Here is a 72,089-nt window from a genome sequence, read left to right as displayed (position 1 = left end):
CATGGAATTCGAAGCAGGCGTCTCCATGTCCACATTTCAAAGGCGTCTATACGTCGTCTATCTGATTCTTTGACTGTCCATGTCTCGCATGCATAGTAAAATATGGAAAAGACCAGAGTGAAACGAGTCTCTTTTTGTTTGTCATAGTAATGTGACGATCACGCCAGACCCCGTTTAGTTCACTCATTGCTGCTCTTGCTAGTTGAATGCGTCTTCTAATTTCGATTTCACAACTGCCTGTGTTGTTAACTAGAGCTCCAAGATATATCATAGATGAGACTACCTCGCATCCCGCAATAGTTTGGGTTTCAGGAAACTGTTGTTGGCGATCAATAACCATGATTTTGGTTTTGTTGTAGTTAACCATGAGTCCAAATTTAGCACTTTCTACCTCGAGTTTTTTTAATAATTCAGTAATTTCTTCTGGAGTAGAGGCTAGAAGTGTAGTGTCGTCTGCGAAACGCAAGTTAGATATCTTAACACCACCTAGGTTTACTCCTCCCTCCCAACCATCCAAGACTCTGCGCATTATGAACTCCGAATATATGTTAAATAATAAGGGAGATAAAACGCATCCTTGGCGTACTCCCTTCTCCAAAGTGCATTTGTCAGACAGGTATCCGTCCATTCGAATATATGCAGCTCTGTTCTGGGCAGCAGCAATCCAGTTTGTCGCTATTCTCTTAATATCGTCGGTCCATCTGGTAGGTGGTCTTCCACGACTTCGTTTGTCCGCCCTTGGCCGCCACTCTAAGATCTTCCTTGTCAATTTGTTGCCTCTCTGTCTTGCGACGTGTCCTCACCATTTCCACTTCAACTTCGTAATGCATCAATAATAATAAAGCTTCCTGGTTAATAAAGGTCTACGTCAGGGGTGTTGTGTATCACCGACCTTATTTAAAATATATGTTGCAAAAGCATTGAAAGAGTGGAAACGAAAATGCAGAGGCATGGGCGTAGACCTTGGAGAGATTTGCTTATATACATTGCAGTTTGCTGATGACCAGGTTGTTATAGCAAACGATAAAGATGATTTAGAGTACATGGCAAGGAAATTACAAGAAGAATATAGAAAGGGGGACTAGAAATTAATACAGAAAAAACAAAATACCTGCCAATAGGTACCGAACTATCGAACATCACATTAGAAAATAATGAAATCATCATGCCCTGCGACCATTACACATATCTAGGAATCGTTTTTGACACAACGGGGAAAGATGATGAAGAAATAAAGAGAAGAATAACACAATCCAGAAAAACAATAGGATGTCTAAACAGCGTACTGTGGAATCATGAAATAGGAAAAAGAAGAAAACACAATATCTACGAATCTATTATTAAAAGCAGTCTACTGTACGGAGAAGAAACTTGGCGGATAACCGAAAACAACAGAAGAAAACTGGAGGCAGTAGAAATGGACGCTTTTAGAAGATCAGTAGGAGTGTCACGCAGAGAGAGAATACGTAATGATGAGATAAGACAGCGAATGGGGGTTGACGGCTCTCTAACAAGACATAGAAAGAAAACAGCTGATATGGTACGGACACGTCCAGAGGATGGATAACTCAAGACTCCCTAAAATAATTATGCAATGGGTACCACCAAACCGCAGAAAGAGAGGAAGACCCAAGAAATCTTGGAGAGAGGGAGTAACAAAGGCGATGAGCGCAAGAGATCTTAGAGAGGGCCAATGGGATGATAGAGTGTCATGGAAATTAGGCATCGGACAACGTCGCAAGACGTTTTAAAACCGATTGATATATACTTCGTAATGCGCTTTATGATGTCTTCCACTCCAGTTCTTCGCCGTACTGTACTTCGTTACTGTACTAATATCCGTCGACTAGTTCTCAATGATTAATGGGTTGTTAAAACATTTTATCTGTAGCGGCTTCTGGAATGTCTTAAAAATATCGAATTTCATTGATAAAATGCGCATATCCAACCGATCTTCGCTTCGACCATACTAACCACCATCAAATCTTGAAAGTTGAAATACTTTGGACACATTATGCAAAATGAATCCAGATATGCCCTCCTACAAGCCATCTTACAAGGAAAAATATTTGGAAAGCGAGGTCCAGGAAGAAGAACATCCTGGTTAAAGATTCTCAGAACCTGGTTCAACACAACATCTGTGCAGCTTTTCCGCGTTGCTGCAGATACAGTGAAGGTTGCCGTGATGATCGCCAACGTTCGTCACGGATAGGCATATCAAGAAGAAGATTACAATTAATGTAAAATATATTTTACGTCTAATTCTAAAGAAAAATTCTACTAACCTGTTAAAACAAAGCCAGTGTCCATAAGTAAACATAAAACATTATTTGACCGGTGAAATCTTCGTGCTGTTGCAATAAGTTCATGTGTATAAAACATACGCCAGAATCAGATGTAAGGTATTCGTATTTGTTATTAGACGTGAACTATTGTTATTTAGATCATGTTATATAGGCATGTCAAACTATTGTTATATAGATCAGTACTGTTATTTATAGTTGTGGTTCGTCAACATTTTATATTATAAATACAATGTTGTTAAACTGAAGACGTTACCTAATAATTTATTTAACTAAATTCAAAAAGGCAGTTTAAAAACTACTCTTTGGCTTTCTTTACCACAGCCTCATTAAATACTATTCCCGAATATATGTTAAACAAAGAAAAGGATAGGATAGGCTCGATTAGGTTCAATATGAGTGAGCACTTAACCACCCTTTCACTTGATCTAAGAGATCTATTGTGGCCCCAAACTAACTTGGAGTCATCAGCATTGATCTGCCATTATGAGATTCGTTTTACTGGATTCCTAATTGTCCGTTTCTGGAAACAGGACTGTCAACGGCGTTTTTAAGTTATGTTTTGGATGAATTGCATCTGGTACCATTTTTAATACTGAGTGATTTTTAATTATCACTCTAGATTTTATCCCGGTATTCTTTTGCCTTACTTTCCTCATTCATATATCTAATGGAGGGAGGTCAAGCATGACCTCCATGGAGGCGGCTGGGGTAGTCGATATCGCTCCTGTTATGATTAGGCATGCTTGTCGTTGAAGCTTATTTACCTTCTCTTTCGTTAAAGATTATTATCACGGTGAATGACAGCTCGTGAAAGCAATTAATACAGATAGCCTTGTCGAGTATTTCACCAATTTCTTCTGCTCAAGTTTTCCATCTAAAATAGCGCAGAAGATAAATAATTCGAATTTTAGTTCCTGTCTCATTTTGACTTACGATTCACAGATGGTGCTAGTTGCATCTTTTGTAATTATTTTAATAATCACACTGAGAAAGGATGGACATATCTGATTCCAGTTCAGTGCTTCTACACAGGTGCTCTGATGAGAATAAGTTGAATTCGAAATACGTATAAGCACATAGTAGACGCCCTATTCTGTACTCAAATATGAATCATCTTTACCTTTAGTTTTTATTTTTATTCACTTTTTTGAAAGAAAGGGAAAGGACAGATGTGGCTTGGGAACGGGGAATACTTCTTGATCTATAGTGGTGTACCAAACAATACGAGAGCCAAAGAAGGCGTGGCCTTGGTGATACACAAAAAATGGGCAGATAACATATATGAATGCCAATACATATCAGAAAGAATCGTAGTTACTAAGATTAAATAAGAGACACAAAAAATAAATATTATAGGAGTTTATAGCCCAGAAAACTGTAAACGTGAAGTCGAAAAACTCCACTTTTATAACGAGCTTCAACAAACAGTCGACGTAATACCAGTCAATGAGATTAATATACATTTTAGGAGACATGAACGTAATAGTCGGTAACATAATTATACCAGGAATAAAGCAACGATTCAATGAAGACAACAAAAATGAAAATGGAGAACTGCTTATTAACTTTTGCTCTCAGAACGAATTTCGAATAAACAATACGTTCTTCAGACACAAAGATCAACAAAAATATACATTTCAAAATACAAGAGGACACAGATCCGTTATTGATTATACTCGTATATTGACGATCAGAAACATCCACCACTCTCAAGTACTAGACATACGATGTTTAAGTGCAGTTAATATTGGAAGCGATCACAACCTAGTACTTGGAAAAATCAGAATAGAGCTACAAAGAAACGGGAAAGAAGACCCTGTTGAATGTGAGACAAGAATAAAGGTGGAACAGCTACGAGACTTGTCAACACGAGATCTATACCAGAGAAGCCTGCAAAAAGTACTGAATAAAAACTACATAACACCGGATGAAGACATAGCAGAAAGTTGGAGGAAGATCAGAGATAACATCAAAATGGCAGCAATGGAAGCACTTGGAGAACGTAAGATAAGTAAACATATACGAAAGAAAAGGAGAACACCATGGTTCTGTGAAGAAATAAAAATAAAATGCCAAGAAAAAAAGAAACTCTACCTAGAATACAAGTCGAAAAGAACGAGACAAACATATGAAGAATATAAAAGAGTACGAAATGAATTAAACTGAATAGTAAGAAGGAAGAAAACAGAACATTGGGAAGCATTTTCAAAAGAGATGGAGCACGACTTTTATGGGGTGCAAAAGGAAATTTGGAAATGATAAAAAGCCAAAGAGCAGAGATGAAGAAATTGATAGAAGTAAAACATATTGATACAAACACATGGACAACTTACCTAAAAAACCTCTATCAAACAGCTAATCATGAAGAACTGGAAACACAGGAATCCAATGAATTTTTTGCTTCCCTTTACTCAAATTACGCACGTCAAAGGATTGTGGTGGCCTCTGAAACAAACAAAATCTTAAGCTCTCTCTAATTATAAAAAAAATGTGTGTGTACTTTGTACGCACGTAAAAAGTTATACTTCTATTATATGATTTCAATGAAATAAATATACTTTAAACAGTTTATTTTTAATTTATTTTAATATTAAACCAATTTTAATGCTTACCACTTTCCAAAAATAAGAAAACAATAGGAATGGTCCGGATTTGAACCCCAGACCTCTCGATCTCTAGCCGAATGCTATATCAATAACGCTACGACGTCTCTGTTTACATAGTCTCGGACATAATGACAATTCACGGTAACAAACAGACGAAGTGAAGTATAATAAAAATATAAATGTTTTAATAATACTTATCTTACTCCCGAGGAAGACAAAACCAAAGATACAAAAATTATAATAAATATATTTACTAAAAACACTAATATATTCTTTTCATACCTTTTTTTTGCACTGATATATTTATACATGACTTGAAAGATTTAGCCATACTGCCAACTAACGCCATACTGTCTGTGTGCGCATGTGCGCAGAATAATAAAAATTCACTCCCAATCGCGCCTAAAGAAGTATAACTTATAAGTTTTTGTTAATTCCCTTTATAGTCCATTGAAATGTTACATTTAGTGTGCATTTCTTAGAGGAGTCAATTTTATTTTTTTAATGTGTAGGGGGGTTCAGTAGAAGCTTAAGTTCAAGTTTTTGGGGTTGAGGCCCATCTTGGAAAAAGGGGTGCAAAGGCTTTCGCGCTGTATCTCGTAAACTAGCTACCCTACAGAAAATTTAATTTCACATAAAATGAAGCAAATTAAATTTTCTACAATTTTATATCCATTACTTTTTATCGTAAAGTGACCAACAAAAAAGTTATAAACAAAAATAAGAGAAAATTTTCTAAGAAATTTTCTTTTGGAGGTTATAACTTTTTTTAAGTTCATTTCACAATAAAATAACATCATAGAGATTTTGTAGAGGATTTTTCAATAAACAATTTTCACTATAAACTTGTTTAATTTTATTTATTATCTAGGTTTTACAGCGCTAAAAACTTGACCAGATTCTCGAATTCTCTTAGAAAAATAATGCTTTTCTATCTATATATTAAGGTCCATGTCACCAGCCCCCCCTTTTTCAATTTGAGGGTCAAAAAAAAGCTCATTCGTTTGTATTGCGTTAGTACTGGATTGTATCACCCTTCATTCGTTTGTACTGCCCCCACCCTTTTAAATCTGCCTGGAGGGGCTGGTGACATGCCATCCCCCCCTTTTTCGATTTGAGGGTCAAAAAAAAGCTCATTCGTTTGTATTGCGTTAGTACTGGATTGTATCACCCTTCATTCGTTTGTACTGCCCCCACCCTTTTAAATCTGCCTGGAGGGGCTGGTGACATGCCATCCCCCCCTTTTTCGATCTGGGGGTGCGGGATGGGTATGTTCGTTTGTACTGCGTTAGTATCGGATTGTATCGCCCTTATTTTGTTTGTACTGCCCCCACCCGTCTAGATTGGCCTGGGGGGGCCAGTGACATGCTACCCTCTACTCTGCACTGTTTGCCTTCTGAATGTCGAAAATAGGCTATTTCGTTTGTACTGCGTTAGTACTGGATTGTATCACCCTTCATTCGTTTGTACTGCCTTCACCATTTTAAATCTGCCTGGAGGGGCTGGTGACATGCCATCCCCCCTTTTTCGATATGGGGGTCCGAAATGGGTATGTTCGTTTGTACTACGTTAGTATCGGATTGTATCGCCCTTATTTTGTTTGTACCGCCCCCACCCGTCTAGATTGGCCTGGGGGGCCAGTGACATGCTACCCCTCTACTATGCATTCTTTGCCATCTGAATGTCAAAAATAGGCTATTTCGTTTGTACTGCGGTAGTACTGGATTGTACCGCCCTTATTTTGTTTGTACTACCCCTACCGTTCTACATTTAAAACAGAGAAGGATTAGTGCTAGGAGTAAGGACACAAAATCAGCCAAACCTTGCGCATAGTAACACCGCGGGTGTAAAATTTGGTAAATTCGTCAAAAATGAAACGAATTAAATTTTGAAACTAAAAAACAGGCTTGCAAGCCACTCTCCACTCTCCATGGGGAATGGAAATTTACCCCCTCAGATGGATCTCGGAGTAGTAGCGATTTGAAAAATGGTACATGTATTTGTTGGAGATATTTTGAACACCATTTTCAATCAGAGATCAGAGCAGCGACCTTGCCTTTTCCTACTAGGAAGAAATTTATCCATCCCCTCAATAAATTTTACAGTTTTACACGCTATCGACATGAAAATCAAAGATCTCATGCGGCGCATTCCGAAATGCACTCTTCGATGTACAATTTCAACCTCTCTGGATAACTGATTAACTGAAACATACATACGGCAGAATTCATTGGAATCGAAAATTATTAAAAGTATTTGGAACATTAAATAAAAAATTCCCACAATCAATATCTTTCCTACCATCTAATGCGAGAGACCAGATAACAATAATTGCCGTTGTTATGTTATGATAATTTGTTTTCTAGAAAGGTTTGTATTGTTCATTTATGACTGCAATGAGATTCAGAATTTCCGTATTCCATTTGCAAAATAAATATAGTGTCAAAAACTTGCTTATACATTTGACGCACTGTCCGTCAACGTGTTAATTGACTCTACAGATTCAGTGCCAAAACGAGACATTTTTATAGAAAAATATTTGCAAATATATGAAATGCCAAACTGACCTATTAAAGAAACAATGACGGTGCAATTTTCGATTTTTTTACTATGGAATTATCGCTGTATAGACCAGGGCGGATCTGTTTTGAAGTGGATGTGAGAGGTGGCATTTTGATTTTTGCAGATAAAATTAGGTGACAACTTCAGTAATTATAATTGGCTTATGCTCCTTCTCAAATATGTCCGGAACATTAATAAAAACATTCAAATATTTAAAAATTTCGAAAAACATCGATTTTTTTTCAACTTTTCAATCGTTTTTAAAACGATTCATTTTGGAACAAAATCGTAGGGAAATAAAATAAAGATAATTGAATTTTTTATGATATAAGACTATAAAATACACTTAATAGATTTTGCACAGAAATTTTGCAATCTAAATTTTTTTAAAAAAGTTAAAATTTTTTATAAACTTTCTGAACAAAAAGTAGACCATTATTTAGAAGTTTGCTAATTTTTTTACATATAAAGACACGCCCTACCTATCTAATACAGTTTACAGAACTTAAGTTGGTTTATTTAATCGGCCTCAGCAATGTTTTAAAGTTATACACAATTTTTTGGCTTATAAACAAATACAATGAGGACGTTTGAGGTAATAAATACGAATAAATTCATTTTTCTGTTATTTATCAAATAAACATTTTTTTCTGTTTTAGGACAACAGTTAAATATATCTCGAATTAACTAAAGTAAATTCTTTCTTCTGTTTGTCTCAATTAATTAAAAAAAAATTTGGGCACCCTGTATAAATAATTATGTAATAAATAGAGAATTGAATAATCTTTCAAATAAGCTAGCACGCGACCCACATTTTCATTTAAAAAAATCATCGATTACGTCATCACACCCAGATGGATTACGTTAGTAGTATGATAGATATCCCAAAAATTATAATTTAAATATAAAAATCGACCTGTTTAGGAATTTATCTCCAGAGTTGCCCATTCTCGAGAAAATGAATTTATTCCAACTCAAATGTCCTGACTATATTTGTTTATAAGCAAAAAAATTGTTTATATCCTTAAAACAGTGCTGAAACCGCTTAAATAATCCGATTTTAATTTTGTAAAGTTTATGGGATTGGTAAAGTACCTCTTGATACGTAAAAAAAATTAGCAAACTTCTAACAGGTCTACTTTTTGTTCAGAAATTTTTAAAAAATTTGAACTTTTTCTAAAAAAATTTAGATTGCAAAATTATTATGAAAAATCTATTATGTCGATTTTACTGAAATTTGGTGGACGGATTGAGTATGTTGTAAAAATTTTCTAAGTAAAATACGAAGGTTCTAAGTGCAACCAAAGTGGTTGAAAAACATTGAATAAAAAGAGGCTTATTTTGCCCTCTTATTTTGTATTTATTGCTATTTGTCAGAAAGGATAATCATTTAAGATATTTTATACCAGTCGTGTCGTATATCATACAAAATTCAATTATCTTTATTTTATTTCCCTATGACTTTGTTCCAAAATGAATCGTTTTTAAGTTACAAGCAATGAAATTTGAAAAAAATCGATGTTTTTCGAAATTTTTAAAAACTTAAATTTTTTTAATAATGTTCCAAACATATTTGAGAAGGAGCATAAGTCCATTATAATTACTGAAGTTTTCACCTAATTTTATCTGCAAAAATCGGAATGCCACCTCTCACATCCACCTCAAAACAGATCCGCCCTGGTCTATACAGCGATAATTCCATAGTAGAAATCGAAAATTGCAATGTCATTGTTTATTTAATAGGTCAGTTTGGCATTTAATATACTTGCAAATATTTTTCTGTAAAAATGTCTCGTTTTGGCACTGAATCTGTAGAGTCAATTAACACGTTGACGGACAGTGCGTCAAAGGTATAAGCAGGTTTTTGACACTATATTTATTTTGCAAATGCGGAAATTCTGAATCTCATTGCAGTCATAAATGAACAATACAAACCTTTCTAGAAAACAAATTATCATAACATAGCAACGGCAATTATTGTTATCTGGTCTCTCGCATTAGATGGTAGGAAAGATATTGATTGTGGGAATTTTTCATTTAATGTTCCAAATACTTTTAATAATTTTCGATTCCAATGAATTCTGCCGTATGTATGTTTCAGTTAATCAGTTATCCAGAGAGGTTGAAATTGTACATCGAAGAGTGCATTTCGGAATGCGCCGCATGAGATCTTTGATTTTCATATCGACACCGTGTAAAACTGTAAAATTTATTGAGGGGATGGATAAATTTCTTCCTAGGTCGCTGCTCTGATTTCTGATTGAAAATGGTGTTCAAAATATCTCCAACAAATACATGTACCATTTTTCAAATCGCTACTACTCCGAGATTCATCTGAGGGGGTAAATTTCCATTCCCCATGGAGAGTGGAGAGTGGCTTGCAAGCCTGTTTTTTAGTTTCAAAATTTAATTCGTTTCATTTTTGATGAATTTACCAAATTTTACACCCGCGGTGTTACTATGCGCAAGGTTTGGCTGATTTTGTGTCCTTACTCCTAGCACTAATCCTTCTCTGTTTTAAATGTAGAACGGTAGGGGAAGTACAAACAAAATAAGGGCGGTACAATCCAGTACTAACGCAGTACAAACGAAATAGCCTATTTTTGACATTCAGATGGCAAAGAATGCATAGTAGAGGGGTAGCATGTCACTGGCCCCCCAGGCCAATCTAGACGGGTGGGGGCGGTACAAACAAAATAAGGGCGATACAATCCGATACTAACGTAGTACAAACGAACATACCCATTTCGGACCCCCATATCGAAAAAGGGGGGATGGCATGTCACCAGCCCCTCCAGGAAGATTTAAAAGGGTAGAGGCAGTACAAACGAATGAAGGGTGATACAATCCAGTACTAACGCAGTACAAACGAAATAGCCTATTCTCGACATTCAGAAGGCAAACAGTGCAGAGTAGAGGGTAGCATGTCACTGGCCCCCCCAGGCCAATCTAGACGGGTGGGGGCAGTACAAACAAAATAAGGGCAATACAATCCGATACTAACGCAGTACAAACGAACATACCCATCCCGCACCCCCAGATCGAAAAAGGGGGGGATGGCATGTCACCAGCCCCTCCAGGCAGATTTAAAAGGGTGGGGGCAGTACAAACGAATGAAGGGTGATACAATCCAGTACTAACGCAATACAAACGAATGAGCTTTTTTTTGACCCTCAAATCGAAAAAGGGGGGGATAGCATGTCACCAGCCCCTCCAGGCAGATTTAAAAGGGTGGGGGCAGTACAAACGAATGAAGGGTGATACAATCCAGTACTAACGCAATACAAACGAATGAGCTTTTTTTTTACCCTCAAATCGAAAAAGGGGGGGCTGGTGACATGGACCTTATATATTAGACGAGCGGTATTAACCGTTGTGCCAACCACGAAAATCAAATTTAAGGTGAATGATCAATTTTGGTCTATTTTTATGTTTTAGAGGTCGCTGAATCCGAATATGAAGTTAATTTTTATCTAGGGTTGGTGGAACATGTTAAAAAAATAAATTTTATACAAAAATGCCAAAAATAAATTTTGATGATTTTTCAAATTTACCTCGCTGTATCTTTGGTCGCTGTAAATATTTCCTTTTAAAAATTTTACTGTGTTATCTTTGAAGTACGTAGATAACAATGAAATTTGTCCAAAATGTTTAGACACATTAAAAAAGGAGTTGGTAATTTATTAACATTTTGTTATCATATTTCGTTAGTTTCATGTTTACTTAAAAAAGTTGAGTGACAAACTTTTTAGTTTATAATTTTAACCAACACAGCAATAAAATATAGTTCATAAATTTTTTGGAAAATTTTAAGTCAAAATATATAATAGGAAAAGTTATGTTACTTCATATACAAGCGGCACACCCCAAAAAACGCTTATATCTCGAGATCCTGACCACGGTGTGGTGAATGGCTAATTTTTATCATACTTTATGATTTTAATATCAAAAATCGTTTTTTTGCTCTGCTTAAGAATTTTGCATTTTGCGGTTGCGTCATTCTTCTTCTGAAGCGGCGAATTTGTCCTCAAACAATTCTTGGGCCTTTTCTATATATGCTTAGAGTTATAAGTTTTATAGTGGGAAGAAAGGTCAAAAACAGATTAATAGTAGCATAGGAATGTTAAAACCATAATAAATTGTATGAATAAAAAATATATATAGATAGAAAAGTAAGCCTAACTTTTGTTTTTATTGTATCCCTATGAGCATTCGAGAATCTGGTCAAGTTTGGAGCGCTGTAAAACCTATATAAATAAATAGAATTAAACAACTTTATAGTGGAAATTGTTCGCTGAAAAACCCTCTACAAAATTGCTATAATGTTATTTTATTTTAAAATGAACTGAAAAAAAGTTATTACATCCAAAAGAAACTTGTTAAAAAAATTTACATATTTTTGGTTATATCTTTTTTGTTGGTCACTTGACGATAAAAAGTAATAGAAATAAAATTGTGGATAATTTAATTTGCTACATTTTATGTTTAATTAGATTTTCCGTAGGGTTCCCCTTTGCACCCCATTTCCAAGATGGCAACCGGGGGACAAGGATGGCGACCCCAAAAACTTGAACTTAAGCTTCTACTGATCCTCCCTATACATTAAAGAAATAAAATTGACTCCTCTAAGAAATGCAAGGTACGGCCTAAAAAATGTAACATTTTAATGGACTATTAATAAAGGAAATTAATTGTTGAAAGTACGTACTTTAAAAGTATATTTAAAAAATGAATCAGACTATTTTGCAAGCACTGCAAATTTATTTTAAACCGGAATATTGTTCCGTGTAATGATATAGTTTATTTTGGTGCTAAATAACATTATTGCATACCAACACAATCGTTTGCTATTTAACTACGTGATTTATGGCTTTACAACGGCTGTGCTGAATTAATCTGTTTATAACAACAAACAATGCAAAGATAATCAAAAACGGTGTATAATAACGGGATAAATTCTAGATTTAACAGGCACCCTATCGTGCACATCATTTACATAATATGCATAATGAATTGTTGTATCTCTAATGTATGTTTACACAGAGAAAAACTTGTGCTAGCTTACACAAAACTTTGTAGTTGATGAAGTAATTAGTTATATTATACCATCGGTATATAATTCGCAAATATTTTACGGCTATCCCTACTTTTTCTGTCTTTACACGGAAAATTACGTGTACTAAAATTCACACTGGTATGGATATGTAAACATTAATATAATGTCATTCTACTTGACAATGCCATCATTAACTTTAAACTATGGCTTTTGAATATTCTGGGATAACTGTTAATTGTATAATTACAAATTATTAATTCAGTTAATAAATGTGATAATTTTTTCACTAACTATATATGTATTCAGTGATTGTAATAATTTATATGTACAACACAAACTAATACTCAATCGAGAAAAGAGGAAAAGTGTTAAAGTGATTTTTTAATAATATATTGTTACTATGGAACGCTTACAATTTTAAACATCTTTAACAAAAAAATACTTGGATCACAGAATATATCTTGATGTATTCTCTGCTTGGATCTCTCATAAATTTTTTTTTATTACTCCAATTTATTTAACAATCTGTTCCGTTAGGAACAATCAGTCAAAGTTATGACTTTCTTAGGCTATGACATGTAGGTAAGAATTCCAATGAAAACTTTCCTTTCTAAATTATCAACAAATGTATAGATAGTACTACTAGTAAAATAAAGTAAAACTTAAAATAGTTCTAATTTATCTAAAATCTATTTGGTAAGTCAGTTGGTTTATAACGCTTAAGTCTGCGAACTTCACCCTCCGTGTTTAATAATTTACTCGCGAAATCATTTGGATGCGCACTAAGTCTTTCTTCATACTTTTCACTGTATTTGCTGATTTCTTCTTTGATGCTGGGAACTTTCAGGTCTCTCTCTATTATTGCGTTGGGGACGTACCATGGAGCGTTTACTATGGTTCTTAATGCCTTATTTTGAAAACGTTGTATAATTTCCAAGTTAGAGTTGCTGGCTGAGCCACATAGCTGTATGCCATAGGTCCATATGGGTTTAAGTATGGCTTTGTATACCACTAATTTATTTTCAATTGACAGTCTTGAATGTCTACCCAGAATCCAGTACATTTGTTGAAGTTTGAGTCCAAGTTGCTTTCTTTTGGTGAATATGTGTTTTCTCCATGTTAGTCTTTTATCTAGATGTATGCCCAGGTATTTGGTTGTATCTACTTGTAATAATTGTTTGTTGTTTATGTATACTGGTGGACAGCTCTCTCTTCGCAAGGTAAATGTCATGTGGGTCGATTTTGTTTCATTAGCTCTTAGTTTCCATTTTTTTAACCATTTTTCTACTATAATCTCATAAATAATAAACAATAAATACCTTTTTATTAAGTTCACGTCTTAAATCAATTATTTATCAAATACACTATCAATATTATTTAATCAACAACTCAAAATATTCCCGATGCCATGTCAAATATTTAAAACTGCCACTGTCTTGTCATCATATTCTATTTGACTCAGATATGACAAAGATAGCGAATGTTCGATTTGGAAAATATCACCACGGACATGATGTCTATTTTTTTCGAATCCTGAAAAAACTAATAAATATTTTTAAAAAATTTAAACGCAGAATGAGAGACTAAATAATTATTGAGGGCCTAAAGTCCCTTAGAATAAATAAAAAGTTTCTTTTAATGAGATATTTGAAATTAAAAATCACAGTATATTTTCTCTTAGTTTTTCACCCCTGTAATTCATTAAAATAAACATTATAGAAGTTTTCAGGGACTTTCGGTCCTCGGTAAGAACGTAATATTTCATTCTGCGTTTAAATTTTTCAAAAATATTATTAGTTTTCTCAGGATTCGAAAAAAATGAATCCCCATTTGAATAACATAGCAGTCGAAAATACGTACCCATCCGCTTAATTTTTTACTACTTAGTACTGCGATATTAACTGTTAATATTGTTCACCTTTAATGCACACCACTTTATGTTTCCCATTACGCTCCATGAGACTATTCTATTTTTTGAAGTAATAGAAGTTTCATCAAATATAGGTAATCTCAAAGGATTCAAACATGCCTCTTTTTATTGTACATTTCATTTTATAAAACAGATAATAGGCTGTTCAATAAGTTCTGTGGTTTTGATTAAAAACACAATGGTATAGTTTCAGAAAGTAAAGAGTATTTCTTCAAAATAATTCCATTTTTTATTTCATATATCTTCTTCTTCTTAAAGTTCCATCTCGTTTCCTTTGTTGGCTGCTGCTCTGAACAGTTGTAATGCACTACAGTTAAATCATTCTCTAAGGTTCCTCAGCCAGGAGATGCGTCTTCTTTCTATGCTTCTTCTTCCTTGGATCCTTCCTTGCATAATAATTCTCAGCAACTCATATTTTTTTCTGGTAATGTGGACCAACTATTCCAGTTTTCTTGTTTTTATACTGTTTATAATTTCTAACTCCTTATTTAAACGTCGTAGCACTTGAACATTGGTATTCTTATATCTATTGACATTTTTTTAATAAATACCCTTAAAAGCAAGTAACATCGATTATCTTTATATCAACGTTCGTAAGTTGAATCAGTTAGAGCAATAACTTCAATTTCCTGAAGTCTCTCGATATTTAACTTTATGTTTGCGTGTCAGGCTTGATTGAAAATGTTTATTGAACATTCCAACTTTACGGTTTACGACCGAAGACGTAAATATGATAAATATTGTAGCGTTTCCGATCATAAGTTTCGAATTTTATTTGAAGAAATATTGAGTGAAGGGTATCTACCCATGAACATGATATGTAAATAGGTCAGGACTTATACACATACATACATGGAAACAAGAACTAGTCAAGGGGCAAACTAGAAAAGTGGCACTTTAACCCGTCTGAATAATAAGTTTTCTTGAGATCTGCAAAGTAGGCTTCCGTGGCGGTTATGACCTCCTCATTCGACTTAAATTTCTGCCCAAATGGTACCTTTTTCAAGTTTGGAAACAAAGAGAAGTCGCCCGGAGCCAAATCTGGAGAATACGGTGGACGGGGCAAGAGTTCGTGGCCCAATTTGAGAAATTTGGCCATGGCAACGACAGATGTGTGAGCCAGTGTGTTGTCATGATGGAAGAGCACTTTTTTATTCGCCAAATGCGGTTTTTTCTGCAATTCGGAGTAGAAACGTAGTAAAGCCCTATGACCATTTTGCCCTTCTCCAGGTAGTCTATGTAAATCACACCTTGTGAATCCCAGAAAATAATGACCATCATCACCTTTTTGGTAGATAGGACAATCTTTGTCCTATCTTTCGACTATTTCTTGATCTCTGGTATGTACCAGTGATTCGTTGTTTGGTCGAAGGATAAGAAACTACATAGGTATTCCTTCTGTTTACATCTAAATAGCCTCAAACGCACTGCTCTGAATTTGTCTAACGGTTGCGCTTGTTGTCCAGAGTGAGCAAACGCCGCACTCATCGCGCCGACAGCTTTTTCATGCCCAGAATTTCATGCAAAATATGACCAATCCAGTCTGTTGAGATGCCTACTGTCTTAACAATCTTGCGCACCTTCAGCTGGTGGTCTCCCAATACGAGATCGTGAACCGAAAACGTTTTGAAAATCTTGTAATCATTTTGGATATTTTCATGAATTTATTAATTTTATATGTTGCACCAATTGCGCTAAAAATTTTACACTTCAGAGAAAACAGAATGACACAAAAATTTAAAAGATCTTATTTTTCTTAGGTAACTGAAGTTAACTTTAGTCTCCATAAAATGTGATAAGGTTATTGGTTGCCCACAATTTGGATTTCGAAAAGGCCTGGGTACCAGGGAAGCACTAGTTGCAACCCAAGTGCTAGCTCAGAACTGCTACGATCAAAGGAAAGGTGTAATGATGTGCTTTATAGATTATGAAAAAGCCTTCGATCGAGTACAATATTATAAACTCGTACATATGCTAAAACAACTCGACATAGATCAAAAAGACATTTGCTGCATAGAAGCTCCTTACTGGAATCAAACAGCTGTCGTCAAGGTGGATAATGAAACAACGCAAGCTCAAAAAATTCTCAGAGGTGTAAGACAGGAATGCATTCTCTCTATACTACTGTTCAATCTATATTCAGAAAGTATCTTCCAGGAACCTCTTGAGAAAGGCGAAAGCGGCATCAAAATAAATGGTACCTGGGTCAATAATATACGATATGCGGATGACTTGGTCTTAATAGAAGACAATATCTCTTAATAGAAGACCTTCAAAACCTTCTTAATAAAATTGGAGAGCATAGCGAGAACATGGGACTTAGCATCAACATAAAAAAGACTAAGTTCCTTATAATCAGCTGTCAATTATGTCAACATCAAAATGCAAGACTAGTATATAACAACCAAGATGTAAAGCGCGTAAGAAAATTTAAGTATCTGGGAACCTGGCTATGTGAGGACTGGATGTCGGATATGGAAATTAAATGTCGGATAGAAAGGGTCAGAAGTGCATTCATGAAATTCAGAACTCTGACTTTGACCTGAACCCAAGACTAAGATTCACGAAATGCTATATATGGTCGGTACTCCTATATGGCATGGAAGGATGGACTTTAAAAATAAACACAATGAAAAAGCTAGAGACATTTGAGATGTGGATTTATCGACGAATCCTTAAAGTTCCCTGGACCGCACGAATAACAAATGAAGAAATCCTGAGATGAATTGGTAGGTACGAACGACAACTGCTATGCAAAATTAAAACGAGGAAAACGGCATACCTGGGGCACCTAATTGGAAACGAAATATACCAGTTTCTGCAAACGTTAATTGAAGGAAAGATCGAAGGAAGAAGGGGAGTGGGGAAGAAAAAAAGGTCAAGGCTCCGTAATGTCAAACAATGGACAGGACTAAGAAATATAAGAGACCTAATACATACTGCAAGGGATAGAGAAAAATGGTCAAACGTGATCGCGAACATCCATTAGTGGATTGCATAAGAAGAAGAAGAACTGTGGTTTCTGTATGTGTAAATTATTGCTCTTAAGTGGCTGAAATATTTATTAACCATTGTAAATGGGAAATAAGCCACAATTTAACTAAAAAAATTATTGTACTAACGTTTCGACGTCCAATTCGGATGTTGTTGTCAAAATACAACACTAATATTGTATTTTGAGTACTGTCTACGCAACATTTGGTCGATTACAAACAGTATTTAAATCAAACTTGCCAAACAATTTAAAGGCAAAAAGGTTCGATCAACACGTGTTGCCAGTTCTGACATACGGAACCGAAACTTGGGCTTTTAACAACAGCATAGTCCACAAACTTGAAGTGACTCAGAGAGCTATGGAACGGAGAATGCTCAACATTAAGCTCAGTGATAAGAAGGCGATCAAAAGTAACATCTGTGATCCAGAAGGTTGCCATGTTAAAATGGAACTGGGCAGGACACATAGTAAGAATGGAAGACAACCGCTGGACAAAGCGAATTCTCGACTGGCGACCAAGGGCAAGCAAAAGAAGTAAAGACAGACCTCAAACAAGATGGACTGATGACATCAAGCGAATGACTGGCCACGAATGGATGCAAAAAACAGCAAACAGATATGAATGGACACACCTAAGAGAGGCTTACATCCGACGATGGATGGAATAGCTAGGGGTCGACAAGACAAGAATTCTTGTCTTAGAAAAAATATAAGGGGTTTTTTGCGGCGTTCGTGATTGAGATAGTGCACCAAAATTTAGACCATGACATAACTAAGTAAAATCCCCAGAGCCGGAAACCAGAGTAGGGGACGAGGGTAGTTATAAGGGGTCAAAGTCGCGGTTTTTATTATTTTTTTTGTGACTCTCATGATCGAGATAGTGCACCAAAATTTGGGAATAAGTAGGTCATGACGTAACTAAGTGAAATCTCCAGGGGTGGAACGCTGCGTGGCCGACAAAGGGGTGGGACAGGAATGAATATAAAAAATGTAAGGGGTTTTTTGCGACGTTGAAACCGCGTTGACCCCTTATAACTACCCTCTTCCCTTACTCTGGTTTCCGGCTCTGGGGATTTTACTTAGTTATGTCATGGTCTCAATTTTGGTGCACTATCTCAATCACGAACGTCGCAAAAAACCCCTTATATTTTTTATATTCACCCCTACCCCCACCCCTTTGTTCCGCACTTTGTTGCACGCAGCGTTCCGACCGTGGAGATTTTACTTAGGTACGTCATGACCTACTTATTACCAAATTTTGGTGCACTATCTCGATCATGAACGTCACAAAAAAACTTATAAAAACCGCGAATTTGACCCCTTATAAATACCCTCGTCCCCCACTCTGGTTTCCGGTCGTTGGGGAAAGTCATGTACACAACTAATTCAACATATCCCCGTATGGTTTTTCCATATTACTTATCACGCACAAAATCCGCTTCTGTCTCTCCGACTATTAGTCTTAAAAAAGAAGATAAGGAATTTTATTTAGATATTACTTACCTACTTAAGAAAGCTTATTCGCGGTGTGCAAGTACTTGGAGAGAATACGAGAAACGATGGTGCGCGTATAGCGGAAAAATATTACAACTTTCTTAAATAATTCATATTGTCAATTGAAATTGTCAAATTGACATATATTTCATACCTGCTGTCATTGAAGAAGACAAATTATATATTGCTCCACAATATTGATATGATATGCAATTATTATATAAACGTAAATTTAATTAATTTTATTTTTCTTGCTGTACTGCATTTTAATAACTAATTTTATTTACTACATACAATTGTTTACGTATTAATAACATAACCTAAATCTTATTTTTTCTTATTATTTTTTTGGACTATGGCCTTGACAATTATCTAGCAACCACGACCACATGATGGGTCAATATAATTAAAAGTGCGAATAAAGTTGCAGAGCGTAGAAACCAGGTGTCGCTTTTCCGAAATTGCACGGTCCCAATAATGATTACTTACAATCTGGAAAGTATGAAATTGAAAAATACTTAAATGAGCCTAGGTTAGGCGATTTTGAGAATATACTTGATTAGTGGAGAATACACGAAAATATCCACCCGTCATTATCGAACAATTCTACCTAATATATTGGAAGAATTTGGCATACCATCAAAATTAATACGACTAGTGCAAATGACAATGACAGAAACAGAAGCACAGGTATGTATTCAAGGACAGATCACTGATGCGTTTACGATAACGCAAGGACTGAAACAAGGCGACGGACTGGCTCCAACGCTTTTTAATCTTGTTCTTGAATAATATGTAATTAGACGGTTGACGGTGAGCGGAAATAACATACTTACAAACAAATCTACCCAATTAGCAGCATACGCAGATGATATAAACATAATGAGCAGAACAATGAATGCAGCGGAAGAAACCTACGTTGAGTTGAAACAGAGTGCAGAAGCAGTAGGGCTAGCAATAAATGCAAATAAAACAAAACTACTCATACAAACCAGATCAAATAGACCGGCGCAACAACACTTTATTGACGATATAGAACATGTGAATAGATTCACCTACCTAGGAATGGATCTGGTTGCAAGCAATGAAGAAGAACTGGAAATAAATAGAAGGCTTGTGCTGGCAAATAAAGCCTATTTCGCGATGGGCCACATATTCAAATCGCGAGACGTACACCGGAAAACAAAACTCCGGGCATATAAAACAATAATCAGGCCCATAGTAAGTTATGGCTGCGAAACATGGGTGGAGTAGATAATCAAAGCCGGTATGACTATCAAGATAGGGAAATCAATGTGTTAGAGAGAGAAGTACCTTTCCAATGAGTAAGAGTGAGAAAGATGCTGACGTCACAGCGATGGAATCTACCATAGTTATTTTCCACTAGATGGCGCCACCAATCCGCCATTCTTATTCCAATTCGCCATTTTTATTCCATTTCAGTATTTTTATTTAAATTCGCCATTTTTGATCCAATTTTCCTTGACATTACGTTGAAGAAATCTACCATACCTATTAGCCGCTAGATGACGCCATTTTTAGTCCATTTTTATTTAAATTCACCATTTTTATTCCAATTCGCTATTTTTATTCCAATTTGTCTTGACACAGATATTACGTTGAAGGAATCTACCATAATTCGTTCTAAATATGATCTCAAATAAAATCCCACACATAAAACAAATTGAATTCATCGATATGAAAAAGAACTTCGACTGAGTTGACAAAGACAAAAAAAATCTAGAAGGAAGATATTTAATAGAAAAAGATTGCAAATTTTCAAAGCAAAAGTCTTTTAGACTAATTCGATTGTGAAAATTATATATACACAAGTAAAAAATCGAACTCCTATTGGTTCAATAAAAAAATGAAATACAACAGCATGTAAAAAGGCTTTAGTATTTTCAGTCCTATTGGTTCACGTGATTATTTAACAGAATAAAATGACATAGAAAAATGAAATTTCCCTTCCTCGTAGATACGCCACTGCTAATATGGAAAGATATATTATATTAGAAACTTTATTTAATTTTATTTAATAGCTAAATGATATATGGAAAAATATTATAAACTTTGCTTAATAGCAAAGCAATTAGAAGGTAATTTAAAAAATACGTCACAAATTGATGGAGAAAATACAGTAATTAAAGACCCATCAATATAATTACTGGACTTTGATATAAAAACGAGAAAAGCAGGGAAAAATATTGTATTCGAGTTTTCGAGGCAGTTAAGTACATTTGTCATATTGCAGTCAACATAGCAGTAAGGTGAGTACTATTTTTACTTTATTCTGATTTTTAATTTATATTCTTACCGTGTTATATGCCATTCTTCAATAAAATTAAACTAAAATACTTTTGTGACTGTCTCTTAGATATATATTTTTTCGGTTTTATTTTTCTAGTATTTCTCAATATTTTTTGCTTCTTATATATGAGAGTTTGCTTCTTTGTTCCTGAAGCCGAACTGATTTTCACGTATCCGTCTATCAATTGCCCATATGTGATAGTTATATTGCTCTTTGTACATTGTTGTCTCTTTTTAATAAATACAGTGCTTCTCCATTCGTCTGGCTTTGTCCAACTTCCATAATTCTACTAAATAAACCTGTTAGCCAACTTGTTTCTGTCTTTCTCAGAAATATCATCTGACATTCTTTGATCCACTTCAAAGAGAGTGAAATTGTGTATAGCAAAAATAAATGATGTGTCTTTTGGTTTCTGTTTTATCTAGTGCTTCGTAGCGTTGCAGCAGGTTAGAATCCCAAATTTTTAGTAATTTCGATTTTATTCATACATATTAGATCTATGTTTGCTTATTTGTAACTTGTGTATATATAATTTTCTTAATCGAATTACTCTAAAAGACTTTTGCTTTAAAATTTTGCAACTTTTTTCTATTCCTCCTCCTCCTCAGTCGTTTCCTCATTGCTGAGTGTCGTGATTCCCTATAATACGAGCGCAACTATCTCTTTCCATCTGCTTCTGTCCTGAGCTTCCCTCATATAGATTCAGAGAATGTTTTTCCACAGGCTTTCTGTATTTGATCCGTCCATCGAGTAAGTGAGCAACCTCTACTTCCGCGCCCTTCAACATTTCCCGAAATTTTTTTCTATTAGAGACCTTTATTTTAGATATATTTTATATAAATCTCACACAAGAAATGCATTTTTTCTCGATTTTTTCATTTTATTTTCGAAGAGAGTGAATTTTAGTATAGCAAGTTGTTATTGTTTTAGGTGGATTTAGCAAAAAATAAGCAAGGTTTCATCCATTGTAGTGGAAACGAACATCCAACAGTCAAATTCAAAATCGTTGAAACTTAGAATAAAAAAAGAAGGTAAGCGATGTTGTTTTTATAAGCCATACATATAATAGTGAAATACTTAAGCAGCGAGTTCGAAAATCTCAATAGCGATGCTTTTTTTTTCTATTTCTCGATTTTTTCGTTCTATTTTTAAAGAGAGTGAATTTTAGTATAGCAAGTTGTTATTGAGAGTTTTGCTCTGAATTACATTTTTTGCTTCGAAATTTTACAACATGTTTCTATTAGAGAGCATCCTATTAGATATGTTTTTGGTCTTTTTTGTGTTTTCTGCAGCGGGTTCGAAAATCGCACTAGCAATGCATTTTTTTTTCGATTTTTTCGAAGAGATCGAATTTTAGTATAGCAAGTTGTTATTGTTTTAGGTGGATTTAGCAAAAAATAAGCAAGGTTTCATCCATTGCAGTGGAAACGAACATACAACAGTCAAATTCGAAATCGTTGAAACTTAGAATAAAAAAAGAGGGTAAGTGATGTTGTTTTTTGTAAACCATACATATAATATAGTGAAATACGCAGCGAGTTCGAAAATCTCAATAGTGCATTTTTTTTCTATTTCTCGATTTTTTTCGTTCTATTTTTTAAAGAGAGTGAATTTTAGTATAGCAAGTTGTTTTTGAGAGTTTTGCTCCGAATTACATTTTTTGCATCGAAATTTTACAACATATTTCTATTAGAGAGCCTCCTATTAGATATGTTTTTTGTCTTTTTTTGTGTTTTCTACAGCGGTTTCGAAAATCGCACTAGCAATGCATTTTTTTTTCTCAATTTTTTCGAAGAGAGTGAATTTTAGTATAGCAAATTGTTATTGTTTTAGGTGGATTTAGCAAGAAATAAGCAAGGTTTCATCCATTGCAGTGGAAACGAACATCCAGCAGCCAAATTCAAAATCGTTCAAACTTAGAATAAAAAAAGAGGGTAAGTGATTTTTTTTTTTTTTTTTTTTTTTTTTTTTTTTAACCATACATATAATATAGTAAAATACTTAATCAGCGGGTTCGAAAATCTCAATAGTGCATTTTTTTTCTATTTCTCGATTTTTGTCGTTCTATTTTCAAAGAGAGTTAATTTTAGTATAGCAAGTTGTTATTGAGAGTTTTGCTCCGAATTATATTTTTTGCATCGAAATTTTACAACATATTTCTATTAGAGAGCCTCCTCTTAGATATGTTTTTTGTCTTTTTTTGTGTTTTCTACAGCGGGTTCGAAAATCGCACTAGCAATGCATTTTTTTTTTCTCGATTTTTTCGAAGAGAGTGAATTTTAGTATAGCAAGTTGTTATTGTTTTAGGTGGATTTAGCAAAGATAAGCAGGGTTTAAATACTTAAGCAGCAGGTTCGAAAATCGTAATAGCAATACATTTTTTTCTATTTTTCGATTTTAGTATAGCAAGTTGTTATTGAGAGTTTTGCTCCGAATTTTGCATCGAAATTTTACAACATATTTCTATTAGAGAGCCTCCTATTAGATATGTTTTTTGTCTTTTTTTTGTGTTTTCTACAGCGGTTTCGAAAATCGCACTAGCAATACATTTTTTTTATTTTTTCGAAGAGAGTGAATTTTAGTATAGCAAATTGTTATTGTTTTAGGTGGATTTAGCAACAAATAAGCAAGGTTTCATCCATTGCAGTGGAAACGAACATCCAGCAGCCAAATTCAAAATCGTTGAAACTTAAAATAAAAAAGAGGGTAAGTGATTTTGTTTTTTTTTTATATGCCATACATATATTAAAATGATTAAGGAAATAGTTAAGCAGTCGGATAATCTATTATTAACTATTAAAAGACTACGCAAAATAATTTTTGATAAATTTACTTCAATTGATGCTAAAGTGTGGTTAAAGCGATTAAATGCACACATTTACAAATGTAATAATTTAATTAAAGCTAAAAGATTACCTGTAGGAACTGCTAGAAAATTACAGTCAAACGTAGGACATTTTAAACATTTTCGAAGAATAATTTTAAATTTTAATAGACATGTTAGTCTAGGACTTAATTCAAAATTACGTAATAGAGTAAAATGGGAAAATGTCGCTTCAAGTTTTGCAAGCCGGATTAAGACAGGGGTTATAATAAATTTATATCATAAGGATGTAGGACCGTTTTTGGATGATGCTTTTGCGGTATTTAGACAAAAAGTTAAAACTCTTTTGAAATATAATAGAGTACTTAAAGTCAACACTACTTTGTGGGGAGAATTTATTAAAAAGACAGGTGACAGTGAGAGTTTAGATTTGATGCATTTTAGCACTAAAAATGTCATTATAGATAGTTATTCAACCGATTTACACATTTGGTTTAGCGAAAATGTCAAAGATAAAATTTTTAAAAAAATGTCTGAGTTTGCAGAAAAAGATTCAGGTGCCGCTCTCTCTAAAGTAATCTCATTAGAAGTTAACATCAATAAAGTCGAAATTGGGAACGGATCATCGTACATTAAACTTCCTGAGCAAATTCAAAAGCGTCGAGCATGTATAAATATCAAAAATTATGATCAAAATTGTTTTTATTGGGCGATTATTAGCTCTCTTTATCCTGCTAAAATAAATACAGAACGTACGTCGGCATATCCATATTACAGTACTGCGTTGAAAACGGAGGACTTGGAAGCTCCAATGCCTTTAAGTCATATTACAAAATTTGAAAAAATAAATACTATATCAGTGAATGTTTATGCTTTGGAATTAAATCAAATTAAGGAAAAACAATTTTACGAAGTAGTACCTGCTAGACTTACACAAAACAAGCTTGATAGACATGTAAATTTGCTTCTAATTCAGGATAAATATTTTCCAAAGTTAAATGATTACGACGCTCCTCCTAGTGACGATGAAAATATTGAAATAAAATATCATTATTGCTGGATTAAAGATATGTCTAGGTTGGTAAGTTCTCAGTTAAGCAAGAACGAACATAAAAAATATATTTGTGATCGCTGCATGAATTATTTTTCCAGCGGGAATAAACTTGCGGAGCACGAAGAGTTCTGCAGAGACATAAACAAATGTAAAATGACTGTTCCCAAATACGATCATGTTGCTTTTAGAAATTTCACATACAAACAAACCACTCCCTTTATTATATATGCTGATTTTGAATGTCAGTTACATAATTTTACAGATTCTAATGTAAAACTGAGCAAAACAGCAAAATACCAAAAGCATGTACCTTATAGTGCAGGCTATTACTTTAACTGTGCTTACGATGACAGCTTATCATATTTTCGAAGCTACAGAGGTGAAAATTGCATGGAGTGGTTTGCAAAAGAAATGGCTGAAATATTCAAATTTGTCAATTCTAAAATAAAATCAATTGTACCTATGGTTACAAAGCCTAGTACAAGTGAGGCAACTGCCTGTCATATTTGTGAGAAACGCTTTTTAGCTACAGATATAATTGTGGTAGATCATGATCATTTTACCGGAGAGATAAGAGGATTTGCACACCAAGCATGCAATTTAAACTTCAGAAAGGTGTTTGTTGTGCCAGTAGCCTTTCATAATTTTAGTGGATATGACTCACATTTCATGATTATCGATTTATGCAAACATGGGCACCTGAGCTTACTTCCTATTAATAAAGAAAAATATATTTCTTTTACTCTACATTCAGATGAGCATAAAATTAGACTAAGATTTATCGATACTATGAGATTTATGGGAACTTCACTCGATGAATTAGCATCACTTTTAGATACTTCAGAGAAGAAGATTTTAAAACAAGAATTTTACAGTTTAGATGATAATGCATTTAACTTATTAACTTGCAAAGGAGTATTTTGCTATGATTATGTTGATAGTTTGGAAAAATTAGAGGAAACTTCTTTACCTACAATTAGTCATTTTTATAATAAATTATGTGATGAACATATTAGCGAACAGAAGTATGCTCATGCGCAGAAAGTTTGGTCTACATTTGAATGTAAAAATTTGGGACAGTATAGCGATTTGTACTTAAAAACAGATATTTTGCTTCTGGCTGATGTATTTGAACAATTTAGACAAAAATGTAGGGATACGTACCATTTAGATCCTGCGTGGTATTATACCATACCAGGTTATACATGGGACTGTATGCTTAGGTATACAAAATGTAGATTAGAGTTATTAAAAGATGTGGATATGATTTTGTTTATTGAAAAAGGCATAAGAGGCGGAATATCTGTGTGTAGTAACCGATTTTCGGAAGCTAACAATAAGTACATGTCGACATATGACCCCACACAGCCCTCTAAGTACATCATGTATTTAGATGTAAATAATCTATATGGTTGGGCTATGAGTGAATATTTACCTTTTGGAGGATTTAAGTGGATTGAAGATGTAACCAAATTTGGTGTTGCATCTAAATCCACTAAACTTCCCAAGGGTCATATTGATATTATGTCAATTCCGAATGCTGCGAAGGAGGGCTATTTCTTTCAAGTTGACTTAGAGTATCCACGTGAATTACACGACAAACATAAAGATTTTCCATTTGCTGCCGAACACCGCATTCCTCCCGGTTCAAAACTACCAAAATTATTGCCAACTCTTTTTAATAAGTCAAAATATATTATTCATTATAGAAATTTAAAGCAGGCTTTATCCAACGGATTAATTTTAACTAAAATACATAAAGTTTTGAAATTTAATCAATCTGCATGGCTGCGACCCTATATTGAGTTAAATACTAACTTACGGGCTGCATCTAAGAGCAGTTTTGAGAAAAATCTCTATAAAATGATGAATAATGCTGTGTTCGGTAAGACCATGGAGAATATAAGGAGGCATAGAACTGTAAAAATATGTAAAAATTGGAATGGAAGGTATGGAGCCAAAAACTTGATTGCAAGTATTCGGTTTCACAGTCGTACTATCTTTAGTGAAAACCTAGTGGCCATCGAACTAACCAAATCAGTGGTGTGCTTTAATAAACCTTTGTATATAGGTGCAGCAATCCTAGACATATCAAAATTATGTATGTATGATTTTCATTACTCCTTCATGCTTCCAACGATGGGAGAAGAAAATTGTATGTTATTGTACATGGATACAGATAGCTTTATATATGAATTACAGTGTTTAGATGCATATAAGGAGGTTTTAAAGGCACACAACTGTAAATTCGATACATCTGACTATTCGGAAAATAACCCGTACATGATAGAACGGTTAAATAAAAAAATCCCCGGTCTAATGAAGGATGAAGCTAATGGAAAAATTATTACACATTTTATTGGTCTAAGATCAAAAATGTATACATTTAAATTACAAACAACTGATGAAGAGAGAGAAAATGAGAGAGAACGTTTAAAACTGAAACTAAACAAGGAACAAATTGATTGTGGTATTCAAAATTTAGGTATAACCAAAAAAGCAAAAGGTGTAAAATATAATGTAGTCAAAAATATAATCACATTTGAAGATTTTGAAAATTGTTTAAAAGAATACAAAATTAAAAGCACAAACCAAAGGTGTATTCGGTCATATCAACATTCAGTATTCAGCATAGAGCAAACAAAAACGGCCCTAAGTCCTTATGATGATAAACGATATTTAATACCAGAATCCTTTAAGACGCTTCCCTGGGGGCATTGTGATATACCTTAATTTTTTAGCAAAAATATAATCGCTTTAAGACGCTGAGGGCATTTACTTGGATATTAAAAATATGTATGGCTGGTGAAAAGACACAATCACTTTTCCTCAGTAATATTTAATAAAATGACTATTGTACAATATTATTTTTTCATTATCCTTTTGTAAATATATTACGAAAATAAAACACAAGTGTTTAAATACATAATATTTATTAACAAATAAAGTTATTTAAGTCATTTACAACTTTAATTTTATAATAATATACATATTCTCTCATAGCATGGCTTAACAAAGTATCTGCTGGAGAAATTTCACAAAACGCAGTCATAGCTTCAAACGGACCACATAAACTAGTATCTGTACAAAAATTCTGTTGCAAAAAATATACAACATTTGTATAATATGCATGAAAGTTTAAATTTTCCAACAACGATATGCGATGAGTCACTATACTGCGGTGTACTTGTAGAATTTGCGTAACATCATTTTCATCTAAATAGTATTCCACACCATGTTTTTCAATAACAAGGAACTTGATTGAATCCAACACCAATTGTCGTATCTTGCAGTAGTCTCCACACTGAAACTCGACAGGATCAAACTCGTCTGCATAGAAAAAATCATTCATCTTTTGTGAAAATAGGTTAATTATGTCACTCCACTCAAATTTGTCTATACTAATTCTTCGACCGTCGAATAATTCTTCTTTTATGGCATGTTGACATAAAATGACGGATGCCGTAAACTGTCTAGCTGGAGATAGACCAACTTTAATTATGTAACTATCTAGTGGAAATGAGGCTTCTAACAAGTAGTATGGTTCATTCTTCGCAGCTTCTTCGAATTTTGCTAAAACTTGGTCTAGTTCGGCACCATAATTGATTTCACTTGATGAATCATCGAATACCACAATAGAACTTGATGAACTATAACCACTATCTTGAGAACTCATGTTGAAGAGCGAGGTGAACTAACTGAGAGCGAGGTTGCTGAGCGGTCTTTTATATTGCGTCCCTCCTATTCAAGGTTGCATTCGCATTAAAAAGTACTAAACCACATCTTTATTATTAATCCAACTATTATGTTTACTATCGAGACCCAGCCATTGAACATACATCTTATTTCCGCGTCTGTGCAATACTTTTTCAATTAAGTAAATGTCTGTATTTTTTGTTTTCTGTAATTCTTCTTCGTAGAATCCTCCTCTAATAGGCGCTCCAGTCATATCTTCAATCAAATATGTTGTGGGATTTGTTATTTTAATTTCAGTAATTTTAAATAGTTCTGTTGTCCAATTTGGCTTATATCCCTTATCAAAAAGGTGTTTATTTTTACTAATACGCACCATATCACCAACTTTCAATTTTCTTTTACGTGAAATTTTCAAGTGAGTGTAATATTTTCGTAAGATTTCTTTTTCGTTAGACTTATTAACATCAATAGGTCTAAGTCGAATTTTGCTGTGTTTCGTGTTATTGTAGTCTTTTGTAATTTGAGGCAATGTATCTATCCATTTGTAAGTACCATTAAGACTGAAATACTTGTAAAGTTTTTCCTTCAATGTTCGAATAATTCGTTCACATATGGCTGCTTTTTTAACACTAAAGGTATTATAGTGATTAATACCATGTTTTCTTATGAGGTTTTGAAACTTGGAATTGAAAAATTCTGTACCTTGGTCTGTTTGTAAATTTTTCGGAACTCGTTGAGTTTGATTTAAAATATCTGCAAACGTCTTTGTTATTTCCTCCCCTGTTTTTGTCTTTAATGGTCGAGTCCACACAAATTTTGAAAAACAGTCAATTACGACAAGAATGAGCTTGTAAGATTTATTTTGATTGGCATAGGATCTCATCTCTGCAATATCCATTTGCCATAAATCATCTAGTCCTTTAATGACGGTTCGTCGACGAGGATAATTTTTTCGTGCTGGTTTATGTAATTCGTTGACCAATTGTTGTTTTTCTTTAGACATTATGAATTTAAACTTAAGACGATTGTCCCATGAAGTAATGTTATCTACTGCGTTCTGTAATGTAGGTTACATTTGATTTATTAAGTATTTTCGATGGGAAATTATTTTTCAGGACAACATTTGATTTATTCTCTTGTTAGTCTTATTTACTGTCAAGGTATTTTCTGCAGCTTTTTGTAGATTCAATGCCTTGTTAATCCTATCTACTGTCACGGTATTTTCTCCAACAGATTCTTGTTTTATTGCATTCTGGATACTTACTGCTTTTTGTAAATCATTCATTTCTTTTGTTAAATCAGATATTTTCAAGACAGCCAGTTTATTTGCATCAGATAACTCATTATTTTTTTTATTAAACTTGCTTTCAATCTTACCGATGGAGTTTTGAAAGTCAGAAATTTTTTGTTCAAGTTGAGTATCTTTTGAACTATATTCTTTTTGCATCAAGGTAATCTCTTTTCGCAGAAAATTTTTTATATTTGCAATGTGGTCATCTACATATTTCTTGTTGGAAAGATGTATACCTGATACAGGAGGATCTCGTTTAATATCCTTATTTACTGCATGTATCTGGTTTTGTAAATCTAAAATGGATTGTTTGAAGCCTTCACGCAGCTTTTGAATAGCTTGTTCATTAGAACGATAATGATGACGACCAAACTTATCAACACTCATGTTGGAAATGATGTCTAATCTGACCTAACATTAATATATAATATCTGCTTCACGTAATTCGTTGATAATGGCAACAATTTCGTTACTATGGGATGTGTTTCCTGCTTCTTGGGAAGCAATCAACAATTCGAGTCTATCACATAGTTCATTTGGATCATCCCAATATACATATTCAATAGGATTATCGTTGTAAATCAAATGAGAAGCATCGATGAACCCTGATCCTTTGGAGGTAGATGAAGTTGCTGACGATGATGAACGAGTTGCTTTTACTACTTCTAAAGGCGATTTCTTTGATGTAGTAGACCGAGTTTTCGGTGGTGAACGAGTCGCTTTCTCTTGACCTTCGAGAGACAGTTTCTTTAATCTAGTAGATTTAATTTTCGGTGATTGCTTCTTTGCTTTTTTAGGTTTAAACAACGGTTTGACAATATTAAGATATTTTTCTGCAGTTGCACCGTTAAGATGGCCTATGGAATTGTGATGAACTTCAGTATTATTTAATTCTTTATATTGTTTTAAATCTTCATTTTCATGATTCGTTGATACTGTATCTGAAAAAACATCGTCATCGCTATCTTCTTTTTTCACCTCTTCTTCTGATTTCATCTCTTCCTTTTTGACGTGTTTAAGCTTCTTATTAATAGCATGATGTGAGGATTGTGCAATATCTTTTAGTGGTTTAGTTATGGGTTCAAAGAGTTTATTTAGCGTCTCGTCTTGTTCTGTCCTACCTAGCTTTAATGCCAAATACTTTTTGCGAATGACTCGAGCTAATTCAGCAACTTTACGCTTGCGTGCAGCTACCTCTTTGTCTAACATGTTGTTATGGAATGCGTGTATTTCGATCATAACTACAATTTTATAAACTTGTCGAAGCCTAAACGATATCGTCCGTTAGAAATATCGAAATCCTTAACAATTACGAACGTACCATACCTATCCTGCCAACATTCAGAACAAATTTTTTTAAATTGAACAAATGTCATGTCAGGTGAGACGTGATCATCAAAGACGTGTTTTAAATTGAGCTCATCCTGTTTAAACAATACAATAAGGTTGGCATTATCACGCAGGAGTTGTTTGCCTGCTCGACTGTATGATTGACATATGTATGCACAATCGATATCTTTATGTCTTCCCATACAGTAATATTCACGTATTGTTTGTTGTGGATCCGTAGATACGTCATCAAATATGAATACTGAGTTTGGTTTAGCTTCGTCAGGACTTATTACGTCATCATTGTCTTTAAATGGAAAATAGCCAACCTCTTTCACAGATTCCAACACTTCCTTCAAAAACTGATACTTGGGTTGAAACAACGATTTTGAATATACGTAAACATTTTTGAATTTAGCGCCATTTAGATCAAACAGTAATGCTAGCATAGCATTCGTTTTTCCACATCCGCTTGGGCCACATACGATAGCACGAAAAGAATGTGGTAGCAATACACCATGTTTACTGATTCTTGCCACGTTATCGACAAAATCCAAGTTCTCCACTGCTAGTGTCTTATCTTGTTGAATGACCTTCATATTGTGATTAAGATGTATTTTATGCGCTTGGTTATATAAAGAAATTTTTCAAGAAGCGATTCATTTCAATGTTAGTCGTTCAAGGTGAAGGAGTGTTGAATTCTCTGATCAACAATATACCGTTTGAATTGCATGCCCCTGGTTACCAGTATCTAGGACCTGGAACTAAATTACAGAAACGTCTAGCTCGTGGAGATCCAGGGATAAATCCATTAGATCGAGCTGCGAGAGATCATGATATTGCATATTCTCATAGTAATTCATTGAAAGATAGACATAAAGCAGATTGGGTATTGGAAAACAAAGCGTGGGAACGAGTTACAGCAAACGACGCATCTTTGAGTGAAAAAGCCACTGCCTGGTTGACTACTACAGCAATGAAAGTTAAACGAAAACTAGGTATGGGTATGAAACGTGGTAAAGGTGTTGGTTCATTTAAGCGACACGTGCTACAACCAATTATCAGAACGTTGAAACGAACTCCTCCATCACCAAATTTGCGTAAATCAGCTCTAGTTGCACTTGCAGCAGCTAGAACAGCCGTGAAGAATATAGGTGGGAAAAGAAATGTACGAGTTCCAAGAATCATTCCATTCGAATCAAAATCTGGTGGTATTTTACCTTTAATCCCCATCTTTGCAGGCTTATCAGCTCTTGGTAGTTTGGCTGGTGGTGCAAGTGCCATCGCAAAGACTGTAATTGATTCAAAGAATGCTCAAAAGAAACTAGAAGAGGACAAACGTCATAATACAGCTATGGAACATCTAGGCAAAGGATTATACCTTCGAAAAAACGCTAAAGGAGGCTTTGGATTATATTTAAAAAAGTCAAAAAACTACCTCTGAAGCTACCTAATAGACCTTTAACCAATGTGGACTTGAATAAATTTGTTAAACTACTTAAAATTCCAAATTTTCGTGGTGTGTTTATGAGAGATAATTTACCTCGTAACCCTCGTAAACATGAATGTGCTATAATTAATCTCGACATTTCAACAAACCCTGGTACACATTGGGTAGCTTACAGAAAGATAAACAAAGACATAGAGTATTTTGATTCATATGGCTGCTTGAAGCCACCTCAAGAACTAGTTTCCTATTTGAATGGTGGAAGAATTGTCTATAATAACGATCAATATCAAAGTTATAACCAAATAAACTGTGGACATTTGTGCTTAAAGTTTCTGTATAATGGAAAATATAAGCGCTGATGTCTGGTATGAATTACCACAAGATATTCGCCATGCACTAGAATATTATTTACCTTGCAAGAAAGACTATAAGAAACACGTATGGTGCGATGTTTGTGGGACGATGGAAAGTGTATGTGTATTTTGTAGAATACCGTATTATGAACAAAATATAAATAAGACAAGAAAAACATGTAACATTATTCTAAGAAAAATAAAGAAATGTTTAACATATTTTGGTATTTAACTTACTGCACCTTTTACCTCCTATCAGTCATGTCTCGATTATTGACCCTAACAAGTACTACAAACGAGTTTTCGTTTACTCCTCAAGTGCCTCTTGTGCTTGATCCGCTACGGCAGTATTATGTAGCAGTGTTGGGATTTCATACATTTAATTCAATTCCAAACATTGATGGTGAAAAGTTTTATTTCTATGAGCAGAATGATCGTACAAAGTTGCGTTATATCGAAATTCCATCAGGATCGTATGAAATTACCGATATCGAAGCATACATTCGAAATAAATTAATGGGTATATACAATTCGGTTCAGGAGTTCACTTTAAAACCGAACAACAATACGCTTAAATGTGAAATTTTCTGTCAAGATCATACCATTACTTTCGAGAAAGAAGATAGTCTTGGTAAATTATTGGGTTTCTCCTCAAATAGAGTGTTAAAATCAGGAAAAATGCATTCTTCAGACCAACCTGTAAATATTATAAAAGTATCAAGTCTACTATTTGAATGCAACATTACTGAAGGAGCCTTCTACGAAGACAGACCTGTACACACCATTCTGCATTTTCCGATAAATGTTGATCCAGGTTTTTCTATTGATGAACGTCCTCATAACCCTATATACATACCAATAAGCAGCAGTATACGTGAAATTACCAAAATTACTGTTAGTATAGTCGATCAGGAATTAAGACCTGTCAATTTTAGAGGAGAGAAAAGTACGCTCCATTTGGATTTTAAGGAAACGATATAAATGGGTTTAATTATAAAACAAAACTCTACAAGTCAATATCTATTAGTCTCACACAGATCCTGCATGCGACGTGACGTGTCTGCCGCCAATAAAGCCTTTCTTGTTGCCATTGGATTAAAGCTGAAAGATGTCAAAACGTCAATACATTCGACGGGGGGTTCAACAGCAGGAGCCTCAACCTCATATTTTCGATCTTTACCAAAAACCTCTGTTCGATAATACTATTAGAAAAGAAGAATTTCGGACATATACACCATACATCAAATCATTTAATAATAGTGACGTTGTCGAATTTATCATAAATCAATCAGATGCATTTTTTGGGATACACGAAACGCTGTTGGAAATTAAAGGAAGTATAGAGAAAGTAGGTGATGGCGTGGTTTCTCTTGCACCGAATGCTGGAGCTTTCTTGTTTGATACATGTACGTATATCCAAAGTTCACATGATATGGAAATAGTTAGAGACCCAGGTGTAGTTAGCACTATTCGCAGTTTGTTATGTTATACTCCTGAAGATTCCAAGTTTCTCAGTACTGCAGGATGGAACTATCCGAATAATCCACATATATCGGGAGACAACTTTAGTCTACTGATTCCGATAAAACATATATTCAACATTTTCAACGACTACAATAAATTAACCTATGGCCGTCAAGTGTTTCGATTTGTTCGAGCACGCAATGATAGAGACTGTATTCTAGTGAAAGAACCTAATGCTACAACAACAACAACAGTATCTTTAACTGTTTCCAGCATGGAACTCAAGGTCAAGCATGTCTTTCCCAATGATGATATGAAAATTGAATTAATGACTCCGATTAAGAATAATGTGCCGATAACTATACCTTTCCGTAAATGGGAGCTCAATGAACTACCTTCACTTACGTCAGGATCTCGACGCGAGATATGGAGTGTAAAGACAACTTCATCTGTTGAACGCCCACGCTATGTCATTGTGGCTTTTCAAACTTCTAAACGAGATGACATACACGCTGATCCAACGTTATTTGATCACATTAGAATGTCCAGCGTGCGATTGGTTATTAATGGAGAATACTGGCCTAACGAGAGAATGCAATTGGATTTTGCAAAGAATGACTATGCTATAGCTCACTATAACTATACGGAATTCTTTCCTAGTTATACTCTTTCCTCAACAAAACATCCCATCTTAGATTATGCTGCTTTCAAGAAATATGCCTTATTTGTTTTTGACTGTTCCAAGCAGGATGATACGTCATTCAGATCAGGAACCGTTGATGTTAAACTGGAAATCGAAGCAGATGAAGGTTTTCCGGCAGGCACTCGAGCCTACTGTTTAATTGTTCACGACAGCCTACTCGAATACTTTCCTCTAACAGAAGTTATCAAAAATATTATTTAAGTAGGTTTAAAGAGTACGTCCCTCAGTATCAATCACCACGCTTAATCATGAGGATTGCTCTAGTTGACATACAGGGATTTATGGTAGATGGATGGTTTGTACCCAAGGAACTCAGCATTGAAATTGGTTTTAAACGACATCATTACATATTTACGTCTCCGCACCCGTTTACTTCATTAACTAATCAAGATAAGAAGACAGTATTCTTCTTGGAGAAAAACGTGCATGGCATTCGGTATTCCAATGGTGATGTGGAATATTCCAAAATAAATCAAATACTAGAATCCAAGTTATTGTATGCTGCCGATTACATTTACGTTCGAGGAGAACAAAAAAGCAGATTTTTACAACAGAAATGTAATATGATTGGAGTTTTTCCTACAATTATTGATGTCTGCAAATTTGATTATACGCCTTGCGTTTGTAAATTTGCTCCTGATGCAAACCCCTGTCACGCCAATGGAGTGTTTTTATGTACCGAAAGAAATGTGGATCGACTACGCCAATGGTTTTGTAATACGATATTACCTGTATAATTATGTTTTATAATAAAAATATATAAAAAACTATTGACTTTTAATTAAAACTCCTTATTTACTCATAAATTTTTATATTACGTGTCAAATCCTCTATTTACAATTTTTTTAAAAATAATTTTTAAAATTAAGATAAATACAGGCATTAAAATTAAACATGTCAATGCGAATATATTTTTAATTTCATTTTTCATGTTTCTGCTGGTGGTGTTATCGTCCATGGTTGAATATGTCCTAGTGGATATGTTCTATCGCTAATATGTAGGTTCTCTAATTGTTTGATAATTTTTCTTAAATCCTGATATACTTTAATATCTTTCTGTAACTCAATGAGTTTATCTTGAAACTGTTCAACTTTATGTCTGTACTCACTCAAAGACATGACGCTACTAACAAATTTGTTTTAGTAAAGATACATATCTAATGCCTTTATGACATGATGTTTAATTTTTCTCCATCGCTTAAACATAAATTATGTTACGGTCGTAGATAAAATATAGTATGCAACTTGTAAAGCTTAGATTTCTACACGTGACTGGTTTAAATAACATATTATTTTATGGTCATAGATAAAATATAGTATGCAGCTCGTAACGGTTAGTTTATGGATCAAATAACATATTCGATACTCCCCACACCTTTAACGTATGACAATCTCCAATCAGACCAATGCTAACGAGATGTCACCATCGCTTAAACATACTAAATTATCGGTCGTAGATAAAATATAGTATGCAACACGTAGAGCTTAGATTTCTGCACGTGACTGGCTTAAATAACATAACATATTATGTAAAAGAAGAAGAATAGACAGTTGACAAAAAGAAGAAGAGCGTGGCGACTAGCACAGAACGGAAAATTGTTTTATTTTTAATTTATTTACTATTTTAATTTAAAAATAGCGTCATCTAGCTGCTAATAGCTAAACTATGGTAGATTTCTTTGACGTAATGTCAAGGAAAATTGGATCAAAAATGGCGAATTTAAATAAAAATACTGAAATGGAATAAAAATGGCGAATTGGAATAAGAATGGCGGATTGGTGGCGCCATCTAGTGGAAAATAACTATGGTAGATTCCATCGCTGTGACGTCAGCATCTTTCTCACTCTTACTCATTGGAAAGGTACTTCTCTCTCTAACACATTGATTTCCCTATCTTGATAGTCATACCGGCTTTGATTATCTACTGGGTGGTGACACAGAAATCTGCCAATGCATTAGATGTGTTTGAAAGAAAAGTATTACGTAGGATACTGGGCCCAATAAGTGAAAATAACAACTGGCGAATTAGGTATAATAGAGAAATATACGAGCAATATAGCGAACCAACTCTAGCACAATACACTAAACTGCAGAGATTACGGTGGGCAGGGCACGTGGTCCGCATGCATGAGAATAGAATCCCCAGAAAATTGCTGAATGCAAGAATGCAGGGAAGAAGACCTGTTGGAAGACCTAAAAAGAGATGGGAAGACGAAGTCGATGAGGATGCCAGGAACTTCCTGGGAACGCGTTCATGGAAAAGAACAGCGGTAAATCGAAATGATTGGAGAAGCTTGTTGAAGGAGGCCAAGGCTCGAGTTGGGCGGTAGTGCCATTGGATGGATGGATTATCGAAAATGGCCAAGGATTTTCTAGGAACTCCAGCAACATCTGTACCAGCTTAAAGGCTATTTTCAAGAGAAACTTTAACAATAACAAAGTCAATAAATCGGCTAGGTGTTGACTCCATAAGAATGATAAGAAGTAAGGTTATCTGCCTTAATTCATGGCTTATCAATTCTTTTTTAAAACTGTGCTAAAATGTGTTCTTTAAAATAAAATCTAGTATTTATTATTAGATATTAAAAATATTTCAAGATTTCTTGATTTCTTGACCAAGAAATCTTGGTATTGACATAAAATTTCTTGTCTTGTCTTGAAATCTAAAATTACTTGTCTTGATCTTGTAGCAAGATCTTGACATTTTCAAGAAGTTGGCAACCCCTAGGAATAGCTGTTGACGATGATGATGATTTAGCAAAATATTTATACTTACGGATTTAATAATAATTACCCTTACTTTACTTTATCGTGCCCGGGCATGCCATTCATATGATTTCGGACAGTATCGTTTCCATCTTTGTTGGCGAGCCACGAATCTTCGAGGGTACACCGATGAGGACAGTTTCTCTATGTACGAAGATGTTATATGTTCTGTATTTCTCCACAGTCACAGTTCACATCATCTTGGTCTATTTCCCCCATTTTACAATATTTGATTTTACTGGAGCGACCCCTCTGTTCTCTTCCTGTTCATACCCGTGTTGAGCTGCCCCCCCACTTGCAAAAATTAAAAAACAAATAGCCCTGATTTATGAGCTATTTATGAGCTTTCATATTCCGTAAACTAAAAATTTTGAGCTCGTTCCACTGAGCAGGAATTTAATACTTTAGTGTTACTTAAAAATAGAAATATTGAATCGGTTTTTGCGGCAGAATTACGAGCTATTTATGAGCTCTTGAAATTATATAGTTTCGATTTTTGAGCTCATCCCCTTCACCCCCAAACAACCCTTTATTGATTTAACTTAAGAGAAAAATGCTGAGAAAACTTAAAATATATCGTATTGCGGATATAATAATTCCTTATATACTCTAAGAATAAACTATTAAATCACGTGCATTTCGTTTATTGAGCTACAACCCCTTCGCAAGAAAGCCACCCTATCTTCCCGGTTTAAGAGAAAGTTGTACTTAAATGCATTAAATTAATTATTTGTCGACTACATATCATTTAATAATTTATAAGCTTCCAAATTACGTGCATTTAGATCAGTAAATTGCAATTTATTTTGTATAGTGCAGTCACTGAAGGTAAAAATCAACGATTACCTTCAATTTCGGTGAACCTTCATCGATTTTCACGAAAATTGGTCAGTGGTTAGAGGATACCTCAAGAAACAAAGGTGACATGGTACCACCTTGCGCCTTTACCCTGAGGGTGGATACCGCCCCTTCTCGGGGGTGAAAATTATTTTATAAAAAATAACTGCACAAATCTATAAAAGAACAAATTATAAAGTTATTAAAATAGTTCAATACCTTTTAAGTTATTAAAGATCAAAAATTTTAATTATTCGTGAAAAAAATGCATGTTTTGAAGCGGTTTTTCGTAAATCACTGAAAAACTGTAAGTTTTTACAAAAAAGTTAATAGTAGTTTAATTCGTATAGCTTATATTCTAAGAGTAAACTCTTAAATCACGCGCCTTTCGATTATTGAGCTACAACCCCTTCCCAAGAAAACCATCCCATATTCCCGGCTTAAGAGAGAGTTGTACTTAAAATAATTTAAATTAATTATTTGGCGACTAGATATCGTTTAATAATTTATGAGCTCGCAAAATATACGCATCTCAATTACTGAATTGCCAGTTTCTTTCTATAGTGCAGTCACTGAAGGTAAAAATCAACTATGACCTTCAATTTCGGTAAATCTACATTCATTTTCACGAAAATTGGTGAGCGGATTTTGATGCTATCAACTTTTTCTTGAGCTCATTTTTGATAGGTATTTCTAAGTACTTTGACAAGTATTTAGTACCTAAGTGATATAATCTCTTTCCCGTTATTTAAGCTTGAATCCTTAGATTTTAACAGTCGCAGAAAAAAATATACATTTAATTACCAATAACTTACTTTAAATTAACATTAAAGGGTTTTTCAAGTAAGCAATTTATTATATTTTATTATTAGCTTCAATTTTAGTGATGAAAACTTTTTTGTAAAAACTTACAGTTTTTGAGTTATTTATGAAAAATCGCTGTAAAGCATGCATTTTCTTTCACAAAAATTAAAATATTTGATCTTTAATAACTCAAAAAGTATTGATTTATTAATAACATTATATAACAAATTTTGCTTACAATTTGTCCCTCTCTCGATTTGTGGGGTTATTTTTAATAAAGTAATTTTCACCCCGAGAAGGGGTGACATATACCCCAGGCTAAAACTGCAAGTTGTTATTGTCAATTCGTGAAAATGAATGGAGATTTACCGAAATCGAAGGTCATAATTGATTTTTACCTTCAGTGACTGCACTATAGAAAGAAAATGGCAAATCAATAATTGAAATGCGTATCTTTTGCGAGCTCATAAATTAATAAACGATATGTTGTCGCCAAATAATTAATTTAAATTATTTTAAGTACAACTCTCTCTTAAGCCGGGAATATGGGATGGTTTTCTTGCTAAAGGGTTGTAGCTCTATAATCGAAAGGCGCGTGATTTAATTTCAAGAGCTCATAAATAGCTCGTAATTCTGCCGCAAAAACCGATTCAATATTCCTATTTTTAAGTAGTGGGGGGGCTGACTCAGCCCCCCCCACTAAAGTATTAAATTCCTGCTCAGTGGAACGAGCACAAAATTTTTAGTTTGCGGAATATGAAATCTCATAAATAGCTCATAAAAGAGGGCTACTTGTTTTTTGATTTTTGCAAGTGGGGGGGGGGCAGCTCAACACGGGTCCTGTTCATAGTTTTCCACGTTTTAAAGTCTAGGTTTTGGCCGGTTCATTGAACCTGCGGAACAGGAAAATACTCAGATCACTGTTCCAAGGAAGCTTTTCCTAGATTTTAGTCGCTTTCGTGGTGTTCGGGCTTTCTATAAGGCATGCCGGTTTTCCGTGATCTGTTTTTTCTGTGTTCTGCAAAACCTCTCCAGGTTAAGGGTTCTGCAAACCCCCATGTTTTATATAGATTTGAGAGTGGCGGTGGTTTCATTTGGAGTTTTCGCTTGGCTTCCTCTGCGCGAAGATGGAAGGCGCAGACTTGGGCTTTAGATGGAGTTGGTCTCAGAGAGTTCTGCAGATAGTGTCTCTCATTGTTTTTAAGTCATTATCGAGTTCCTCCTCCACTTTTCTTTTCTATTTCGTAAAAGACTATTTGCTTGAACACATATTGCGAGATCGTCAGCTTAGAGGAAGTGCTTGGTTTCAGTCGGTATGGGATGGTTGTTTGTATGTTACCGGCCAAACCCTATTTCAGGACAAACTTGTTTGGCCTAGGCCAAACTAGTTTGTCCTAAATGCGTTAGGATAAACTAGTTTGGCCTTGGCCAAATTAGTTTATCCTGATATTAATACGGAAATTGCAGGACCCACTAATAGTACGGTCTAGTGTCTAGTATAAGCATTATAGTATACACACAAAGCCACAATAAAAAGATAAACTGAATAAAATACTCTGTAATTGAAAAATAATCATTTTTATTAAAACGATAACGAATCGTCGTTAAAATTAATGGACAATCGGTAATACAAACAATCATATTTTAAAAAATAAGTGTTTTTTTAAAGCAATAATTATTACTCAATTATAAAAATTATTATTTATTTTTTCATGGAGTGTTTTGGTGACAATTCGAATTGCGGAGTATAATTGCCTTTTTGCACTTGCATCTGTTTGTGGAACAGTTTTTGTTCCAGCTGCATTTGACAAAACCTTGTCCGATCCAACTGAATCTCTCGTAACTGCAACCCTTAGCGATATTTTAGAGATAATTTATCTAACTTTATTGGGTATTCATGTCTCCAAAAGATTTTTAATTGTTTTTAGATCAGAATTCGACATTTGACATCAAACTTCTTTAGAGGTAGTAGATATAAACTAATTCACTGAAATATCGTTAAAGGTTGCAGCTACGCGAGGTTCGGTTGGATCAGGACAAGGTTTTGTTAAATGTAGCTGCAATAAAAACTGTTCCACAAACAGATGCAAGAGCAAGAACACAATGATAACCCGCAATTCTAAATGTCACCAAAACACTCCGTGGAAAAATAAATATTGTTTATTATTGAGGTATAATAGGGAACTTGCACATTTTTTTATTACATTATAATGTTCAGTTTTGTATAAAAATGAGATTTCCAAAATTTCACGCTTCAAAAACTCATAATAACTTAGAAGTACAAATTTAAAGTCTTCTTTATCTTAAAATAGTTCAAATGACCCGTAACGTCACAGAGTTTGACTATGTGGTTCAGTTTAAGGTTATATTTACGTATATTCTTCTTCTTTTTCTTTAGTTTATTGGCCTCCACCTACTTGGGTATTTAGCCAGGTCGTCGTCGGGGAATAAAGGAAAAATATTTATATTCTAATGACATTTATCGTATGTCACTGTAATAAAATATACCAGTTTGTTGAGATTTCAGTTTAATACAGTTTTTGAAGGAAAGGAAAGAAGGTTTACTATTGAAAATAAAACCATTTTGTAAAAGTACAAATTTTCTATGAATAGTTCGAACGATCAAAAACATTTGTAACGTCACATAACCGTATTTTCTACTGACGTTTATAATGTCTAATCCAAAATTATATATGCAATTGGTGTAGAGTGTAATATAATGTAAAGATACAACCCAGTGACGTCACGACGCGTTTTGGGGTGGCTGGTATAAGTTGAATTTTTAGTCGTCTTTAGGGGCCAAATAAAAGACAAACAAAACTTTTTTATTTTTGATACAGGTTCTAAATTATGTTCTGTTGTGATTTATACCATTTTTTTCGAATTTAAAATTTTATGCAAGTTCCCTATTATTAAGGTTTTTATAAAAAACACTGATTATTTATAATAGAATTATGGAAGTTGGACAAATGCCAGACGAATGGAGAAGCAGTATACTACCACCTGTCTACAAAACCAAGGGAGATATACAGCAGTCTACAAACTACAGGGCTATAAAACTGCTTAGCCACACCATGAAAATATGGGAGAGAGTAATTGATAGACGGATACGTGAAGAGACCGACATATCCGAGAATCAATTTGGCTTTATGCAGGGCAGATCAACAACAGACGCAATTTTCATTATAAGGCAGTTGATGGAAAAATACAGGAGTAAAGAAACAAACGCTCATATGGTATTCATTGATCTTGAGAAAGCATAATATGCTTTCATCATATGCTAATATCATATTATGATAGAGTTCCTCGAGAGATCCTGTGGTGGGCACTCAATAAGAAAGGAGTCCCTGGTGCAGATGTAAAGATTGTGAGGGATATGTATGAGGGAGTAACGACTAGTGTTAGGACAGGTGTGGGAGAGACTGATAAATTTCATGTGAAAGTAGGATTGCACCAAGGCTCGGTGCTTAGTCCGCATTTATTCTCATTAGTTTTGGACCATATAACAGCGAAAATACAGGGTAATATTCCATGGTGCTTAATATATGCTGATGCTGTCGTGTTAGTAGTAAATAGTGAAAGAGATTTAGAACAAAAACTGGAACAGTGGAGGCAAGCTCTGGAGGAAAAATGTTTAAAACTTAGTAGGACAAAGACAGAGTATTTGGAATGTTCATTTAAAGATGGAGTTACTACAAGTAAAATGGTATCTTTGGATGGTGAACTGATTGTAAAAAGCAATAGTTTAAGTATCTGGGATCGGTATTACAGAGTAATGGAAAAATAGATGGAGATGCATGCAGTAGAATTAGGGCTGGATGGATGAAGTGGAAGGAAGCGAGTGGTGTGTTGTGTGACAGAAAAGTTCCAATGAAGCTGAAAGGAAAATTCTATAAAACAGCCATAAGACCGGCTATGATGTACGGAACTCAATGTTGGGCAGTGAAAAAGAAAGAGGAACAACGAATGCATGTGGCGGAGATGAGAATGCTTAGATGGATGAGTGGAGTGACAAGAAAGGATAAAACTAAAAATGAGTATATTAGGGGAAGTCTAGGTATGGCACCAATTGATGCCAAAATGAGAGAGCATAGGTTGAGATGGTTCGGTAATGTTCAACGTCGAGACGTTAATCATCCAATACGAAGAGTAGCTGAAGTGCAGATTTCTGGAAGGAGTAGGAGAGGAAGACGAAAGAAGACGTGGGGGGAGACGATTAGGCAGGACATGTTGGTAAAGGGGATTAATATTGACATTATCCAGGATAGAATTGTGTGGAGAAATGCAATTAGGGAAGCCGACCCTGCATAGGGATAAGGCAAAAAGAATGATGACTGATTATTAAATAATATTATTGTATTACCAATAATTGTCCATTAATCTAGTCAAGTTTATTTATTTATTTTGATGTTATAGGTATATTATAAAGGGCTTACTAGTTTATCCTGTAGTGTCCGTATTAATATCAGGATAAACTAGTTTGTCCGGAACGCCTTAGGATAAACTAGTTTGACCTGAACGCGAAACAACGTTGGCCAAACTAGTTTGTCCTGAAATCGGGTTTGGCTGGAATTATTGGAAATAGGCCGTATATTGGAAAGCATCGGTGCTAAAACGCTTCCCTGTGGGAGGCCGTTCTTTTTAACTCTCCACCTACTTACTTCGCCCTGCAGCATGGCGAAAAACGTCTGTTTTGTAGTAAAGAATATACGATCTTTCCTAGATAGTGGTCATTGAGAGTGTAGTACAATTTGTGGAGCAATGTTTTGTGCCTTACTGTGTCATAGTCTGCTGTCAAGTCTACGAAAGCAGCCCCTGTTATGAGATTTTCTTCAAAGCCCTCTTCAATGTGTTCTGTTAGTGCGTGGACTTGACCGGTGCAGGATTTGCCAGGTCTGAATGATTTTGTGTGTGCTTTCCTGGATAATAACTGAGTAATCACCCTAAATAAATAAACAGAAGGAAAGATCTATAACTAATATTAAAATTTTAAATTACTATAAAATCGATCCTAAACATATATAATAAATAAAGGCGGTGTCATTAGGAGAAAAAGAAAACGGTAAGATTTATTTCCTAGTGTTGTTTTGAAACGACAGTGACAAATGGATCCCGGGAAGTTACGCCCAAGAAGTTTGCGATATTTTTCGTTATAAACGATGCGATGTAACTACCGTTACCATTGGGCTATAAAAGTAAATGTTTCGTGAAAAGTTCTCTTTGTGTTTTTGTGATACAAAATTGTAAATTGATATCAAAATTATATGTAATATATTGGCTACGATTGTGTGTGCATTACACGATTATGTTTTTAAAAATGCAACAAAAACCTACTTGAGAACAATTTTTTTTACTGAAGTTTGGGATTAATAATATTAATAAAAATCAACTATTCTAAATGGGAAATAAGCCACAATTAACTAAAAAAAAATTATTTTATTAACGTTTCGACGACCAAATCGGATGCCGTTGTCAAAATATAAAATATTCAGTGATGTTTTGTATTTTGACAACGGCATCCGATTTGTACGTCGAAACGTTAATAAAATCATTTTTTTAGTTAATTGTGGTTTATTTCCCATTTAGAATAGTTGATTACAAAAATGCCACAAGGAAATAGAATCAGAACAACATTTAATTAATAATACTAATTAGCGCGTCAAACTGAGATAACTACTGAGTATATAAAAAGGGTAAAACAACTGCTTCGTTCACACCTTAACAGTAGAAATTTGGCACTAAACACCTACGCATGTTACCCGCTTAGCTATTCATTTGGCATTGTTAAGTGATCAAAAACGGATATAGAAAATCTTCAGCGAAAAGTAAGAACACCTCACAAAGGCACAAAAACACCATCCTCGAAGGGCAATAGAAAGAACGACATTACCGCGGCATTTAGGAGGAAGAGGACTTATGGATGTAGGTGAGCAATTAGATAAACAAATTGTTAATTTAATAGCTTATTTTTAGATCCAGATCATGTACTCTATATCGCGCTAATAATAAATGACACAACACCGATCAAACTGAGGAAACCAGAAATGCACATAAACCACCTTAAAAAGGACACAAAAATGCGCACCTGGATGGGTAAACCTCTGTACGGGCGACATCCCAATGAGGTCATCCATGACTTTCTCGACAATACAGCGTTGAACTATTGGTTGACATCAGGAAAAATGTTCCCTGAAACAGAATGTTTATTACTAGCCATTCAGGATCAGGCTATACCAACCAAACATTACATGAAATATATCATCAAAGACCCTCAGGTCAAAAACATCAAATGCCTATATGGATGTCAAGCGCAAGAAACCATCAAACGTTTTACCAGGCTCTGCCAGACATTTACTGCAACTGAATACAAGGAACGGCATGACTCAGTAGGAAATATCCTTGGTCAAGAGATTGCTATCAAGCTGGGACTTCTCCAAACGGACCATCTCTCATATTATCAATATGTTCCTGTGAGTATGCTTGAGAATGACAACTACAAGCTATAATCGGACCGCACTGTACTCACAGATTAAACAGAGGTACCTAATAGAGCAGATCTCGTCATCATCATCATCCAGCCTCAAAAGTCCACTGCTGAACATAGGCCTCCTCCCCTCGTTTCCAACCCCATCTATCCTGCGCTGCTCTCATCCAGTGTTTATTTACCTGTCTTAAGTCGTCAGTCTATCTTGTAGGCGGTAGATCGACGCTTCTCTTGTCTTCTCTTGGCCTCCATTCCAATAACCTCTTCGTCCATCGCCCATCCGTCATTCTGGCTATGTGTCCTGTCCATCTCTACTTCAACCTGGCTATCCTCTCGATGACGTCAGTCACCTTTGTTCTTCTCCTGATTTCTTCGTTTCTGATTTTGTCTCGCAGAGTTACTCCTAACATTGACCGCTCCATTCTTCTCTGCGTGACTTTTAGTTTGGTAGCCGAGGCTTTAGTTAAGGTAAGTGTTTCTGATCCGTACATCAAGACTGGGAGGACGCACTGATCAAATTCCTTTCTCTTTAGGCATGTGAGCAACTCACTTTTAAAAGTTTCTCTCAGTTTTCCATATGCTGCCCACTCAAGACCGATTTTTCTCTTCAGTTCATGAGTTTGGTTATCCCTGCCAATCGTAATTTCATGTCCCAGGTATTTATATACATCTACGAGTTCTATTTCCTTCCCAACAATACTGATGTTCTGGTTGGGTACCAAACCCAAACTGATGTTCTGGTTGGGATGTTCTGGGTCTGGGGTTTGGTACTCAGATCTCGTACTAGCTAATAAATTAACAAGACAAACAACACTAATTGATGTGGCGATACCTAACAACAATAATTTACGTACTAGATTTACTGAAAATATCACCAGGTACATAGATCTGGAAATTCAGATACGAAGACAATAAATAATGCAAAGAACCCAGATTATACCGATTGTTATGTCTACTACTAGAGTCATTCCGAAGAACCTCCTCGAAAACAAATAAAAGCTGTGTCTAAATGAACGTCTCATATAACTTTTTCAAATTTTCACTTGTTCTTCTGGTCCAAACGCCTTTCTTCATTTTTACTTCAAATATTTTCTTTTGGTTTCTTATAGAATTGAAATACCTTTTAAATGACCTCGCGCACGACCTCTACTCTCATTTTAAAAACATGGTTGGCGGCACAACGCGTGTTACAATTCTCCGCCACTGGTTCGAATGAGTAGGGAAATAATTAAATTGGCTAATAATGTTTTGCGTCGTTTCAACCACTCTTTAAAACGACAATGTCGTCGCCATGTTGCTACCTTTCGGGATAATTCGCTTAATTAAATTTTAACTGGATGCGACAAAGCGCTAAAAGGTTTTTTTAATTATACATTTTATTCCACCTGTTCCATTCACGTTCAAAGGTATCAAATTTCGTCAAACGTCTGCATGTAAACAAAAAATATTGATCATCCCATTCAGTTTTTGATTTACCATGAACAACACTTCCATTTAGAACTTTTTCCGTTGATTTTAATAACAACTTCAAAATTACACCACCGCACAACAGAGCTTGTCCAATTTTCACAAAAAGCTTTTCACTTTTCACATGCATAATGGAAATTGATGGTTGATATGAACTTAGCGAATATGTGACAATAAAAATATGAAACGCTTGGGAACAACAGAAAAGCGGGAAAAACGAATCGAGGGACGACATTGATTTATGGGAAAATACTTTTAAATTATGAAGCTTGCCCGATGTATTTAAGAAAATTGAAATCCGTGCCTTTTATTTTTGTTGTTGGGTTATCTTATAATTAAATCACAGATCAGGGCCTAGATTCCGTGCACTGTAGATATCTACACGTCGCTTTCTATCGATGTCAATTTTTTAAAAGTTTTGCTAGGTTATACTCTAATTGATGCTGAAGTGACATTTAGTAAAACAAGAAAATATTTGAATTAAAACTAAAAATTAAAATATATTGACATCGCGCCGATCGCTTTCTATCAATTTTTAGTTTTAATTTAGAATTTTTAGTTTTAATTCAAATATTTTCTTGTTTTACTAAGTGTCACTTCAGCATCAATTAGAGTATAACCTAGCAAAACTAGAAAATAATTCAATTAAAGCTAAAAATTCAAATATTTTTACAAAAATTGACATCGATAGAAAGCGACGTGTAGATATCTACAGTGCACGGAATCCAGGCCCAGTTTTTTACTTTTAGAGTACATATTTCCTGTATGAATATTGAATAAAGTAGGACATATTGTACTTAGCTACTTGTTTAATCTCAAATATTCATATTTGATATCCTGTTACGATACAAAAACATTTCATTTTTTGTTAAATTTTATTTTTTCACAGAAAATATTATCTTTCATTTTACCCTGTATATCATACGAGTTTTTTGTAGTATCCATTAAAAAACTACGTAGTTAAAAAATTGGTACTTGAGAATATTTTCTACGCATTATAAAGGTCTGCGAGGGAATACAATTCATGTGTTTGTTTTTCTGGGGTCTACCCCAAAATCCCGACAGCCAAAATCCCGACAGCCACAATCCCGACAGCCACAATCCCGACAGCCAAAATCCCGACACGCCAGAATCCCCACAGGTTTGATAAGTTTCTTTTTAAATATAATTACATTTATATCTTGTTTTTTGTTTATGGCCATCTGTTTTTTATTTTATGTTACTAAACAAAAGTATTTACCATTTAATATGAATTAATTTTCTAAATAAAATTTCCAACATGGGTATATGAATTAAATTATTTTTTTTGCCAATATACACTAAGCGCCAAAATTAACGCACCACCTTAAAAATGGGACATTTTTAATGTCTCATATTCCCTGAACCTGTTGTCCGATTTTACTGATTTTTTAATATGTTATAGCTTTATTCTTCAAGAATATCTATGTAATAATATTGTTGCTAAACAGATAAGTGTCATTGTATACCGGGTGTAACAATGATAATGTGTTTTTTCCTCAAAGTTTGGAACATCCTGTGGAATATTCTAGCGTATGTAAAATATTGAAATTACAATTCAACTGTAACCTTAGACTATCTTAACACTTTGCTTTTTAATTCATTCGATTATGTTGCATAATAAAAAAGTTAGGTACTTTAATAACTAGCAACGTTCTTCATCAATACAGCGTGTTTCTAAATAAGTGCGACAAACTTTAAGGGGTAATTCTGCATTAAAAATAATGACCGTTTGCTTCATAAACATATGTCCGCAAATGCTTCGTTTCCGAGATACGGGATGTTGAATATTTTCTTACAAACTGACGATTTATTTATTGCTCTAAAACCAGTTGAGATATGCAAATGAAATTTGGTAGGTTTTAAGAGGTATTTATTGCGCATTTTATGGCATACAATTAAGAACTTTATATTCACCATTGGCGTGCATACGGGTAATATGACCGGCTAATATGACCCGTATGCACGCCAATGGTGAATATAAAATTCTTAATTGTACGTCAAAAAATGTGTAATAGCTACCTCTTAAAACCTACTAAATTTGATTTGCATATCTCAACCGGTTTTAGAGCAATAAATAAATCGTCAGTTTTTAAGAAAAAATTCAACATCCTGTATCTCGGAAACGAAGCAATTGCGGACATATGTTTATAAAGCAAACGGTCATTATTTTTTATTGCAGAATTGCCCTTAAAGTTTGTCGCACTTATTTAGAAACACCCTGTATTGATAAAGGAAGTTGCTAGTTGTTAAAGTACCTAACTTTTTTATTATCCAACATGAGCGAATGAATCAAAAAGCAAAATGTTGAGATAGCCTAAGGTTACAGTCGAGTTGTAATTTCAATATTTTATATACTAGCTCTAGATCCCGCGTATGAAAAAAAAGTTAATTAATAGCAAGCTGAAAATTTGTTAATAGCTTAAGGGTGTCTAGTCGGATAAACTTTGATATATGGGAACACTGGAACAGGGGCAGTTTTAATTGTGGAACAGGTTAAAAATTTGGAACGGTCACACCACGAAAACGGCACATTTATTTTGTCCGACAGAACATACTTAAACTCTCCGAACAGAGATTAAACTCTCATGCAAAAATCAGACTGCTATTTATCACTTGTCATAATTCCTGTCATTTGACATATTCTACATGTTCCACTCATTAAAACGCCCATTTGGTGATAAATAGTGGACTGATTTTTGCATGAGAGTTTAATCTCTGTTCGAAGAGTTTAAGTCTGTTCTGTCGGACAAAATAAATGTACCGTTTTCGTGGTGTGACCGTTCCAAATTTTTAACCTGTTCTACAATTAAAATTGCCCCTGTTCCAGTGTTCCCATATATCAAAATTTATCCGACTAGACACCCTTAAACTATTAACAAATTTTCAGCTTGCTATTAATCAACTTTTTTTTCATACGCGGGATCCAGACCTATACGCTAGAACAGCGTTTCCCAAACTTAGTTTTCTGTGGCCCGGTTGTTTTTGTGCTTATCCTTCGTGACTTACACATTTTTTTGTATACCCTGGTATGTGTGTACTAGAAAACATATAGTTATTTAAATATTTATTATAGTTTTATACATTTTAATAATCATTAGCTCAAACAAAAATGTAATAAAACAAAATAAAAATCAAATAATTTATTAATGAGAAGTATGCAGTTGTTTCTGGTTAACTAAAAAATTAACGTTTGGAGGAAAAAAATATTAATATTATCCTCAGGTCCTTCCAAACGATTTCTATATGTATTTATTTTTGAGGAAAAACCAGTATTGAAAACCCCGCGTCACACCTATAGGTTGTAACAAAAGAAATTAAAAATTTTTTCCTGCTTTTACTGCTAAAACTGGGTACTCCTGGTGGCAAGGCAGTCAATAATTTATCAGTGGTAATCGTCTAAATCAGGAAGGACTGTCTCGGATTCTCTGTCCATTGTAATTGGATTCCTTATCCATACTTTGTTGCTGTCGATGGGGGAATATTCCTTCAGATTTGCCGCCAGAACAGGAGTTCCTTGAAAGCTACTGATATCTCATCCTAAAATGAATTCACGTTATACTCTTTTTGTAGTTCTGTTAGCTTTTTAAAAGCTTTGTAATTTCCTGCTTGCGCCCGACGTGTCATCAAATTAACTTTTGATGTTGCAGCTTCCATCTTCTCTTGTACTCTAAATACATTTACATTGCTACCTTGTAATGTCATATTTACATTGTTCAAAAAGTCAAAAATATCACAAAGATAGCGGTGGCGTCAGTCAGAGCGCGGCCTTAAAATGCAAGATGTGAGACAGCGAGACGACGCGACCCGGCATTTTTCTTTCGTGGACCGGTACCGAGTCGCATCTAAACATTCCGTATATGTATTTGGACCATAGGAGTTTTCTATTGGTTCGTTGCAGCACGCGCTATTATTTTGACCAATAGGCGGCGAGGTCCCAAACGCATATACGGAATGTTTGTCGGTCCTAAATTCATATACGGAATGTTAAATATCGTACACCGAAAAAGATAAGTTTTTTTAGAGTCTTTTAAAAGGAGATTGATTTTAAAATACTTGTTACTGTATTATTTCTGTAAATATATTTTGTTTTATTTCTTATTACATTGTGTTATTTCTCTTTAATTATTGAATAATACAAAAAAACGGATAAAGTCCTTTATAAAAGGTATTTATTTAAAATCCCTAAAGGGCTACATCACAGAACTAGTTTTCGATTGGTTGACCTTGACCAATCATTATCAGTGCCTTCCTAAAATGAATATAACCTGATACAATGATGCAAAGGTTTTAAAATTTTGACTACGGTTAAAAAAAGTTGTAGGTTATACTCACGTGACCTTACCATGCTAACCATCAAAATATACCTAATATTACAAATTTTATTTACATATATTACATAATTACAAATATTTTGGTGGTTAGCATGTAAAATCACGTGAGTATAACCTACAACTTTTTTTAACCGTAATCAAAATTTTAAAACCTTTGCACCATTTTATAAGATTATATTCATCTGAATATAATCACACACACTTATAGGTCTGGATCCCGCGTATGAAAAAAAAGTTGATTAATAGCAAGCTGAAAATTTGTTAATAGCTTAAGGGTGTCCAGTCGGATAAACTTTGATATATGGGAACACTGGAACAGGGGCAGTTTTAATTGTGGAACAGGTTAAAAATTTGGAACGGTCACACCACGAAAACGGCATATTTATTTTGTCCGACAAAACAGACTTAAACTCTTCGAACAGAGATTAAACTCTCATGCAAAAATCAGAGTGCTATTTATCATCAAATGGGCGTTTTAATGAGTGAAACATGTAGAATATGTCAAATGACAGGAATTATGACAGGTGATAAATAGCAGTCTGATTTTTGCATGAGAGTTAAATCTCTGTTCGGAGAGTTTAAGTCTGTTCTGTCGGACAAAATAAATGTGCCGTTTTCGTGGTGTGACCGTTCCAAATTTTTAACCTGTTCCACAATTAAAACTGCCCCTGTTCCAGTGTTCCCATATATCAAAGTTTATCCGACTAGACACCCTTAAGATATTAACAAATTTTCAGCTTGCTAATAATCAACTTTTTTTTCATACGCGGGATCCAGACCTATTATAACACAGCCAAAACAGATCTAAACATACTTAACAACACGTGCAAGTCATTAAAAATTCCGAGAAAGCGAAACCTTAGTCAAATAAAGAAATATGTCTCTCAAATCTATACCATCCCATTTATGAATTTCGCACCAAATAGGTACCTAATCATTGTTTTATTTTTCTTTAATAATACATTAATAAAATAGGTATTCTAAAATCAGTCTCCTTTAACTGGTTAATAAAAAGTCCCATTTTTTGGTCTACGAATATTATTAACATTCCGCATATGAATTTCGCACCAAATAACATTCGAAATACTATAATTGTTTTATTTTTATTTAATAATACAGTAACAAGTATTTTAAAATCAATCTCCTGTTAAAAGACTCTAAAAAAACTTATCTTTTTCGGTGTACGATATTTAACATTCCGTATATGAATTTCGGACCGACTAACATTCCGTATATGCGTTTGGGACCTCGCCGCCTATTGGTTAAAATATTACCGCGTGCTGCAGCGAACCAATAGAAAACTCCTATGGTCCAAATACATATACGGAATGTTTAGATGCTACCGGGTCGCGACCCACCATTTGGGAAACGCTGCGCTAGAATATTCCACAGGGTGTTCCAAACTTTGAGGAAAAAAACACACTATCATTGTTACACCCTGTATACAATGACACTTATCTATTTAGCAACAATATTATTACATCGACATTCTTGAAGAATACATCTATAATATATTAAAAAAATTACTAACATCGGACAACAGGTTTATTAAATATGAGACATTAAAAATGTCCCATTTTTAAGGTGGTGCGTTAATTTTGGCGCTTAGTGTATATATTCCAATAATATATGTATAATCAAATCCTGAATTCAAGTTTATTTTCATATAATAGATATTTTTATGTCACTTAAAACCTTCCATTTCGGTAAGTATAGCTTTTATATTAGAAAATGAAGTGTTTAAATAATTTTGTCTTTTAAAATACATAATAATTAGTACCCGTACTTATCAGTAAGTCATAATTTTTCAATTTCAATACTCTATAATATGATTTGGTATTGCATTTGAAAAGGAAACAATAAATATTCAAAATGTAGTGGTCGGGATTTTTGCTTATGCGAGGATTGTTGCATGTCGGGATTTTGGCCTGTCGGGATTCTGGCGTGTCGGGATTCTGGCGTGTCGGTGTTTTGGCCGTCGGGATTTTGGCTGTCGGGATTTTTGCGGTCGGGATTTTGGGCGCCACCGGTTTTTCTGACTCATCAACTTTTAACACACTTAAATTCAAGCTTATTTTATTTTCTAATTAAATTTATGAAGAAACGATTAGATCTGTTTATTTGAAGTTCGTTATGTTGCGAGAATAGGCACTTAAGTGTGCCCATTTGGAATAAATAATGCGTAATCTTTTAAGTTTTAAGGCGTAATGGAATCGAACCATCTTTATTAGTGCGAATTTGGGAATGTAAACAAAGAACTGTTCTCCTCTGTTCTGAGTGGTCAATATTTGTCATCTGAGTTTTGGATATCTCAATGTAATTGGCTGGACTAGATGTTTTGTCATATGTTTGAGAGATGTGGTATGTTTTCTTGGGCGTTCGGGAGAGCTTAAAAAAGGAATTATCGATCAGACGAGCAATTAAAAAAGTCGATTCTAGTTAACTGTGCAATGTCTGGTGTTACGTCATCTTTTTCACTCGGCATATAGGTGCAATCAACTTGATTATCGATTTAGCTAGAGTGGTCTATGGTCGATGGTCGATTTCACTCATGATACTACGACAGGAAGATATGCACACTTGCAATTCTAAATTCAATCGACTGGCGCATGACGTCACTGCGAGGCTAAACCAGGGAACTTGTGTGTATCTTATTTTGACGATGAATCATATGGCAACGCTGTTTCATTACTATAAATGAATAACTTGAAACTTGAACTGTTAACGGTGAGTGGCCCTTGATACCATATGTTGCACTAAGAATTCATAACTAGTTACTTTATGCGAATACGTGGTTTGAAAATGCATAATTAATTTGTAAAATTAATTATAGAAATATATGAATCTACGATTTGATTGTGTACATTACAAACAAAATAAATAAAATAAGAAAATCTACGGTTTCGTTTTGATTAAAATCTGTCTTCCTCCATCCCCCGATAGTACTATTTCTAGGTCTACCTGTTGTCAAGGAGGCTTTAAGGAAGACAGATTTTTACCATTCCGACCGTAGATTGTCGATATAAATTAAAATAATTTATATCGCAGTATGGATAGAACGCCCTCTAACGGGGAATAAGCGAAATCAATTTCGACTCAATTCAAGCTTTCTGCTTAACCCAGGTATAACAACCAAAAGGCACCGTCTACGGTCGGAATGGTAAAAATCTGTCTTCCTTAGAGCCTCCTTGACAACAGGTAGACCTAGAAATAGTACTATCGGGGGATGGAGGAAGACAGATTTTAATCAAAACGAAACCGTAGATTTTCTTATTTTGTTAATGCCATACTCTGCATAGAATACAAAGACTCGTTTCATATGGGCTCTCTGAACCGCAAAGTGGAATGTTTTCCTGGCGGTGCCTTTTGGTATGTTATACCTGGGTTAAGCAGAAAGCTTGAATTGAGTCGAAATTCATTTCGCTAAAATAAATAAAGCTATAAGACATAAATTAAATATTATAACAAAGCCGGTAAAACGTGACAGACGTGACAGACTTTATGAATATTATTTATTTATTTATGATATTATTTGACAATTTTTATGATTTTTCTGATTTTTATGATTTTTCGCATAACAAATATGCACTATGTAAATTTGTAGATTTTAAAAATAGGTTTTTCCCTTACATTACAGTTTGAGTAGCGATATCCTTAAATTTTATGTCGCAAGTTTCTTCTACTGCTTGTTTTGCAATCTGATCTAACACATTTGACATTTCAGGTTGTAGTTCATTTGTGTTTTCTCTGTAGTTAAAGTTAAATTTATAAAGAACACATTTCATTACCATATTCGTAGTAAAAAATACATCCAAAATGAGTTATTTATGCAGCTATCACAAATAAAGTGTTACTTCGAATTCAGAGTTCTATGAAAATGGCCATTAGTATATTAGAAACATTTTGTCTGTCGTAAAATTGTGTATAAAATCAAAATACTTACATGTTTTTTAATACATTTCTTATCTCTATTCTTCTTTTGCAACATCTTCACGTCTAGCCCCCCCTACAAATTTTTATAATATGTACGCCCATGGCTCGATCCCATCCTTAACACTGGCGAAGCCAGTAAAATCCTGCTTGTAAAATGTATTTAAAAAGCGACGAATACAAAAAAAATTTAAATATAACTTACGAATTTATTTTAGAAATTTATTTTTGTTCATTGTATTGTTAATTAATTTTTTAAATCAAAATAATTAAACACCTATATTTCAATAAATCCGAAATAGTTAAACAGAAATTATATTAATCTATTAAAATGACTCTTTATGACCAATTTAAAACTAATTGTGTACCGAGAGCTAATGTTTTAAATGGGGAATATTTAAAATCACTCTCATTGTGACGTCATGCGCGAACTCATCCGAATTTCGGATATTCCTGGCGTACCTGGCGTCTTTGTACCATGGTGGCGACCTACGAACATCTTGTGTCTCGCAGAGGAACCATCGGATAAGATCAAACACGAAAGTCGAGGATATTGAACCAAAAATTGTACAAAAAACTCAAATGGAGCTCCGCAGGTCACACTGATAGACAAAGGGAGCAGCGTTAGAACGCCACAAGACTGCCTATGAGATGGGTCTTCTTCTTTTTATTGTGCCGGCTTTCAACGAAGGTTGGCGATCATTTCTTTAAACGTTTCTGTATCTTTTGCAACATCAAATATCTGTTCAACACGAATCTCGGAAAATTGTTCGAATGTAATTTGTTCGAAGAAATTTATTCGACGGAAATTTGTTCGAATGTTATTTGTTCGAAAAGAAATTTGTTAGAATATAAATTTGTTCGAACAAATTTAATTCGAATAAAATTCCGGATACCGTTTTTAAGAATACCTCGAATCTATTTTAGAATTCCTCGAATAATTTATTTATAAAATAAAATTCCTACCTGTCTAATTGCAATAGGGATATTAGGGGGACATCCCTAAAGGTCCAAATTTTACCTGAGAGGAGGAGACCTAACCCTGCGGTCCTAACCCAACTTGCGGGTATTAGAGTGAGAGAGGTATTTTGGTATGTGGCCTTTTTGGGTAACCCCGGATATTAGAGATTACCTAAGTCATTAAGTATTAATCACGTAGACCATTCCCTAGAATAATTTATTTATAAAATAAAATTCCTACCTGTCTAATTGCAATAGGGATATTAGGGGGACATCCCAAAAGGGCCAAATTTTACCTGAGAGGAGGAGACCTAACCCTGCGGTCCTAACCCAACTTGCGGGTATTAGAGTGAGAGAGGTATTTTGGTATGTGGCCTTTTTGGGTAACCCCGGATATTAGAGATTACCTAAGTCATTAAGTATTAATCACGTAGACCATTCCCTAGATACGAATTCCTCGAATAATTTATTTTCGAACCAATTTCCTTTCGAACTACTTTCTTTCGAACAACTTTCTGTTCGAACAATATATATTCGAACAAATTTCCGTCGAATAAATTTCTTCGAACAAATTTCATTCGAACAAAATTCCGGATACGGTTCAACACTGAGTTTAGTTCAGTCTCTGATATTCTTCAGCCAAGATTTCTTCGTTCTCCCCAAGCCTTTTCTTTCCTCTACTCTTCCTTACATGATGACGTGCAGCAGAGCATAATGGATGTCTTTAACGGCTTTAAGTCTGACGTTAATTAATTCATCTATTTTAGTGATGCGTCATGGCTGGATGGATCATCTTCACGTCGGGAGGCCGAGATGAACAGCAAATTAATTTGACTTACTTGTTTAAATTCAATCACTACATATTACACTGTTATACTATGGAGGAGACACAAATTAGCGCTTCGAGTAGAAGTTAATACTAGGCGAAAATCTACGTTAATATTTTGTACAAACTTTGGATAATAACCTTACTTCAATTCGATTCCTTCAAATCAATTCCTTCAATTCCAATATCAAACGTGAGTAGGTCGGAAAACATTAGACTACAACTACGCAAGGCTGTATATCATATATCCAAAAATTACACATTTTGTTTTTATACTTTTCTACCTACACGCAGAAAAAGATTGAATTGATTTAATTATGAAATATCTGATAAGGTTATGTATAATTAAAATAATGCCGCCAGAGAATATTTACCGTTTCAAAGTATGTGGCCCAGACGATATATTTCTCTTAATTTTAATTGTGTACATAAGCTTTTTGCCATTAAGAAATCTTCTTCTTAGCCTCCTATCGTCCACCTTTGGACATAGGCTTCTCCCAACTCCAGCAAAATATTTCCAATTTGTTCCGGCTATTTTTTTTTGATATTAGTCAACTATTTTTATCGATATTATCAAAAGGGGAAGAATGTTACTACCAAATTATTGCAGCAGTCGAAAGATAACTTTCGACATTTACGCTCTATTCCCTTATTTTCTTGTTTTCGTTATTTTTAAGTATAGTATGGTATAGTTAGACCCAAACCCAGACATCCAAAGTGAAAGTTATCCTCCAACACCAAATTGTTCTATATGGTCCACATAATGTTCAGAAAAAAGTCACACCATTTTGAGCGTCGGGTTTGGGGGGGGGGGAGAGGGGGGAGAAATCTGCAAATTCGTAGTTTTTTAGGTTTTTCGTCAATATTTCTAAAACTAAGCGGTTTAGCATGAACAACCTTCTACACAAAATTGTTCTACATTAAATTTGAAATAAAAAAGGCCCATGCATAAACCCTTCTAAAATTAACGGTTCCAAAGTTACGGAGGTAGTATATTATAATTGGTCCAAAAAAAGGCCTAACCCAGACATCCAAAGTAAAAGTTTCCCTTCAACACCAAATTGTTCTATATGGTCCACATATTGTTCAGTAAAAAGTTACACCATTTTGAGCGTCCGGTTTGGGGGGGAGATGGGGGAGAAATCGGTAAATTAGTAGTTTTTTTTAAGTTTTTCGTCAATATTTCTAAAACTATGCTTTAGCGTAAGGAATGTTCTATAGAAAAATGTTCTACAAAAAATTTAAAACAAAAAAGGTTCTATACATAATTGTAATAAAATCAACGGTTCCAGAGTACGGAGGGTGAAAAGTAGAGGTTTTCGATACTTTTTATATTTACCGATTTCTCCCGCCTCCCCCCCCCAAACCCGACGCTCAAAATGGTGTGACTTTTTCTGAACATCATGTGGACCATATAGAACAATTTGGTGTTGGAGGATAGCTTTCACTTTCGATGTCTGGGTTTTTGGTATAGCTATATCATAAATATTGCCCAAAAAATATAAAAAGTACCGAAAACCTCAACTTTTCACCCTCCGTAACTCTGGAACCGTTGATTTTATAACAATTATGTATAGAACATTTTTTGTTTTAAATTTCATGTAGAACATTTTTGTATATAACATTGTTTACGTTAAAGCATAGTTTTAGAAATATTGACAAAAAACCTAAAAAAATTACTAATTTACCGGCTTCTCTCCCATCTCCCTTCCAAACCGGACGCTCAAAATGGTGTAACTTTTTACTGAACAATATGTGTACCATATAGAACATTTTGGTGTTGGAGGAAAACTTTTACTTTGGATGTTTGGGTTAGGCCTTTTTTTGGACCAGGTATACTATACTACCTCCGTAACTTTGGAACCATTCGTTTTAGAAAGATTATGCATAGGGCCTTTTTATTTCAAATTTAATGTAGAACAATTTTGTATAGAGGGTTGTTCATGCTAAACCGCATAGTTTTAGAAATATTGGCGAACAACTTAAAAAACTACGAATTTGCAGATTTCTCCCCCCTCTCCCCCCAAACCCGACGCTCAAAATGGTGTGACTTTTTTCTGAACATTGTGTGGACCATATAGAACAATTTGTTGTTGAAGGATAACTTTCACTTTGGATGTCTGGGTTATGCCATCTTTTGGATCAACTATACTATACTATAGTAGTGCATTATAATTCAAATATTCGCGGAGAAAATGTAGCAAATCATCTTAAAATAGTTATTAAGCTAAAAGCCAAATAAAAACGAGACTGTATTATTAATGTTGCTTAATCACTCCTTGAAGCAGCAAGATCGAGTTTTATTAGAGATTTTAGTACCCAATAAAGTCAGACACTCCTGTGAAGCGTCACAATTTATCTTTCGCATTTACCCATCAAGCAAACGATTTCGTGTGTTGCTGGAACAAGCACTAAACTATGGTTACGGTTACGGTGAGAGTAACCGTGGCGACCTACGCACATCTTGCGTCTCGCAGAGGATTAATTTAAGCTCTATCAGGAGATCAATTTAAGAAAATTGAAGGGCTGTTGCTTCCGACACAGCATTTGACGATAAATAGAAAACGTGTCTTGACGAAATTGAAACAGGCTGGAAATGTCAGGAAGGAAAAATATGATTTTGTGTAAGCAATGATAAAAATAATTAATGGATCCATCAAAACTGATTCTATTTTGTGGAGACAGGTAATTTTGATTGTAAAAATGACACAATGTAATTTGTCGATTTTTTACACTTTAAAATCCTATGCTAGTTAAATCAACGTAAACACTTAAGTGGGGTCTTATGGAAAACGGATACATTTTTAATGGTACGTGTAATTTTCAAGTTCTGATAAGATAAGAACAGTTATGTTTATTTCAAATCATATTTATTACATGTAAATAAATGAAAATCATGAGTCATAAATATATAAAATATAAGGAAAGTTTAAACTAGAAGAATGTTCCAACTGTTTTATAAAAAAAAATAATAATAATAATAAGCTTTTTTATTACCATCAGTGTGTAAAAATGTTCATTCTAATAAACCATGTGGACAAAACTGACTCTTCTCTTTTTTGTGTGCTTGCTTCAGAAACAATTTTTTTGCGTAAAAAACAAAAAACATTTACTTTTTTGACTGAATTTCTGAGGTATTCAAAACACACGCCACGTTTTCTACTTGGATTGACTTCCACTGGTGGTATCTGCTGATTTGTAAGATTTTGCAGGGTTGATACCACAGTCTCTAATAGCTGATACCACATGCCATTTGTGGCTTCTATATTTGGATCACAGGATTTATATAGAAACAAATTTTGCAGGTTAACATGTTTGCTTGAATTTTAAAAAGAAAAAATGATAGGATGCTGGTATTTCATCCCAAAGAAAGGTAGTTCTCGCCAGTAGCGAACACCCTCCTACATGCGACAGTATATGTATATACGAGAAGTTTTCGATTCTGGCAACTTGACTGAATTGAAAAATGGGCCAAATATTATCTTAAAGTTTAGAGAAAGACTCGTCAGTCCATATGTCAACCATCCATTTTGGTTCAAGGGTGTGGGTTTTACGGCCCTCCCCATTCGGGATATGTTTTTTTGTTCTCGCCCCCCAAAAATACTAAAAAATTTGAGTTTACGGCTTCTGATGGTATTAATCATTAGCTTCCCAACGAATGTCTAATTTTGAAAATCGGTTATATCATTCAAATTTACCGAGCTCAGAAATTTTACTCAATTTCTATTTAAAAGTGGGAGAATTTTTGTGGGTTCGTATGTTTGTATATGTGTGAAAAAGTTATAAACGGCATTCAAATTGAAAAAGTATCAAGTTATAAATACTTGGGAACTTTAATAAACGAAACTGGAGACCAACGCAATAAAATAAAAAGACGTATCGAAATTGCCAGGGCCACCTTCATAAAAATGAAAAAATTCCTCTGCAACAGAGATATAAGCATCCCTCTACTATTAGCAATGCTAAGAAGCTACGTATTTAACACGCTATTATACGGTGTAGAGGCCTGGACTATCAAACAAAACAACATAAAAAATATTGAAGTTGGGTTGAAAGAGTCACAAACTTTGAAGTAATACGAAGGATAGGAATAGACCCAGAAATTTTGTTAACGATAAAACAAAGAAAACTCGAATATTTGGGTAACGTGATGAGAGGACATAAATACGCATTACTTCAAAATATAATGCAAAGAGAAATAATAGGAAAACGGAATCCAGGCCGTAGAAGAATGTCATGGTCGCGGAATTTGAGAGAGTGGTTTGGCTGCACCACTAATGAACCCTTTAGGTCAGCGGTAAACAAGGTCCGCATAGCCTTGATGATTTCCAATCTCCGATAGGAGTGGCATAAGAAGAAGAAGAAGAAGAAAAAGAAAGAAGTTACACCGATCTGAATTTTTTTCTACGTTTCAAGGACCGATTCAGAATCGGTCTTGTTTGTGACTTTGGACCACATATAAGACAGCTATATCACTGGGTAGGCACAACAGTACATACTGCCGTCAGAACTAGTACATACATTCGCATATCTCTCAACAATAGAGGACAGAATTCGTTCTGTCTGGTTCTGTAGACAACTCAGACATAGGAGCTAAAGATACCCTGCAAACTCCTTACCACCGTCTGGGTTACATATTCACCAGGCTTCTTAGGAAAAGGTTCCATTACCCCTACTACTACGTTTAGAAGAAACTCCTCTAAGATATCACAGATAATACAAGCTGCAAGCCAATAATGCTGATTAAGAGCTGTTCCCATGTATCGCTGGTAACATCTGAGGTGCTTTTTTTACACGGTTGGTTGGCTTCTCTTACTTACTTATCCTCTTTGCTCCCACTGGAACATAAGGCGTCTACTGTCATTCTCCATTTTTGCCGATCTTGTGCTTTCTCTCTAACTTCTTTCCAGGTTAGGCCGACGTTTTCTGCTTCTTTAATAATTGTTTTCTTCCATGTATTTATCGGCCTCCCCTGTTTCCGTTTTCCTGGAGGTTGGAATTCCAATGCTTGTTTTGTTATGTCTTTGTCTGGTTTCCTTAAAGTATGGCCCACCCATTTCCATCTTCTCTTTCTTATTTCTTTATGTATTGGTTCTTGCTTCGTTTTTTCCAAAAATCTGAGTTTGTAATTCTGTTGGACCAAAATATTCTTAGAATTTTTCGTAAGCATTTTTTGATAAAGGATTGAATCTTTCCAGTGTTGTGTTTTGTTATTCTCCATGTTTGTGATCCGTATAATAGTACTGCCTTTACATTTTTACTTTGGTGTCCAGTTTTATTTCATTAGATTTCCATATATTATTTAACATATAATATGCTGTCTGTGCTTTGCCAATTCGTGTCTGGATATCCTCCTCTTCTCCTCCTGTAGTGTTCAGTATACTTCCTAGGTAATTAACTCTTTCCACTGATTTCAGCTCTTGGTTTTCTATGTGTATGCCCATTTCTCTCGGTGTGTTAATCTTAATTAATTCAGTTTTATTCATGTTTATCTCCATACCCACTTTTTACCTTCTTTGGCTAATTTCTCACTTTTTTCTGCATGCTTTATCTCTTTGCTGAAAGTAGGCATATAGGCCAGGGTAATAAGACAAAAATATGCCCTGTTCGTGACACTTGAGCAGCCAGGGTACTGAAGCGTTTTTTCGACAAGTAATACCCATAGGAAAAAATTGTAACTATTTCCTGCGTAGGATCTGGCGGCCATTTTTATTTATAAACAATTAACTGTTAAAAAATGGCATTTTCCCCTTTTTTTTTCAAATTAATGGAAAACAGTGAAACTTATGATTTTTTAGTACAAATATCTTTGAGATTATGGAAAAAGCTTTAAAATGACATATTACAAAGTTTCATATACTCATTTCTTGTTCATATAATTGCGAAAAAGTAGGAATTGCAAAAAAAAATAATTTTCGCAATAACTGTTGTAAAAATTAGTGTACAGGTTTGAAATTTTTGTCAAATGAGGGTTCTTTGGTGCTTAATATGTGATAAAAATTTTAAAGCGATTCATTCAGTTGTTTAGACTTTATTCCAATTGTTTATCTCAGAGAGCATTTTTTTTTGCAATAACATAAGTCAGAAAAAAATGACGTTAGAACCATTCCACAGGTGTCAAATGGAGGAGCATGAGCTATATTTGCAACTTGGTTTTAAGTGCACAACTACCAAGTAATGTTATTTATATCATAATTGATAAAAAATTGTAATAAATATATATAATTTCTTATATAACAAAATAAAAAGTTTATAAGGAAAGACTTACGATACTTTTGCATAATTATTTATTACTAATAAATGCATTTTTTATTCGCTTTTTTTAAACCAAGTTGAAAATATAGTTCATGCTCTTTCATTTGATACCTGTGGAATGGTTCTAACGTCATTTTCTTCTGACTTATGTTATTGCAAAAAAAATGCTCTCTGGGATAAACAATTTGAATAAAATTTAAACAATTGAATGAATCGCTTTGAAATTTTTATCACATATTAAGCACCAAAGAACCCTTATATGACAAACATTTCAAAGCTGTACACTAATTTTTACAATAGATATTGCGAAATTATTTTTTTTTTGCAATTCTGACCTTTTTTCGCAATTATATTAACAATAGATGAGTATATCAAACTTTGCAATACGTCATTTTAAAGCTTTTTCCATATTCTCAGAGATATTTGTACTAAAAAAACCATAAGTTTCACTGTTTTCCATTGATTTGAAAAAAAAGGGAAAAAAGCCATTTTTTGACACTTAATTGTTTATAAATAAAAATGGCCGCTAGATCTTACGCAGGAAATAGTTACAATTTGCTCTTATAGGTATTACCTGTCGAAAAAACGTTTCAGCACCCTGGCTGCTCGAGTGTCATGGAAAAAACCTTATTACCCTGGGCTAATACATCATCTGCGTATTCAAGATCTTCTAATTGTTCAAAGATATTCCAGTGTATCCCAGTTTTACCGTTGCTGCTTTTTCTCATAAGCCAGTCCATGACAATAATAAACAGAGTAGGAGACAGTATACAACCCTGTTTTACAGCGCTGTTAATGTCGATTGGTTCTGTTAAATTCCCGTCGTATATTACTTTTGCTGTGGTGTTTTCATAAAACAACTTCATTATTCTTAAGAATTTGTCCGGTATCCCATAACTCTTAGGTCTGGATCCCGCGTATGAAAAAAAAGTTGATTAATAGCAAGCTGAAAATTTGTTAATAGCTTAAGGGTGTCTAGTCGGACAAACTTTGATATATGGGAACACTGGAACAGGAGAAGTTTTAATTGTGGAACAGGTTAAAAATTTGGAACGGTCAGACCACGAAAACGGCACACGTATTTTGTCCGACAGAACAGACATAAACTCTCCGAACAGAGATTAAACTCTCATGCAAAAATCAGACTGCTATTTATCACCAAATGGGCGTTTTAATGAGTGGAACATGTAGAATATGTCAAATGAAAGGAATTATGACAGGTGATAAAAAAGAAGTCTGATTTTTGCATGAGAGTTTAATCTCTGTTCGGAGAGTTTAAGTCTTTTCTGTCGGACAAAATAAATGTGCCGTTTTCGTGGTCTGACCATTCCAAATTTTTAACCTGTTCCACAATTAAAACTGCCCCTGTTACAGTGTTCCCATATATCAAAGTTTATCTGACTGGACACCCTTAAGCTATTAACAAATTTTCAGCTTGCTATTAATCAAATTTTTTTTCATACGCGGGATCCAGACCTATCTCTAAGTCACAATTTATCTCTATGTAGGATATCGAACGCCTTTCTAAAGTCAATGAAGTTTAGATATAGTTTACTTTGCCATTCCACTGACTGCTCGATGATCATTCTGAGCGTGCAGATCTAGTCTATACATGACTTATTTTCTCGGAAGCCAGTTTGATTTGGTCTTAATTTTTGGTCTATTTTATTTTTCAATCTATTAAGCATGATACGGGTCATTATTTTGCTCGCAACACAAAAGAGAGTTATAGGTATCCAGTTCTCGCACTTTGAGGTGCCACCTGTTTTTAGGGATAGTGAATATAATGCTTTCTGTCCATTCTTTGGGAATTTTCTCTTGACTCCATATATTTTCAAATAGTTTATACAGTAAATGTATCATTTTTTCAGTGTTTACTTTAAACAGCTCACCTACAATATCATCTGGACCTGCTGCCTTTCCCTTTTTGAGTTGTTTTATACTCTCTGTTATTTCCTCTCGGCTGAAGTTGGAGACATCAATATCTAACGGTTCCGGGTTTTCTTCCTTCTCAATATTTTCTAATGAATTCACATTGTGGTTAAACAAGTCAGTGAAATACTCCATCCATCGTCTTGCTATATCTTTTTCTGCTGTTAGTATTTGATTATCTTTATCTCTAATATGTGTGTTATGTGGTGTCCATTTCCTGGCGAGTTTCTTTGAGTTTTCATAAAGTTTCCTCATATCATTAGTTGCTGCAGCTTGTTCGGCTTCTGTTGGTAAATTATCGTAGTATGTTCTTTTGTCTTTTCTTGAACTCTTCTTGACTTCAATGTCTTTTCTCTTGTATTCCTCTTTTAGTTCGTTTTTTCTATCTTCCTTTGTTGTTAATATTTTTTGTTTAATTTCTCTTTTTTGTACAATCTTGTCCCAAGTATCCTTTGAAATCCATGGTTTATTCAGTTTTTTGCCAAGGACGTATTCGGCTGTATCTTTGATAGCTGTTTTTAGGTTTGTCCAGAATTCTTCGATATTTTCGTTAACTACTTCTTTTCTTCCTATATTGTTGTCGAATTCATCCTGGTATCTTTTTCTTGTTTCTTCATTGTCAAGCCATTGCGTGTTGTATCTGATCCTATTGTTATCCTTGTACTTCTTTTTGGCAGTTAGCCTGATTTTCAGTTTTGCTCGTACTAGTGTGTGGTCTGTTGATGCATCTGCTCCCCTCTGTGATCTTACATCTAATAATGAGTTTCTCCATCTTTTTGTTATACAAATATGATCGATCTGATTTTGTGTCTTTCCGTCAGGGGATGTCCATGTTGTTTTGTGTATTCTCTTATGGGAGAAAAGGCTTCCGCCTATAACAAACCCGTTCTGGGCACAGAAATCTATTAATAATTCTCCATTTTCATTTCTTGTACCTATGCCATCTGTGTCCATTACTGTTTCTCTATCTTTATTTGCTTCACCAATTTTAGCATTCCAGTCTCTCATAAATATGAAGATGTCTCTCTTATGTTTGTTCAGTAATTTGCCGTATTGTGATTGTAGTTGTTCATAGAAAAGTTCTTTCATTGGTAGTTCTTTCTCATTGGTGGGAGCATAAACATTTATTATAGTTGTGTTCTGAAATCTTGTATTGAATCTTGCATAGATTATTCTATCTGATATTCCTTCCCATTCTAGTAACGCGTCAGTAGCTTCTCTATCTAGCATAAATCCTACACCACTCTCATAGTTTGATTCGTTTTCTTCTTTGCCAGAGTACAAAATCGTATCTCCAGAGTTTAATTTATATTTACCTTTTTCCTTCCATCTTATTTCACTTAGCCCTAGGATCTGGATTTTGTATCTCTTAACTTCACTTGCTATTTGCAAAGCTTTTGTTATATCTCTCATCGTGCGGGCATTCCAACATCCTATATATTTTGTTTGCCTCGTATCCATTTTTCTCGTGTCCATTTTTCTCGCTGTGTTGGTCATCGTTTTATCCGACCTGTTTCCAAGGCCAACAGTAGATGTTTCTTTAGCGATTGTGTTCTTTACGTGGTAGGGTTGCTAGCCCTACGCACAACCCTCCTCCTTTTTCAGCCGGGTTTGGGACCGTCCTAGGCGGAGTGGCTTCTCTACATCCACTATAAAAAACCCTTCACTCTTAGCCTCTTAGCTACACCACTTTGAGGCTCCCTGCTCCACTGGCAGTTTTGTTACCGATCTAGAAAATAACATTTGCTGGTACCAACAGAGAACCTGCACATAGTTCTTTTATTACATAATAAGGTTCAGTTTCGTTTAAAAATAAGATTTACAAAATTTAGCAAAAACATGAAGACATTTTAGTTCATTCTCAAGTTCTTTATGTAGGTGAAGATAATTTTAATATAAGTATTTAATATCTGTTGTCTGCTTAATAGCTTTTTTAATAAATCAAGTGTATTTTTGAACAAAAAAATAGAACTTCTGGTATATTTTGGTAGATGTACATTACATATTGAATGATATTTATCTTAACAATATTTTTCTGGAACTGTTTTTACTATAAAATTAAAATAAACTAATAATAATAATAATAATAATAAAGTTTTACGTTTATAATGGGTAAGTTATTAGATAGACCTTTAGAAAAGCCCTTTTAGGTCATTTAAAAAAAAACATGTCTTAAAAAAACACTTAAACATTATGAAATATATAGTAAAGTTCACAGCTACTATCTAAAGATTTATAAAATTGATATATAGGTATATATCAATACATAAAAATGTATAGTACTTAATATTATACTGTATAAATACATAAGTATTGATGTGTTCTTGATTATTGATATGAGATAATATTCTTATATGTCATTTAATTTAATCAATGCATTAATAATAATCTAATTAATTTACCAGATCACATATCAATATGTTTTCAATCTCAGGGCTTTTATATAAAATTAATTACTTACTTACGTGGCTTCTAAGTATTTCTCAATGGTTCCTAATCGGGATAGGAAAGAAAAGAGTAAAATAATACACACACATATGGGTTACAATTGTAATCAAAATATTGTTTATTTTATTTAAATGGCAATCACTGCTTAATATTTGCTATATCTTATTATTCTTAAACATAACATTTACACATGGGAATCTTATTTCCTTTTGGTTTCCAATTGAAAGTTTTTATTAACATTTAACTATTATGATTTATTAGCAACAATTCTATTTAAGTTTGATGAAGCTTTTCTGATATTATTGATTATGTTTCTTCAATTTTAAATGTGGTATTTAATACGAAAAACCCATACATTCATGTCCAAACAAATGAGACTGACCTTTTTCTGGTGAACTGAGAATGTCTTCACACAAGACCCGTTTCCTGCTATCCTTGGCTGCGATCAAAACCTCGTCCTGGCTTCCAGTAATGTTCTCCTTTGAAACTAGCTCGTATAGCTCTCGTTTCCTGCTTCTGTCGTGATGCTGTGTTCTACCTTTTTCGAAACTGCAATCAGCTACCGGGAACTCTTGGCTCAAGGAGGTTCTTTTACTCTCAACCTGGCCTACCTCTCGTTCCACGATAGATACTCCACACTCACGGAACTACACCGGCTTTCTCACTCTCCGTACACTACCGTCTACTACTGGACTTCACTTCTCGACAGCTCAAAACATTCTGATCTCTATTTGTCATTCATTCCCCTACTTTCTAAATATCCCTTCCAGATTCACAAATCAAACTTCCACCACCAACTCTCATTCGCAGTATTCCTCAAAACCAATTTTTAATCTTTCTAAATATGCTTAATGGATTTCAAAAGAAAAATAGTTAATTCCCATTCTAAAATTACTTTCTACTAATTACAAAATTTAATGATCTATTATCTACTTCAACTGAGTCTTATTTAGCAGAAGCTAATGATCGAACCTTCCGCGAACAACGATAATGACCTATTATCGATTTCACTTGAGTTTTATTTAGCATAGGCTAATGATCGAACCTTCCGCGAACAACGATAATGGTACGCGCCATTCACTTTGTTTGTTCTAAGCGCATTGTCCCTAGTTTCGTTTAATCACTTCTTAAAATTAAATATAACAATTTGTTGTATACAGGTTGTTCTAAATTTATATGCCCGTGGTTGAGAAAATTGAAAATATTTTATATTAAATTGAATTTTGTTTACTAATTATCAAAATTTAATTTTCATATCAAATAGAAATATAACAAATCCCCGCCTTGTATTCGATAAAATTTATCTGCATTTTTTAAATAAATTTTCTCGAGGCAAAATCAACTCCCTGTATATTTCCTTACTTTAATCTACGTCTTATACCCCTTCTTCTTGTATTACTCTAATTAGTCCCACCTGTAGAGTAATTGTTTCCTTATTTTCAGTGTCCTCATCCTGTGTTAGAGTGTCGGCTATTATGTTGTTTCTCCCTTTTTCCCATATCAATCTTCTGTCTTTTTCCTCAGATTTTTCACATACTTTTACCGTGTATTCTGCATCCTCGTTTTCATATGCCTCCTCTTCAAATGCCACTGTTTCGATCATATCTTTTTCGCTTTCATTTGTTAGCTTTAGTTCTTCTTCTCCTGAGCTCATCTCTTCTTTTGAGGAATCCCAGTTTTCTTTTGCTTTTGATACTCTCAATTTTTCTTCTTCTGGGCTCAACTCTTCTTTTGAGGAGCCACAGGTTTCATTTTCTTTTGTCTTTTTCTGACTTTTTCTCCCTTTTCTTCTTTGTCCTTGCTTCGTTGCCAAATTCATTTCCACTGTTTGTTCTTTACCTGATTCGTCCGTATTTTGTTTCTCCTGTTCCTTGTCCTGTTCTTCTTCTTTTTCTTCTGTTATATTCATCGTATTATTTTTAAAATCTATCACTACATGTTTTTCTGCCAATTCGTCAACTCCTACTATCATGTCATGTGACATGTTTGGCATTATTACACATTGTAGTGCATACATCTTCTTACCCAGTCGTACCATTACTCGTATGCTTTCATTTATAGTTTCCAATGTCCGTTTGTTTGCGCCCACTAAATTTACCCTAGGTATTTTGTAAATTAAATTTGTTAAGTTAACTTCTTCTATTAGTTTTCTGTTGACCAATGTTATTTCAGATCCAGTGTCTATCATAATTTTAATTGGTTTCTCGTTGATAAATCCATCAAAAAATTTTAAATTAACTCCATTTTTCTTTTCGTTGTTTCTTGCCAATTTAATAAACTCCTTGGGGTTACAAAAGATTCCTGTTTGATTTTTGGTTTTTAGTGAGCGCCGTCGTGAAAAGACGCCGGTTGCTCATCGTTGTTTATATTTTCGTCATAATGTCTCTCTCCGTCATATTCATCTGTCTGGGTATTATTTACTTCTCTTCTATTTTCTCTTGGTCTGTCGGATCTGTTTCGGTTTTCTCGATATCCCTGTTCATTTTGTCTACCATTATTTCTGTTTTCTTGATTTGAGCGTGTGGTGTTTCTATTCTGGTATTCTCGATTTCTGTCCTCATTCCATTGCCTATTTCTTTGTTCATAATTTCCTCTTCCGTTGTCTCTATTTTCGTTTTTCCTTCTGGGATTAAAATCTCGTCTTGTATAGTCCCTCCTATTTTGATTTCTATCTCTGTAATCTTGTGTTTCTCGGGGCCTGTAATCTTCTCGCGACCTTCTTGATTTTCTTTCTCTTATACGTGATTCTCTTATTTGTAGGAATTGGCATAAACTATCTATGTCTTTGTAATTTTGCAATGTGATATGGTCTTCCAGCGTTTCCTCGAAATGTCTTGCAATCAGTTCGACTAATTGTTCCGATGAGTAATTATATTGTAAATGTTTTGCGTTATAGTAAATTTGTAATGCATATGTCCTTTCTGATATACCCATCCTATCATTGTATTTCCCATTTTGCAATTCCTTGTTAATTTCCAATTGTTGGACTTTTCCCCAGAAATAATTCAAAAATTTTTGTTCAAATTGTTGCCAACTGTCAAATTCTTCTTCTTTGCTATCGAACCATAGGCTTGCTTCATATTTGAGATGGTTTCTGATAGTTTCTTTTGCTGTTTCGAAATTTCCGATGTGTTGTATTTTCTTTTTCAGGCTATTTATGAACGGCACTGGGTGTAATCTTCTTACATCCCCGCCAAACCTTATCTTCACGTCATCTGTGCTATGTATAACCATTTCTCTTCTTTCTCCGACATTTTGTTGAGTATTGATTTCCGCAATCTTTCTTTCCACTTCTTCTCTGTCTGCTTGAATAGCGTTTTCAAACATGTTTTCCAAATTTTCTATTTCCTTTTTCTGGCAATTCGTTATCTCCTTTATTTTGATTTTGATTTCTTTAATCTCTAACTCCTGTTTCTCGCTCTTTTCTGCAATCTCTTCTATTTTTTTAACCATTTCCTTCTTAATACTCTCTATATTTCTGTTGTTTTCTTCTATGGCTTGTTTTGTTTCCTGTTGATTGTCATCCATTTTTTGCTCCACTTTATCCATTTTCTTTGATGTTTCTTCCTGATTTTTATCCATTGTCCTTTTTGCTTCATCCAT

General features: G+C 34.3%; 2 protein-coding genes across 2 annotated transcripts; both read left to right on the top strand.

Moving 5' to 3' along the window:
- The first annotated feature begins 20,212 nt into the window (after positions 1-20,212).
- On the top strand, positions 20,213-27,871 carry LOC126882722 (uncharacterized). Its single transcript, XM_050647710.1, has 4 exons — positions 20,213-22,291; positions 22,642-22,742; positions 23,094-23,194; positions 23,867-27,871. Exon 4 carries the CDS (start codon positions 24,011-24,013, stop codon positions 27,869-27,871), a length of 3,861 nt encoding a protein of 1,286 aa, XP_050503667.1. The 5' UTR covers positions 20,213-22,291; positions 22,642-22,742; positions 23,094-23,194; positions 23,867-24,010.
- Positions 27,872-34,365: 6,494 nt separating this feature from the next.
- LOC126882721 (uncharacterized) lies at positions 34,366-35,625 on the top strand. The gene has a single exon (XM_050647709.1). It carries the CDS (start codon positions 34,366-34,368, stop codon positions 35,623-35,625), a length of 1,260 nt encoding a protein of 419 aa, XP_050503666.1.
- The last annotated feature ends 36,464 nt before the right edge of the window (positions 35,626-72,089 follow it).

This window comes from Diabrotica virgifera, chromosome 3 (assembly GCF_917563875.1).
Source record: "Diabrotica virgifera virgifera chromosome 3, PGI_DIABVI_V3a".
Classification (NCBI taxonomy): Eukaryota; Metazoa; Arthropoda; class Insecta; order Coleoptera; family Chrysomelidae; genus Diabrotica; species Diabrotica virgifera.
This window is presented reverse-complemented; position numbering and strand designations above follow the sequence as displayed.

What these genes read in the sequence shown, in the direction of transcription:
- LOC126882722 (XM_050647710.1), top strand. Translation starts at nt 24,011, where the DNA reads ATGATTAAGGAAATAGTTAAGCAGTCGGATAATCTATTATTAACTATT.
- LOC126882721 (XM_050647709.1), top strand. Translation starts at nt 34,366, where the DNA reads ATGTCAAAACGTCAATACATTCGACGGGGGGTTCAACAGCAGGAGCCT.